Here is a 72,089-nt window from a genome sequence, read left to right as displayed (position 1 = left end):
AAATTCGTGTATTTTCGCACGAATTAAGTAGCACGGAAATTCGTGTATTTTCAAACGAATTGAACCACCCCAAAAATGCAGAAAAACGCACGAAATCTGCTGAAATACATTTTGTACATATATGCGCGAATTGAATGTGAGACTGTGTTGCAATGAAAGGCTTAATTCTCTCAATTTAAATGAGATTAGTCGTTTCACATAACTAAATTAACTAAATTAATAATCAAATCAACAACTATAGCCTATCGAAAATGAAAGAAATATAATATGACAAATTATTACAAACAAATCGTTATTTTCATATGAATTAATACATCGGGAAATCATTAAAATGCCATGTTATAGCGCTTTCATTTTTTTGCAAGCTATACATTATTTGATGCAGTTCGGTTGTTGTTTTTGTCCAGCTGGAAGATGATTACGTGACTTTGTATAGGATAAACAAGCAGTCTGACATTACGTTTACTCAGCACGGGAGCCATCTGGATAACAAGTCAAAACAATGAGTGTGCTGCTATTGTTTTGGTTTTCCACAACGGAACTTGCTTCAGCGGGAGACAAAAACCAACTGGGGAAAAAAATTCCCGTTTTAAGTGTATATAGAAAACAGGATGCAGGAGCTTGAATGTACAATTCAAAGTCGCAACACGTTGTACTTTGGCAGGGAATAGAGAGCCTAATTTGTCATCCGTTTGCAAATTAGGCATAAATGTAGCATATAAAATATTTAAATCAATGGTTGTTGTTGGATTATGTGGGAATGATGCTTTTGCTACTTTTACTGCAAATCTCTGTCTGGGGAGCCACTGGAGCAGACACTGGCGGAGAAGCAACCGTGTGCACATCCAACGCCTGTTTCACTTTTCATATGGAGGGAGTCAGCTTCGAAGACGCTCGTATGAAATGTGTAGATAACGGGGGTTACTTGGTAACAACTAAAGACAAATCCGAGGAAGCGGAGCTTCAATCAATCCTTACACAGATCGACTTAAGACATCGCAATTTGGACTACAAATGTTGGATCGGACTGCAATTACATAAAGGGGACTGCATTATAACGGGCTTGAGTCTCCGAGGTTTTAAGTGGATATCTGGAAGTGAAACTTCCCAATATTCCAACTGGGAGAAGGAACCTCGCAGCACCTGCACAGAAGAGCGTTGCGTATTGGTATACTATTCTTCATCCGGTCACAATGAATTAAAATGGACGGATGGATCTTGCAAAGAAAAGGCTTTTTACGCGTGCAAATTCTACTTCAAGGGCATGTGTAAACCTTTGTTGTTGGCAGGAGGGGAGCAAGTGAATTACAAGCTCCCGTTCTCAGAAAATCCATTAAATGGGGATAGTAACTTGACTGCGTTTCCATTTGGAACATTTGCTGAAATACGATGTAATGGCAACGACCACTCTTCTATTTGTAAATTAACGGATGGTGTCTATGGCTGGACTCTCCCCGGTCCGTTTTGCGCCACGGATAAACAGCGTTGTGGCTATAGAAACGGTGGATGTGATCATGTGTGCTTTGATAGTGACGCCGGTGGTATTCGTTGTGGATGCAAGGACGGCTATGTGTTAGGACAGGACAGAGTATCTTGTGACTTAATGAAATATTGTCACAGTTCTCCATGTCAATACCAATGCTTAACAGGACCAACGGGGTTCTCCTGCGTATGCCCAAGCGGCTTCCAATTGGATAAAGACCAATTTGGTTGTATCGATGTTGATGAATGCCAAATGAATTCCTGCGACGGTGATCATTGCATCAATACCCAAGGTAGTTACACATGTAAGTGCAATAAAGGCTACAGAATGGTTGAGGGCAAATGCCACGATATAGACGAGTGCACTGAAATTAGATGTCCACAAATATGTCTTAACTCTGAAGGATCCTTCTCCTGCCATTGCATCGCAGGGTTCACTGTGTCCGAGGACGGACATACGTGTATAGATATAGATGAATGCCTCAGTAATCGATGCGAGGACAAATGCACTAATACCATTGGTAGTTTCAGGTGTGCTTGCCATCAGCACTTCCGGTTACACCCTAATGGAATCACCTGCGTTCGAGATGTGACTGTTGTCTCCACTGCTGAGACGTCAAATGTTTATAGAGACAACGACCAACACGACAAGACCATTGACACTATAACCATATCTAAGGTTGAATTACAGAACGAGCCTCAGTTCACCGACGGACCACCTCAAGGCACTATTACGCGCGAGGAGCCATCCAGCAAAACCACCGGAACGAGTTGGTTTACGCAGAATGGCTCTTTTTTGAGCTCGTGGCTGTTTATTTGCATTATTGCTTCTCTTGTTCCACTACTTCTTCTAATTGCAGTAACCTCTGGTATTGTCATGTTTCGATGTAGTCGTTCAAAAAGAGAAGCGAGGAAGAAAATCGCCACTGCTGACAGTTATTGTTGGGTGGCTTCTGGTATAGAGACTCAGTTAGAACAATTTGACGGGTCACTTGAAAGCACGGCGTGAAATAGTGTCAACTCGGGAATGTAAAAACAATATAATTCTGACATTGCATTATCTACGAATATATAAATAAAAGGTGTTATTAATAAAATAACGTTTTTTTTAAATTATGTTTGAGATCCTTGACTGTGCTTCAAAAAAGCACATGTTTTCTATGATTATTCATAAAGGTTACAATCGTATTTAATCATCATAACAACCTGGTCTCAGAGTATTTCCCAATATTCTGTACGTACATACATCAGAAAAACTCAATTTAGTATAATATGTTATGTTTCATATGGTATTCATTGTGGATTTTTATCATCCCTTTCGTATGAGATGTTATGAATTACAATTCATATGTTACGAATTTGCAAAACATACAATATGTTATGAATTTGGAAAACGTACAATATCTTACAAATTTGCAAAAGTATGATATGTTATGAATTCCAACTTGCTATGGCTAACGTTAGTTGCGCAGTGGTCTAAGACACTACATCTCAGTGCAAGAGGCGTCACTGCAGTAGCTGATTTGAATCGAGTCTGCATCACATCCGGCCGTGATTGGGAGTCCCATAGGGCGGCGCACAGTGTCATCTGGGTTTGGCCAGGTTAGGCCTTCATTGTAAATAAGAATTTGTCCTTAATGCAATATACACACTCTCTGATGTGTCTTCATCAGTATAGGTTTTACATTGGAGCTAAAGATGAAAATCCACTCACATTTTCTTTGACACATTTAACAATCTTACAGTATAGTGAGCTGTTTAATGATATTTCACCATTTTACAGTGTATTGACACCTCTGTACGCCAAACTGAAACACTATCTGATAGACTCAACCATCAGTATGGGTTTCACATTGTAGATAAAGAGGAAAATCAACCCAAATGGTCTTTGGCACATTGGATGTGGCTTCTGCATTGGATTTTGCTCTCATTTAGTCTATTACAACCCTGCTGTTCACTTGTGTATGAGGACCTCTAGTGGTATACATTGGTACTGTTTCATTCGAAGCTGTCTTGTTTAGTAATGTAACGACCCTGGGTTTATAACCGCTGAAATCGACTCTGTCGCACAAGCATGCTTTTGCGGCCCAGTCGATAGCGCGCTGGGCTTCGGGCTAGAAGGTCGAGGGTTCGAGACCTGCTCCCTGCTGTTTCATTACAGTAATTTGAAATTAGAACATAAAAAAACTCATGGGGAAATGAAAACCTTATAGAATATGTACGACTCCCAGGTCGTTATATATTTGGAACTGGGTGATCATAAAGGCATAATAACATCATAAAACACTTTATACTGTTTTGATGGAAATCATTTATCTTAATAAATAGGTTGACAGTTTATCAATATGAAAAACGATAGGATGGTCGATCAATAAGAAGACACATTTTTTATCAAGCTATTCACAAAATAATTGCCAGTGACACAAAGTTATTGACGCTAAAATAAAGTGTCATTTAATTAAAATAGTAATTAGTTTCTCAGTAAGCCGTTGAAACGCAAAGCAGAGGACAATGTTCAATGTTGTTAATTAAATGTGCAGTATGTTCAATCAAGCAATAATGCCTTGACAGATGAAAACGGGGGTAAAAGCAAAAGTATCCAATTGACTGAAGCATGTAGATCCAGCCATTTCACACGCACTGACGCATTCTCCCTCGGCCACTGTTGAAATCAATATCGTTGGACAGACTCTACATAGCCTCCTAGGGGAACATTTGCCGACAAGTTAGTCTAGTGGTCAGAGCGTTGGGCTGGATCGAATCCCCGAACTGACAAGGTAAAAGTCTGTCGTTCTGCCCTTGAGCAACACTGTTCCCCGGGCCGTGGATGTTGATTAAGGCAGTCCCCCGCACCTCTCTGATTCAGAGGGGTTGGGTTAAATGCGGAAGACACATTTCAGTTGAATGCATTCAGTTGTACAACTGACTAGGTATCCCCCTTTCCCAGGCTGACACGACAGCTGTCGTCAGTCTTTGACTGATAAAGCGTCATAGCTACAAACTCAAAATGGTGAGTTGTTTGGCTAGCTATCTACACTCTTTTGCGAAACTTTGCTAGATAGCTATTTATTGATTTGATATTAATATGACGCACGCTTGCTAGTTAGCTAACTAACAAGCGTAGCTAGCTAGTAAACGTTAGCATTTATTGTGAGCAAAACTATGGGGGACATGCTTCATTGTTTAGTTTTGTATAAATATAAGGACATTTTTGTTAACGAAACAAAAATATGTAAACGCAACATGTAAAGTGTTGGTCCCATGTTTCATGAGCTGAAATAAACGATCCCAGAAATTTTCCATATGCTCAAAAAGCATATTTCTCTCATTTGATGCGCTAATGTGTTTACATCCCTGAAACTGATTAAACAGCATGACCATTACACAGGTGCACCTTGTGCTGGGGACAATAAAAGGCCACTCTAAAATGTGCAGTTTTGTCACACACAATGCCACAGATGTCTCAAGTTTTGAAGGGCGCTGCAATTGGCATGCTGGTTACAGGGATGTCCACCAGAGCTGTTTCCAGATAATTGAATGTTCATTTCTCTACCATAAGTCTCATCCAAAATGTTCTTCATGGGGCCATCGCTACGAACAGACATTAGCGCTCAGTCCATCAGGTAAAGGGTTGTCCATTTTGCATGCAATGGTAAAGTACTTAAGTAAAAATACTTTAAAGTACTAAAGTAATTTTGGGGTATCTGTACTTTACTTTTACTCCACTACATTCCTATAGAAAATATACATTTTCCCTGACATCCAAAAGTACTTTATATATTTAGAATGCTTAGCAGGACAGGAAAATGGTCCAATTCACACATCCCAGGTCATCCCTACTGCCTCTGATATGGTGGACTCACTAAACAGACATGTTTTATTTGTAAATTACGTCTGAGTGTTGGAGTATGCCCCTGGCTATCTGTAATTTACAAAAAACAAGAATGGTGTCATCTGGTTTATTAATAAAATAAATGTTAAATGATTTATACTTTTAATACTTATGCATATTTTAGCAATCACATTTACTTTGTTATACTTAAGTACATTTAAAACCAAATACATAGACTTTTACTCAAGTAGTATTTTACTGGGTGACTAACTTTTACTTGAATCATTTTCCATTAAATGAATCATTTCATCTGCTTCAATAAGGTACTGAGTAAAGGGTCTGAATATTTATGTAAATGTAATTTCATTATTTAATTTATTTGCAAACATTTCTAAAAACATGTTTCTGCTTTGTCATTATGGGGTAGTCTGTGTGTGTGTGTGTGGGGGGGGGGGGGGCGACGACAACAATTTGATACATTTTTGAATAAGGCTGTAATGTAACAAATTGTGGAAAAAGTCAAGAGGTCTGAATACTTCCCGAATGCACATTACATCCCTCCATATTTACCATGATGTCTTATGAGGGTCCTGAACCTCCTTATTTGTAAAATTTCTACTGATATTGCCCTAAAAATAAATACTTTACCCAAGACTATAATGATATTTCCCATTGACATATCGTAGTTCTTCAGATCCCCTAACAATACAGTTTGCAGGTCCATCTGAACCATGTTATTATGACATAACCATTCCTGGACCTGAATCCAAAAGCGAGCCACCGATGGACAGTACCAAAGAATAAGCTGGCAGTCTGCACAAGGCTGACTGTTCAATGCCCCCATACACTGAGTGTACAGAACATTAGGAACACCTTTCTAATATTGAGTTGCATACGCTTTTGCCCTCAGAACAGCCTCAATGTGTCAGGGCATGGACTACAAGGGGTAGAAAGCATTCCACATAGATGTTGGCCCATGTTGACTTCAATGATTCGCACAGTCGTGTCAAGTTGGCTGAATGTCCGTTGGGTGGTGGACCATTCTTGATACACACGGGAAACTGTTGAGCGTGGAAAAACCCAGCACTGGCAGTTCTTGATACACTCAAACCGGTATGACTGGCACCTACTACCATGTCCCATTCAAAGGCACTTAAAATCTTTTGTCTTGCAACATTCACCCTCTGAATGGCACACAAGCCATTTCTCAATTGTCTCAAGGCTCAAAAGTCCTTCCTGTCTCCTCCCCTACTTCTATCCTGATTTGAAATGGATTTAACGGGTGACATCAATAAGGGATCCTAATTTTCACCTTGTCAGTCTGTCATGGAAAGAACAGGAGTTCCTAAATGTTTTGTACATTTTATTTTTGTAACAAGTATTTTATATAATAGCTTAAATTGAAACGAATGGATTGATGTGTCAACTGTTGTTTTATACGTCCGTTCATAGACCCGATACCAAGGTATTTGGACATCAAAGACTTGTTCCCAACTAACTTTAATTTTATATGGCATTGTTTTCAAACCTTTTGACTAAGTAAAACTAATACATGTATTTATTTATACTAATTACTTTCATCCATTTATGATCTTTAATGGACTAATAAAGAAATTAAATTAAGTAATTGTTTCTCGCAATTTGGTGGCAGAGCTGCGATGATTTGGTTATAAAATGGTATTGATCATACACCTCCATACACTGTTAGTTGCTTGTGTGACAATTTTACCGTCCTTGTTTACAATGTCCTTCATAAATATTATACCTTGTACATTTTCTCTAAGAAAATAGTTTTTTTTCCTCTAGCAGTACATTGAAGTTTAACCATATTATTTGCTGCAATGTTATATCTGACTTTTCTGGAGGATGAAATTGAAATGTATAGAAAGGAGGATACTTTAAACAGAGATCCATTGTCAATCCACGAAAATGTCAGGTTTTAATCTGTAAAAAGGCTAAAAACCCACTATTAAACACAGGATGGGCCTCTCTTAGTAGCTTGCTAGAAAACCAGTTTGGATTTAGATACAATGGAGGCTTTAAGAGAGGTTTAATGCCCTAATATTTAATAGTTTTAACCCTCTAAACTACCTTTAGTTATACATATGCTCGTTTAACTTTATCTGGTTTGCCATTCCAAATAAAGTGAGATGTTTTTTTTCTCGCATGATTTAAAAAGGATTATCCTTGAGTCGGTAGAGCCGTAAAACAACTGCGATATCACGAGATAATTAATCAGGGTAATCTTCCCGTAAATGGATAGGTATTTCCCCCTCCACGGTGTCAAGATTCTGTCTATTAAGTTTTCTATCAAAGTTAATAGTTGCAAGATCGCTAAACTTTTCCGGGATATTTACACCAAGAAAATCGACTTCACCATCCGCCCATTTAATCTGGAGACCACATGGCAATTTTAAAGTTTGGATGTTCAAGGGAATTTGAATCATTGGCGTACAACGATTGAAAATTTTGATTCTTCGGTCTCTCATCCCATTAGATACATATCATTAGATACATGTTATCAAACGACCAGTTCAATGCCCATAATAGTAAGAGGGGAACCCGGTTTTACCCCTCTTGACAATTCAAAGTTCTCAGAAGTAACAATTATTTTTACATAAAGGGTTGTTGTACATTACTTTTACCCATCTTATGAGAGATTCTGCAAAGTTGAAAAAATCCAGGAAATTATAAACAGATTCTAGACATACTGTATTAAAGCAATTCTCAAAATCTGCTATAAAGATTATACCTGGTTTCCCTGCATTCACAATAATTTTCCATTATTGCTAATAGTTGTCTGTTGTCTCCAATATACACTACGTGCTCGTCAAACATCTCATTCCAAAATCATGGGCATTAATATGGAGTTGTTCCCCCCCTTTGCTGCTATAACAGCCTCCACTCTTCTGGGAAGGTTTTCCACTAGATGTTGGAACATTTCTGCAGGGACTTGCTTCCAAGCGCATTAGTGAGGTCGGGCTCTGATATTGGGCGATTACGCCTAGCTTGTAGTCAACGTTACAGTTAATCTCAAAGGTATTTTATGGGGTTGAGATCAGGGCTCTGTGCAGGCCAGTCAAGTTGTTCCACACCGATCTCAACAAACCATTTCTGTATGGACCTCGCTTTGTGCACGGGGGCATTGTCATGTTGAAACAGGAAAGGGCATTCCCCAAACTGTTGCCACTAAGTTGGAAGCACAGAATTGTCTAGAATGTCATTGTATGCTGTAGCATTAAGATTTCCCTTCACTGGAACTAAGGGGCCCGAACCATGAAAAACAGCCCCAGACCATTATTCCTCCTCCACCAAACTTGACAGTTGGCACTATGCATTGGGGCAGGTAGCGTTCTCCTGGCATCCTCCAAACCCAGATTCGTCCGTCCGACTGCCAGATGGTCAAGCATGATTCATCACTCCAGAGAATGCATTTCCACTGCTCCAGAGTCCAATGGCGGTGAGTTTTACACCACTCGCCGACGCTTGGCATTGCGCATGGTGATCTCTGCCATGGAAACCCATTTCATGAAGCTCCCGACCTAACAGTTATTGTGCTGATGTTGATTCCAGAGGCAGTTTGGAACTTGATAGTGTTGCAACCGAGGACAGATGATTTTTTACGCACTATGCGCTTCCCGTTCTGTGAGCTTGTGTGGCCGACCACTTTGCTGCTGAGCCGTTGTTGCTCCTAGACATTTCCACTTCACAATAACAGCACTTACAGTTGACCGGGGCAGCTCTAGCTGGGCAGAAATTTGACAAATTGACTTGTTGGAAAGGTGGCATCCTATGACGGTGCCACGTTGAAAGTCCCTGAGCACTTCAGTGAGGCCATTCTACTGCCAACATTTGTCTATAGAGAATGCATGGCTGTGTGCTCGATTTTATACACCTGTCAGCAACGGGTGTGGCTGAAATAACTGAATCCACTAAAAAGTGTTGTCCACATACTGTTATGGGATTTTGATGAATAATGACTAAATTATGTATACATTTAGCTTAAAACTATAACTAAACAGAATACTACTATGTTACTGTATGGATGTATGAACATTATTCTAATCATAGTGCTGAATATAATGTGTGTAATTTTAATAAAGAATTAGAACAAGGAATGTCTGTTCCTTGTTAGAAACGAATGGAGCTATCGTCAGACAGGCTGGAATGCTGGGTTCCTTACAGGACATTCTGTCTCTACCCAGGGAGGGGAGAGACCTTGGGCTGGTCGTAGATTGTTTAACAGGTGGCAGACAATGTTAGAAGGCTTGTGAAACTGTGTTACCATTGTATCCGAGAGGAGGAAGGATATTTTAAAACCTATGACGTCATTATTATTATATAACCTGATGTAAATTGTACTATGATCAGTACTCTCGAGAATAAACGCTATTGATTGATTGATTTTGAGACTGCTTTCTGTCCATTTTATGCAAATAAGTATCTTACAAATTCTTATGAATGGGCAGAGTGTTTTAATTGAATTGATTGATGAACATATAGGAATAAAATTCCCTTAACACATACTTTTGTGTATATATATAGTGTATCTTCCTTTTTAAGTTTCCTGTCTGACCGTGATGAATAATGTAGGACCTTTTTTGTTGTCTATGAGCAATACATTTTGCCAATATTTTTGAGTCGTAACAATGAAGGGTGAGGGGCTTACATTTTTTGGGAGAGACTGGGTCTTTATTGCCCCCCTGGGAATGCCATCGAGACCAGGGGTTCCCCATCTGAAAGGACTCAATTGCCAAACATAGTTTGTCGTGTAATTAACAAGATTTTTGGGGGGAGAAGGATATCATCGTCAAATGATGTTGATGGAATTTGACATGAGAACATTTTGTAAAGAATACTTTACTTCCTCATTCAAAATCTCTGTTGGTGAAATAAGGATTTCTCCATTTGTAACTTTCTTTTTGGTTGCATTTCTATATTGAAGGTTTAAGAAAAACTTTTGCCAGTCTCTATCATAAAGTCTGTTATGAATTCCTTAATTTGTGTTATGAAAGTGGTGTCAGTGAATAAAACCCTGCTTACATTTAAAATATCCCTGTCCTCATGGAAAGCCTGTCATAGTTATATGGAGGAATATAAATTGATGATCTGATCGCATTCGATCCTCCAATCAATACCTTTTTCACATTTAGCACCACCCGAAAAGGGTACCAGAAAATAATAAATCCAATTAGCTTGATTAAGCCTCCATGTACTGTATATTTTACGATTTTAAGCCTCCACATATCCGTCAATTCCAACATGTCCATAATATTTTCGGAATCTCGGAGTGCCAGAGGGTGACAGTTGGCACATTCAAACAATTAGGGGTTCAACAAGGTCTTTTTTTAAGATCCTCGAAGTTCTTTGAAGAACATTAGGGTTCTTGTCACTGAAAATGGCCCCCGAAAGGTTATTCCAAGAACAGCATAGGAGATGGGGTTAGGGTTAGGGTTAGGGTTAGGGTTAGGAATGTCCTTTGTTGGTAGGTTCCTGCAAGAATCCCAACTGTCCAACTGAAACATTTGGATTTGAAAGGACAGCAGTTGCAACCACAATTTAAGGTAAGGTTTGTCCCTTGTTTTAAGATGATAGATGTTATCTTTTCATATTTGCGCAAATCTGTCTAAAACAGAAAATGGACACAATTCAATGAATATCAATCAACAAAGAGGTAAGAATATAAGAATACTGAATAACTGAACTGCTCACTTTTGTGTCTGCAGGTATACAGACAAGGAGGCATACAAAGGTATGCAGATCACATTTACCATCCTACTCCCTTACCTCTTCAAAGACCTATCCCATAGGTCTCTACGTTATGGACAAGGTATGTGTATGAAAACCATAATCAAACTTTTTTTTCTCACCACAAAAACCTATTCTGAAGGCCAGCATCCCGGAGTCGCCTCTTCACTGTTGACGTTGAGACTGGTGTTTTGCGTGTACTATTTAATGAAGCTGCCAGTTGAGGACTTGTGAGGCGTCTGTTGCTCAAACTAGAAACTCTAATGTACTTGTCCTCTTGCTCAGTTGTGCACCAGGCCCACACACTCCTTTCCTTTCTGGTTAGAGCCAGTTTGCACTGTTCTGTGAAGGGAGTAGTACACAGCGTTGTACCCGATCTTCAGTTTCTTGGCAATTTCTCTCATGGAAAAGCCTTCATTTCTCAGAACAAGAATAGAGTGGCGAGTTTCCGAAGAAAGTACTTTGTTTTTGGCCATTTTGAGCCTGTAATCGAACCCACAAATGCTGATGCTCCAGATACTCAACTAGTCTAAAGAAGGCCAGTTTTATTGCTTCTTTAATCAGAACAACAGTTTTCAGCTGTGCTAACATAATTGCAAAAGGGTTTTCTAATGATCAATTAGCCTTTTAAAATGATAAACTTGGATTAGCTAACACAACATGCCATTGGAACACAGGAGTGATGGTTGCTGATAATGGGCCTCTGTACGCCTATGTAGATATTCAATTAAAAATCTGCTATTTCCAGCTAAAATAGTCATTTACAACATTAACAATGTCTACACTGTATTTCTGATCAATTTTATGTTATTTTAATGGACAAAAAAATAGCCTTCCTTGTTTTTGAAAGAAAATTTCTTAGTGGCCCCAAACTTTTGAAGGGTGGTGTGTGTGTGTTTGTGTGTGTGTGTATATATACAGGTTTATAAACTAGGTGGTTTGAGCCCTGAATGCTGATTGGCTGAAAGCCATGATATATCAGACCGTAAACCACGGATATGACAAAACATCTAGTTTTACTGCTCTAATTACATTGGTAACCAGTTTATAATAGCAATAAGGCACCTCGAGGGTTTGTGGTATATTGCCAATATACCACGGCTATGGGCTGTGTCCAGGCACTCCGCGTTGCGTCGTGATTAAGAACAGTCCTTAGCCGTGGTATATTGGCCATATACCACACTCACTCGGGCCTTATTGCTTAAATATACAACATCCCCACACGTGAATAGTATAGCTTATTTGTTGTTTCTATCTTTACAGGATTCCTTATTATATTGTTTTCAAAGACAATCCCAGATGTGGATAATCTGTCGTTATTCGTTACTTCAATGGGAACTTTCTAATATTTAAAACGGCTGACAAAGCTGGCTCATTTGAAAATGAGAGAACGTGAGAATGTCAAACCACAAACAAAACAAACTCCTGTACAATGATAACATCTTCCAATCTTTGCCTCGGCTTTGACTTTTGTCTTCCAGTTTCACTGACGCCGTCTCTAGATCCTGGAACTGAATGTCTCTCCTGTGTGAATGACATCAGGTCAGTTGGTGGTTTATACAACTCAATGCATTTTAAGAAGGTTTTAATCTACAGTGGTTGGGCGTTCAAGTTATTACCTCTCATAAATCTTATGAAATGAGTTGGTGCATAGTTGGTAAATCATTTGATGGCAAGAAATTAGACATTGATTGCTCTTTTGCCCTCTATGATAACCCTCTTCACTCAGTCATGTACAGCTTCTTAACCTTCTTACCATCGACCAATCTTAGTCTCCTCTTCATCAGAATCGCTGTAATTGTCCAATACGTCTGACATCTTCCTCCGTCGGGGAGCTGAATCAATGACCTTGTCCTCCTGGCTCCTTTTGTGTCCGATGAGGTTGAGAGTTCCATCTCTGGATCCTGTTGTACACACGGGGATCTGGTGGCTAGAGATAGTTTACAAGGCATTGACTTCTAGAAAGAATAAGTCCTCAATAGACATCAAAAAGGAGGACCAAGGCACTTTTCATATAATTCATCGGAATGCTTTTGAGTACTGCCTGACGAAGGCCATGTAGCCGAAACGCATCAGTTAAAAAAATTAATAAAAAAAAACGTAGTTTCCATTGAACATGCCATACAAATAAAGGCATTTTAATTCATTATATGAAGAGTGCCTTAGTCCTCCTTTCTTTTTGTTGATCAATCTACTCCTTTTACCAAAGAGCACCTTCCGTCTACCAACACCTACTATTGTGGACCTTCCGTCTACCAACACCTACTATTGTGGACCTTCCGTCTACCAAAACCTACTATTGTGGACCTTAGCAGCGCTTCCCGTCCTCAATAGTGGTCTGAGTTCAACGTCCTGGTCCTCCGCCGACATGCCACACCCCCCCCCCCATTGCACTGTATGTATTAGCACATTTTAAAACAACGGCTGCAGTGCTTAGAACACAAAAGGGACGGTTTTGGTAGACGGGAGCGAGTTCATATTGAGCATCTATGTCAATGACTCTGAAAGATCTATTTGCATAAATAGTTTAAGTGATTTACTATTGACCTCCAGTGAGACAGTGTTTTTATTGTTGAGATTTATCCTAAATCAAAGAGGGATAATTGGATTCAGCATAAAGACTAATTCTTACTCGTAGCCAATAGTTAGGCCAACATGAAATAAATATAGACACATCAAATTGTTACAGACCAAACACAGTTACTTATAGCATCTTTAATAGATTGAATTCAAATATGTATCAACACTTGTATGACATTTTTCTCCTTTTACACAAATGTTAGCAACATTACTCAGTTATTTTACGTCCTGAAGTCACATTAAGCCATCGTTGGGAGATCACCGCAAGCATTTTAGAACTTCTTCTGTGAATGGAATTTTGGGTAACTTTATTCTCCGCAGATCTACCATTACTGATAAGGCTCCTGTGTGCTCAGTGAGGGTCTGTAAAGAATGAGTTGAAGAATGTGCGTCAGTCATATGTAAGGCTTCTCTCCTGGTGACGTCTGCAGCCCAATTAAACACTGCTCTATATATGTCCCCCTCAACTCTCTGTTCTCCCTCCAAACTGAACCCGTCTCATCCTCCTCATCCCTGGTTTGCCCATGAACTTCGTGCTCTGAAACAAGCTGGCTGGAGCCTGAGCTCACCGTCCACACTGAGGCCTACAAACTCTACCTCTCCACCTAGAGATGGCCTCAGTGCTGCCAGGTCCACCTACTTCAACATCAACAACAGCTCAAATAAGAACCCCCAGACTCTGTTCCCCACTGTCAAGAAACGTTTTTCTCAAGGACAAGATTAAACTAATCACTGACTGATAAATCTGCCTCAGCCACCCCTCCCCGTCAACCTCCTCAACCGTTACCCCTGAAACCCGACTCTCCACATTCGGCCCCCTATTGACTCTCAATATATCTCTCAACTTGACATGTCACCCAGGACTACAACCTGCTCCCAGGATCCTCTCCCCACTGTTCTCATCAAAGCCTGCCTGCTCTCTGTCCAAATCTTACCCACATCATCAACCTCTCTCACATCATCAACCTCGCCCATGGAGCTGTCCCGTCCATGTACAAAACAGCTGCAGTCCCCCCATCCTAAAGAAGCCCGGACTAGATACCTCCATCCTCAATGACTATCGTACCATCTCCTCTTCCTCGCTAAAACACTTGAAAAAGGCCAGTTGCCTCTTCACTACAAACCCACCTCCTGATCAATAACCTATTTGAGCCCATCCAGTCTGGTTTCCACTCCCTCAAAGTCATCAATGACCTCCTAACCTCTGCTGATGCCGGTGCCCTCAACATCCTGATTGTCTTTGACACGGTGAGCCAACAAGTCCTGGTCACCAGGCTTGAGGGTCTGGGTGTTGAGGGCACTCTCCTGGCTACAATCCTACCTCACCAACCAGACCCACGACATCTCCCTCAATGGCCATACCTCACACAGCTGCAGTTACACAGGGTGTCCCCCAGGGCTCTGTGCTGGGCCCCTTACTCTTCATCTACATCCTCCCTCTTGGTCAGATGCTCCATCACTTCAACATCCAGTTGCCATAAATTGTCAACATAACCATTGATGATACCATTGTCTCTGCCTCAACCTTGGGTGTTGTCCTGGACTGCACCCTCTTTCCACCACTACATCTGCGGCTGAAACCCTGATCCAAGCATTCATCATCTCCCGTCTCGACTACTGCAACTCACAAGCTCCCTCCATAAGCTCCAAATGGTTCAGAAATCTGCAGCCGAACTCCTCCCCCACACTGACATCACACTCGTTTCCCTTCTTTAAGCCCCTCCCCCTTGGTTTCATGGTTTTGTTTCTTCCTGCTGTTGTCTTGGCGTCGTCTTGTTTTCTGTATAGTTTCCACAATGGTAAAAGCGACTTTGTGTCATTGAAAATAAGTCCCATGTATTATTATAATAAACAGGGACACTATCAATGTTGTCACCATTCAATGAATACATGGATAAAACATCAAATACATTTAAGTGTTTTTTTAAAATAACATACCTGATTACCTGCATTAAGTACCAACTTCAATTCAACAAAGGCTTTCTGCAAAGCATAAGGCAGATTGTAGTTCTGGAAGAGCCTTGTAAACAGAAGGAGCAACAGAATACACTACAGTATCGTCCACATACAAGTGGAGGTTACAATTTCTTACAAACCAATAGTGTTTATATAGATAGTAAAAAGTACAGGGCCCAAAATCGACCCATGGGGGGGGGACGCCTTTAGTACTAAAGGAAACTTTACTTAACACCATCAGAAGTGTTCTCTCTGTCAGGTTGTTTTCAAACCAAATGCAGGCTGCCTGACCCAGGCCAATTTTTATTTTACCTTTAAGTAGGCAAGTCAGTTAAGAACAAATTCATGTTTTCAATGACGGCCAAGGAACAGTGGGTTAACTGCCTTGTTCAGGGGCAGAACGACGGATTTTTACCTTGTCAGCTCGGGGATTCGATCTTGTAACCTTTCGGTTACTAGTCCAACGCTCTAACCACTAGGCTACCCTGCCGCCAAAAATTGGTCAACACAATCGAAAGACTTCCAGGTCTATAAAAAAGGGCAGCACAATGTCATTTACAATGTAATTGATCAGCAAAGACGCAGCAGGTATAGTGCTATGATGAACACTTAACTGATTCAATGAGGTGAAGCACTTCTCACAGTCAGGACAAGAGTACGACTTCTCTCCTGTACTTATTCGCTGGTGGTGTTTGAAGCTATCCACATTCAGAACATTGATAAGGCTTTTCTCCTGTTCGCACTCTCTTATGAACGGTTAGATGACTTGGTGAGGTGAAATCCTTCCCCACAGTTAGAGCAGGAGTAAGGTTTTTCTCCTGTGTGTTTACTTGTGAAGGTTCAGGCTGTCCAGATGAGAGATTCTTCCACACAGTCAGATCATTAGTAAGGCTTCTCCCCTGTGTGCACTCTGATGTAGCGTTAGATTGCTTGACGTGGTGAAGCATTTCCCACATTCAGAGCAGCAGTAAGGCTTCTCTCCAGAATGTTTCCGCAGGTGTCTTTCAAGATATGATGGGAATGGGAAACTCTTCCCACAGTCAGAGCAGGAGTAAGGCTTCTCCCCTGTGTGAGTTATCCGATGAGAGGTTAGATGACTTGATGTTGTGAAGCATTTCCCACAGTCAGAGCAGGAGTACGTTTTCTCTCCAGAATGTTTCCGCAGGTGTATTTCAAGATATGATGGGAATGGGAAACTCTTCTCACAGTGAGGACAGCGGTGAGGCTTCTCTCCAGTGTGTGTTCGCTGGTGCACGTTCAAGCCACTCAGTTGGGAGAAACTCATCCCACAGACCGAGCAGGAATAAGGCTTCTCTCCAGAATGTTTTCGCAAGTGTCTTTCAAGATATGATGGGAATGGGAAACTCTCCTTACACTGAGGACAGTGGTGAGGCTTCTCTCCAGTGTGTGTTCGCTGGTGCACATTCAAGCCACTCAGTTGAGAGAAACTCATCCCACAGTCATTACAGGAATAAGGCTTCTCTCCAGAATGTTTACGCAGGTGTCTTTCAAGATATGATGGGAATGGGAAACTCTCCTCACAGTGAGGACAGTGGTGAGGCTTCTCTCCAGTGTGTGATCGCTGGTGCACATTCAAGCCACTGCGTTGCGAGAAACTCATCCCACAGACAGAGCAGGAATAAGGCTTCTCTCCAGAATGTTTTCGCAGGTGTCTTTCAAGATATGATGGGAATGGGAAACTCTCCTCACAGTGAGGACAGTGGTGAGGCTTCTCTCCAGTGTGTGTTCGCTGGTGCACATTCAAGCCACTCAGTTGAGAGAAACTCATCCCACAGTCAGAGCAAGAGTAAGGCTTCTCTCCAGAATGTTTACGCACGTGTCTTTCAAGATATGAAAGGAACGGGAAACTCTTCTCACAGTGAGGACAGCTGTGAGACCTCTTAACTTTGCTCACTTTCCGATGTTTCTTGACTGAAGCAGGTAATGTCTCAACTTGGTCAGAGGAGTTAGGGGTCTCTCCTGTGTAAATGACAACAAAACAACATGTGAGCTGGTGAAACACAAATGCATAATTTTTTTATCAAATTAAAAGAAAGCAATGTGCCCAATAAAGCAGTACTGAAATGGGTTACTTACAGTAGGTTTCTCTGCTTGGAACTAATGAGCAATCATTTTGACTGCAACATTCTAACAGTGTAATTTAATACATTTCATATATGCTTTCACAAAAATAACAACTTGGTTGTGTTTATGAAGGACTAAGGTAACATTAAAATATGTTTACTTTATTTCAAGCACAATATAATTATTTTGTTACTGTATGAAACAAAACCACAAAAAACGTGTTCAATCAATTTAATTCATGGAGTGCCCTTTCGTAATGACTATGAAACAAAGTGTGTGTGTGTGTGTTGGAACACCGTAAAAGCTTATTTTTATAACGACAAAAACAAGTTGCGCAGTAAAATGATAAACAATTTCCTGCTCACACAGTGTACTTTAAGCAGGCCAGAGTAGACTGATAAAACTGATTGGATTTGGTGGACTGATATTAGGTTACATACCATTTTGAGATTATAATTAGAAGATGCGCCTAGTTTCCTGAAATGGGTCACATGTCGCGGGTCACTACTTCACAGGTGAGCTGTTTGAACGTAAACTTTTTTGGCATAAATAACTTCTTGAACGTGAACTTTCATGTACCTTAAACTTGTATGCTATCTGTAAATGCGAATACAATTGTTATATTATTAGCCTAGTTGGTTAACTTCTCTAGGATAGGGGGCAGCATTTGGAATTTTGGATGAGAAGCGTGCCCAAATTAAACAGCCTGCTACTCAGGCCCAGAAGCTAAGATATGCATATTGTTAGTAGATTTGGATAGAAAACACTCTGAAGTTTCTAAAACTGTTTGAATCATGTCTGTGAGTATAACATAACTTATTTGTCAGGCGAAACCCCGAGGGCAAACCATTCAGATTTATTTTGAGGTCACTCCTTTCAATGAGATTTCATTGGGAATCCAGATTTCTAATCGACTTTCTTGCAGTTCCTATCGCTTCCACTGGATGTCAACAGTCTTTAGAAATTGGTTGAGGTTTTTCCTTTGAGAAATGAAGAAGTAGCACTGTTCAGAACGAGGGTAGAGGGAAGTGTAATCTTTGTTAGAGGTGCGTTACACAGAGGCTCGCTACACATTGTTTTCCTCCGGCATTGAACACAGTATATCCCATCTTACATTTGATCGATTATTTACGTAAAAAAATACCTAAAGTTGAATTAGGAAGTAGTTTTAAATGTTTGGACAAAGCTTACAGGTAACTTTTGTAGTCATGTTGCATGAGTTGGAACCGGTGTTTTTCTGGATCAAACGCGACAAATAAATGGACATTTTGGACATATATCGACGGAATTAATCGAACAAAAAGGACCATTTGTGATGTTTATGGGACATATTGGAGTGCCAACAGAAGAAGCTCGTCAAAGGTAAGGCATGAATTATATCTTTATTTCTGCGTTTTGTGTCGCGCCTGGAGGGTTGAAATCTGATGGTCTGTTTGTTTGCTCGAGTGCTATCATCAGATAATAGCATCGTTTGCTTTCGCCGTAAAGCCTTTTAAAAATCTGACGCGTTGGCTGGATTCACAACAAGGGTAGCTTTAATTTGGTGTATTGCATGAGTGATTTCATGAAAGTTTAATTTTTATAGTAATTTATTAGTTGGGACGCTAGCGTCCCACATATCCCAGAGAGGTTAACAGCTTCTACCCCCAAGCCATAAGACTGCTGAACAATTAAGCAAATGGCCACCGGATTATTTACATCGGTGGTGTAGGTGTCCTGGAGGGCAGGTAGTTTGTCCCCGGTGATGCGTTGTGCAGACCTCACTACCCTCTGGAGAGGTTTACGGTTGTGGGCGGAGCAGTTGCCGTACCAGGCGGTGATACAGCCCAACAGGATGCTCTCGATTGTGCATCTGTAAAAGTGTGACTGTTTTTGGTGACAAGCCAAATTTCTTCAGCCTCCTGAGGTTGAAGAGGCGCTGCTGTGCCTTCTTCACCACGCTGTCTGTGTGGGTGGACCATTTCAGTTTGTCCGTGATGTGTACGCCGAGGAACTTAACTCTCCACCCTCTCCACTACTGTCCCATCAATATAGATAGGGGGCTGCTCCCTCTGTTTCCTGAAGTCCACGTTCATCTCCTTTGTTTTGTTGACGTTGACTGTGAGGTTATTTTCCTGACACCACACGCCGAGGGCCCTCACCTCCTCCCTGTAGGCCGTCTCGTTGTTGTTGGTAATCAAGCCTACCACTGTAGTGTCGTCTGCAAAGTTGATGATTGAGTTTGAGGCGTGCATGGCCACGCAGTCATGGGTGAACAGGGAGTACAGGAGAGGGCTGAGAACGCACCCTTGTGGGGCCCCAGTGTTGAGGATCAATGGGTGGAGATGTTGTTACCTACCCTTACCACCTGGGGGCAGCCCGTCAGGAAGTTCAGGGCCCAGTTGCACAGGGCGGGGTCGAGACCCAGGGTCTCGAGCTTGATGACGAGTTTGGAGGGTACTATGGTGTTAAATGCTGAGCTGTAGTCGATGAACAGCATTCTTACATAGGCATTCCTCTTGTCCAGGTGGGTTATGGCAGTGTGATTGTGATTGTGTCGTCTGTGGACCTATTGGGGCGGTAAGCTATTTGGAGTGGGTCTAGGGTGTCAGGTAGGGTGAAGGTGATATGGTCCTTGACTAGTCTCTCAAAGCACTTCATGATGACGGAAGTGAATGCTATGGGGCGATGGTAACTGAGCTAAATGACTTTCGCTTTCTTGGGAACAGGAACAATGGTGGCCCTCTTGAAGCATGTGGGAACAGCAGACTGGGATAAGGCTTGATTGAATGTGTCAGTAAACGCACCAGCCAGCTGGTCTGCGCATAAGGATGCGGCTGGGGATGCCGTCTGGGCCGGCAGCCTTGCGAGGGTTAACACGTTTAAATGTTTTACTCACGTTGGCTGCAGTGAAGGAGAGCCCGCAGGTTTTCGTAGTGGGCCACGTCAGTGGCACTGTGTTGGCCTCAAAGCGAGGAAAGAAGTTGTTTAGTTTGTCTGGGAGCAAGACATCGTGGTCCGCGACGGGGCTGGTTTTCCTTTTGTAGTTCGTGATTGACTGTATACCCTGCCACATACCTCTCGTGTCTCTCCTGCCACATACCTCTCGTGCCTCTCGTGTCCGTTGAATTGCGACTCTTTGTCTCTATACTGACGCTTAGCTTGTTTGATTGCCTTGCGGAGGGAATAGCTACACTGTTTGTATTCGGTCATGTTTCTGGTCACCTTGCCCTGATTAAAAGCAGTGGTTCGTACTTTCAGTTTTGCGTGAATGCTGCCATCAATCCACGGTTTCTGGTTGGGGAATGTTTTAATAGACGCTGTGGGTACAACATCACCGATGCACTTGCTAATAAACTCGCTCACCGAATCAGCGTATTCATCAATGTTATTGTTTGACGCTATGCGGAACATATCGCAGTCCACGTGATCGAAGCAATCTTGAAGCGTGGAATCCGATTGGTCGGACCAGCGTTGAATAGACCTGAGCACGGGCGCTTCCTGTTTTAGTTTCTGTCTATAGGCTGGGAGCAACAAAATGGAGTCGTGGTCAGATTTTCCGAAAGGAGGGTGGGGGACGGCTTTATATGCGTCGCGAAAGTTAGAATATCAATGATCCAGGGATTTGCCAGCCCGGGTTGCGCATTCCATATGCTGATAAAATTTAGGGAGCCTTGTTTTCAGATTAGCCTTGTTAAAATTCCCAGCTACAATAAATGCAGCCTCAGGATATGTGGTTTCCAGTTTACATAGAGTCAAATTAAGTTATTTCAGGGCCGTCAAAGTGTCTGATTGGGGCGGGATATACACGACTGTGATTATGATCGAAGATAATTATTTTGGTAGATAATGCGGTCGGTATTTGATTGTAAGGAAATCTAGGTCAGGTGAACAAAAGGAATTGAGTTCCTGTATGTTGTTATGATCACACCACGTCTCGTTAATCATAAGGCATACACCCCCGCCCTTCTTACCAGAGAGATGTTTGTTTCTGTCGGCGCGATGCATGAAGAAGCCAGGTGGCTGTACCGACTCTGACGTATCGCGAGTGAGCCATGTTTCCGTGAAACAAAGAACTTTACAATCTCTGACGTCTCTCTGGAAGGCAACCCTTGCTTGGATTTCGTCTATGTTGTTGTCAAGAGACTGGACATTGGTGAGTAGTATGCTCGGGAGCGGTGCGCGATGTGCCCGTCTACGGAGCCTGAACGCTCCGTCTGCCCCTTCTGAGGCGCCGTTATTTTGGGTCGCAGGCTGGGATCCGATCCATTGTCCTGGGTGGTGGACCAAACAGAGGATCCACTTCGGGAAAGTCGTATTCCTGGTCGTAATGTTGGTGAGTTGACGTTGCTCTTATATCCAATAGTTCCTCCCGACTGTATGTAATAAAACCTAATATTTCCTGGGGTAACAATGTAAGAAATAACACATAAAAAAACAAAATACTGCATAGTTTCCTAGGAACGTGAAGCGAGGTGGCCATCTCTGTCGGCGCCAAGTCTCTGACCTCCTCCCTATAGGCTGTCTCGTCGTTGATCAGGCCTACTACTGTTGTGTCGTCTGCAAACTTAATGATGGTGTTGGAGTCGTGCCTGGCCATGCAGTCGTGGGTGAACAGGGAGTACAGGAGGGGACTGAGCACGCACCCCTGGGGGGCTCCAGTGTTGAGGATCAGCGTGGCAGATGTTTTGCTACCTACCCTCACCACATTGGGGCGGCCCGTCAGGAAGTCCAGGATCCAGTTGCAGAGGGAGGTGTTTAGTCCCAAGATTCTTAGCTTAGTGATGAGTTTTGAGGGCACTATGGAGGGCACTATGGTGTTGAACGCTGAGCTGTAGTCAATGAACAGCATTCTCACGTAGGTGTTCCTTCTGTCCAGGTGGGGAAGGGCAGTGTGGAGTGCAATAGAGATTGCATCTGTGGATCTGTTTGAGCAGTATGCAAATTGGAGTGGTTTTAGGGTTTCTGGGATAATGGCATTAATGTGAGCCATTACCAGCCTTTCAAAATACTTCATGGCTATGGACGTGAGTGCTACGGGTCTGTAGTCATTTAGGCAGGTTACCTTAGTCCCTGTGCCCAAGAGCACTATGGTGGTCTGCTTGAAGCATGTTGGTATTAGACTCAATCAGGGACATGTTGAAAATGTCAGTGAAGACACCTGCCAGTTGGTCAGCATATGCCCGGAGAACATGTCCTGGTAATCCGTCTGGCCCCGCAGCCTTGTGTATATTGACCTGTTTAAAGGTCTTACTCACGTCGGCTACGGAGAGCGTGATCACACAGTCGTCCGGAATAGCTGATGCTCTCACGCATGGCTCAGTGTTGCTGGCCTCGAAGTGATTTGGCTCGTCTGGTAGGCTCGTGTCACTGGGCAGCTCGCGGCTGTGCCTCCGTTTGTAGTCTGTAATAGTTTGCAGACTCTGTCACATCCGACGAGCGTCGGAGCCGGTGTAGTACGATTCAATCTTAGCCTTGTATTGACTCTTCGCCTGTTTGATGTTTCGTCAGAGGGCGTAGCAGGATTTCTTATAAGCTTCCAGGTTAGAGTCCCGCACCTTGAAAGCGGCAACTCTAGCCTTTAGCTCAGAGCGGATGTTGCCTGTAATCCATGGCTTCTGGTTGGGGTGTGTACGTACAGTCACTGTGGGGACGACGTCCTCGATGGACTTATTGATAAAGCCAGTGACTCATGTGGTGTACCATCAGTGCCATCAATGCCATCAGAAGAATCCCAGAACATATTCCAGTCTGTGCTAGCAAAACAGTCTGATTGTATGCATAACACTACCTCATCTATCACTGATAGTGACATTGTTCGTACTGTATTTATTTATATTGACAATATCTATTTCTATTAAGCAATATTTATAAAATATTTTTATCTGGACACTGTTTACATGTAATTGTTCCTTGTTGTAGGCTACTACTTTTAGTCTTAATCTTTACTACACTACTCACTGTTTAGCACATGACCTCACATGTGAATCCTTAAAGAGATGGGTGGGGCTAAGGCTTAAGAAGATGTGATTAATGCTGAATGGGTGTAGACAAAGGAGAGCTCTCCAGTAAGTGTACCAAAATATTCAAAGGCCATTTTCTCAAAAGTGAGTTTACAAGTTTATTAACTTTCAAAGCAGAATTACTTACCCATTTGTTCCTCAACTGTGGTGTAATGATATACAATGTTGTAGCTCTGAGTCTCTACTTTTATCCATTGTAAAGAAACAACTCAATTTCAAATGTTGCTTCATAAGACCGATTTGAGCTGGGTCGGTCACATGTACCAATACAATAGAATGGACTATCCTGTTCTTCATTCACAATTGGAGATTCCATAATTATGCATTGTTCACATTAGCGATTATAGTGTTGAAGACCCACTCCAGCGTCCCTAGAGCCTAATGTAGCACCTGATTTCATTAACAATAGCACCTCAATAGGTGGTCCAGGTGTACTCCAACTTAGCACAAATGTGTGGTGTCACATCAGGTCTTCTAAAGAGCTGATCTGATTTGTAAAAAAAAAAAAGAAAAATTGGTAGATAAATATCTGAATTAGGCTGCCGTTTCAGGCCATTTGTTATCAAGTGGCCACTGGTTGGTGGGGGCAGCAGGTTGCCTAGTGGTTAGAGCGGTGGGCCAGTAACCAAAAGGTTGCTGGATCGAATCCCCGAGCTGGTAAAATTCTATCGTTCTGCCCCTGAACAAGGCAGTTAACCAACTGTTCCCCGGTAGGACGTCATTGTAAGAATGTCTTAACCGACTTGCCTAGTTACATTTTTAAAAAGGCGCAATTGTCCTACATTGCTCCTCTATTGTTCTCGCAAGCAAGAGGGGAAGCCGATGACATCAGACCAACTCCTTGAATTGCCAAACTCTTGAATTTTGCAATTGTGTAAAAAATCAAATAAAAACTATTTTGCTCAAAACCTCGTGTGTGCGTGCACTGCACTGCATTTACAAGCATTTCGCTACACCCGCAATAACATCTGCTAAACATGTGTATGCGACAAATAAACTGTGATTTGACTTGGAATGTAATTTTGTTCTACAGGAAAAGTTTTTTTTTTTTTTTTAAATAGCTGGATTGGGACTTTAAACTGTGACGTCAACTAATGTGTTCCTGGATCATCGGACAGGCCTAAAAAAACTAGATCAAACCTGCTCTTACCATGATCAGATTCCCCAAAGCCATCCTTCTCCTCTTCTTTAACGGTGACATTCAGCCCCAGTGTTTGACTGCTGTCTGCCATCTTCACTGACGCCATCTCTGGACTCTCTTCTGTGTGAATGAGAACAAGGAAAAGGTTAAACTATGTTATCTTGCATTGACTTGAGGAAATAAAATAAATACTAAAACCATGTAGCAAAGTCGTCGGCGAACAACTAAATAACCCAAATATGTCCTTTTTAAAATGCTTGGCGTCCTAACCCCAGGCGTCCCAACCCCAGGCATCCTAACCCAAACCCCAGTCGTCCTAACCCTAACCCCAGGCGTCCTAACCTCTAAGCTTCCCAACCCCAGGCGTCCCAACCCCAGGCATCCCAGCCCCAGGTGTCTTAACCCTAACCCCAGGTGTCCCAGCCCCAACCCCAGGTGTCCCAGCCCCAGGTGTCCTAGCCCCAGCCCCAGGTGTCCTAGCCCCAACCCCAGGTGTCCTAGCCCCAACCCCAGGTGTCCCAACCCCAGGTGTCCTAGCCCCAGGTGTCCTAGCCCCAACCCCAGGTGTCCTAGTCCCAACCCCAGGTGTCCTAGCCCCAACCCCAGGTGTCCTAGCCCCAGGTGTCCTAGCCCCAACCCCAGGCGTCCCAACCCCAGGTGTCCTAGTCCCAACCCCAGGTGTCCTAGTCCCAACCCCAGGTGTCCTAGCCCCAACCCCAGGCGTCCCAACCCCAGGTGTCCTAGCCCCAACCCCAGGTGTCCTAGCCCCAACCTCAGCTGTCCCAGCCCCAGGCGTCCTAGCCCCAACCCCAGGCGTCCCAACCCCAGGTGTCCTAGCCCCAACCCCAGGCGTCCTAGCCCCAACCCCAGGCGTCCCAACCCCAGGTGTCCTAGCCCCAACCCCAGGCGTCCTAGCCCCAACCCCAGGCGTCCCAACCCCAGGTGTCCTAGCCCCAACCCCAGGCGTCCTAGCCCCAACCCCAGGCGTCCCAACCCCAGGTGTCCTAGCCCCAACCCCAGGTGTCCTAGCCCCAACCCCAGGTGTCCTAGCCCCAACCCCAGGTGTCCTAGCCCCAACCCCGGGTGTCCTAGCCCCAACCCCGGGTGTCCTAGCCCCAACCCCAGGTGTCCTAGCCCCAACCCCAGGTGTCCTAATCCCAGGTGTCCTAAGTGAAAAATAAGATAAGATCTTAAAAATAATGTAACCAATCTGTCTCTGACTAAAAGTATAAATATATGAAAACCAGCAGACACTTTGGCCCTTGAGAACCAGAACACTGGTGTAACAGCTGTTGATAAACGTTCGGGTGTAATCATTAGTGCACACGGTAGCAAACAGTTTGGCCTGATGCAAATCATTTTGCAATGGAAACCATTTATTCAAGGAACCAAACGGAAGTAAACAGAAGCAAACGCAACAAAACAGGGAGGGACCTACCTGAAATGTGTCCAATAGAAACAAATTTACATTGCAGAACGTTTTACGTTTAGTCATTTTATTTGACTCTAAACGTAAAGTTCTGAGCAATTAATTTTTTTATTTTTTACATAAACTATTGTAAAAGCACCAACAAATCAGCTCCAAGTGATTTTCATTTTGGAAAACTGTTACAAAGAATTACCACGCATTATAGAGATATACTGTATGTGATTGTATATAAACGTAAGCAAGGTTTTAGTCAAATATCTGTTTGGGCTTCTTGCGTCAATTTGCGGTCTACAAATTATTTGTAGTTATGTTTCCCTGGCCATCCGCTCAAGAAAAGGAAATTGTCCCACAGCAGAATCTAGTTGATGATCCCTGAAGTAAACGGTTTCAGTTGCAAAACGTTTCGCAACAGACCAAATGTTTTGCTACAGTCTGGGCCTAATGAATATACTCCTGCCGTCCTACCTTGGTTGTAACCACTGTTGATTAAACCCTGCTCTGTCACCTGGGTAATCATCCTATTCCCATGATAACCCTGCTCTGTTACCTGGGTAATCATCCTATTCCCATGATAACCCTGCTCTGTTACCTGGGTAATCATCCTATTCCCATGATAAGCCCTGCTCTGTTACCTGGGTAATCATCCTATTCCCATGATAAACCCTGCTCTGTTACCTGGGTAATCATCCCATTCCCATGATAAACCCTGCTCTGTTACCTGGGTAATCATCCTATTCCCATGATAAACCCTGCTGTTACCTGGGTAATATCACATTCCCATGATAAACCCTGCTCTGTCACCTAGGTATTCATCCTATTCCCATGATAAACCCTGCTCTGTTACCTGGGTAATCATCACATTCCCATGATAAACCCTGCTCTGTTACCTGGGTAATCATCCTATTCCCATGATAAACCCTGCTCTGTCACCTAGGTATTCATCCTATTCCCATGATAAACCCTGCTCTGTTACCTGGGTAATCATCACATTCCCATGATAAACCCTGCTCTGTTACCTGGGTAATCATCCTATTCCCATGATAAACCCTGCTCTGATACCTGGGTAATCATCACATTCCCATGATAAACCCTGCTCTGTTACCTGGGTAATCATCCTATTCCCATGATAAACCCTGATCTGTTACCTAGGTATTCATCCTATTCCCATGATAAACCCTGCTCTGTTACCTAGGTAATCATCCTATTCCCATGATAAACCCTTCTCTGTCACCTAGGTAATCATCCTATTCCCATGATAAACCCTGCTCTGTTACCTAGGTAATCATCCTATTCCCATGATAAACCCTGCTCTGTTACCTAGGTAATCATCCTATTCCCATGATAAACCCTGCTCTGTTACCTAGGTAATCATCCTATTCCCATGATAAACCCTGCTCTGTTACCTAGGTAATCATCCTATTCCCATGATAAACCCTGCTCTGTTACCTAGGTAATCATCCTATTCCCATGATAAACCCTGCTCTGTTACCTAGGTAATCATCCTATTCCCATGATAAACCCTGCTCTCCTACCTGCGTAATCATCACATTCCCAAATCTTCACTTCCTCTTCTATATCTTTTGTGATGATATTCAACCGGAGTGTTTGACTGCTTTCTTTCACTGATGCCATCTCTCCTGCGGTGCCCAGGGAACTTCTTTGTCACAATCAGGACCCAGTCAGTATAGGCTTGGGCTCAGTGTGGAAGGAGAGCGGCAGGCTGGTTATCCTCGCTGTTCTAAAGTAAAGATAAACAACCTGTAAAAGAAAAAAAGCCTGTATGAAATACAGGACTGTTATGTCATTTGGTGGCTGCGCTATCTAGTTAGCGCACACATTCTTTGTTTTCTGAGGTAGCCAGTCATTTGATCAACGTTGCTATGCTCATTTAGTTTACTGTATGGGGCCTCAGCTGGCTAAGCTAAGAAATAAAGTGTAAAATTGCAAGGTAGCTAGCTATTATTCTGGTTTGGTTTTTAGCTGAACCAGTATATGGGCAGAGGAGGAGATAATGAATATAGGAGTCACCTCTCTAGCCCAGTTAGCTACCATTTCATTTACTGCCGCCATGCCCGGAATGTACAACCCAAAAATGTCTAAATAAACATTTACAAACAACCGGAAAATAATTGTCTGGAAAGGGTGCATGAGCCAAATTCAAATTGTTTGGCACCTCCAATAAGCGTTGATAGATTAGGTACATGGCATACTTGGTCTAAAATAATACTGATTATTTCCAGACATTTTTTTTTCAGTTACTTGTACATTTTTATTTAGACCATTTTTGGAAGTACATACCAGGCATGAAGGTAGTAAATGACGATAGTTGCTCAGCGAAACCCAATATTTTGGTGAGTAACTAACATATATTGACATTTATAACACTTGCAGAGCTGTCTAATGGGAAAATTAATGGTAGCTAACTGTGGACTTCTCTGCCCAGGTGTTTTCATTTTGTATTACAACAGAAACAGTTTACTGTTACCTGGGTTTACTAAGTTTATTATCCATGCATAGTCACTTTACCTCTATCTACATGTTACCTCAATTACCTCGACTAACCAGTGCCCCCGCATATTGACTCTGTACCAGTACCCCCTGTATATAGCCTCACTATTGTTTATTATTTTGTTGCTCATTTCTCATTCTTTACTTCGGTTTATTTGAGTAAATACTTTAACATTTAAACTGCATTGTTGGTTAATTAAAGGTTTGTAAGTAAACTTTTCACTGTAAGGTTGAACACCTGTTGTATTCGGCGCTTGTGACAAATACAATTTGATTTAGTTAAATTACCAAACGAACACAAACAGATCAAATCGAACGAAACGGGTAGGGACCTAGCTACCTACATTTGTCCAATGGAAACTCGTTTTCGTTGCAGAACATTTTCCGTTTTGAGTAAACTGTTTGTTGCAACACGTTTTACAACAGACGAAACGTTTATCTACCAATCGGCGTTATGAATACCTTCCAAGTAAATGAAGAAAAACAAAGCAAACGAAACTGGGAGGGACATACCTGAATTTGTGCAGGTTTTAGCCACCAATTCCCGCTAGCTACAGAACATTTGGTTTAGCTAACGTTAGGTAGCTATATATTTCCCTATTTTGTTATTAGAAAACGTATGTGGTGACAGTTTAATGTATTGTTTGTTAACTTTAGCTATGAGTTGAGTTAACATTAGCCAACGTTAGTTAGCTAACTGTAGGCCTTGTCTGGCCATTTGCCCTGCTGCAACAGACTAACGGAGAAGGTTCTTACCTGAGGCCTTGCTTCGCTAAAACGGAATTTAAAAAATGCTTATTTTGAATCAAGTGTTTATTGTTTAACGAATAAATTGTTATTTACGCATTGATATCTATTCCAAAAGGATCGTACACAAAAGCGATGGCAATTTGCGCATTTTTCTTTTTCGACAGACTAGGCGTGTTTCAAACTACACAAACGTAGACAGTCGGTCGCCACCTGTGTGTGGGAGTGTGAATCACATATAATACTTACTCAGGTTGTGGTCATTTTATTTATAACAACATGTGATACTGGATTATTCTCATTCGAAAGTGTGAAGTCCTCAAACTAAACAATAAATATTTTGTTTACACATAAAAAGGAGTGACTTTAGCCAGAGTATTCCTAACCATCAAGTTCTCTAAGGCTGTGTTTACACAGGTAGCCCAATTTTGCACTAATTGGTCTGTTGACCTTCGGATATCTTAGACAGAGGTGATTAAACACGTTTTTGGGCTACTTCTAAATTTCACCTCATTTCATACAAAACATATGTATATGGGGTGGCAGGTAGCCTAGTTGTTAGAGCGTTGGGACAGTAACCGAAAGGTTGCTAGATCGAATCCCTGAGCTGCCAAGGTAAAAAATGTGTCATTCTGCCCCTGAACAAGGCAGTTCCTAGGCAGTCATTGTAAATAAGAATTTGTTCTTAACTGACTTGCCTGGTTAAATAGAAATGTGATCATGTTTCTTGGCCCAAGCAAGTCTCTTCTTGTTTTTGGTGTACTTTAGTAGTGGTTTCTTTGCATCAATTTGACCATGAAGGCCTGATTCACACAGTCTCCTCTGAACAGTTGATGTTGAGATGTGTCTGTTACTTGAACTCTGTGAAGTACAGAGAAATCTTTGATGAAAAACCTGCTCCAGAGCGCTCAGGACCACAGACTGGGATGAAGGTTCACCTTCCAACAGGACAACGACCATTAGTACAGAGCCAAGACAACACAGGAGTGGCTTCGGGACAAGTCTCTGAACTTCCTGGAGTGGCCCAGACAGAGCCTGGACTTGAACCCGATCAAACATCTCTGGAGAGACCTGAAAATAACTGTGCAGCGACGCTCCCATCCAACCTGACAGAGCTGGAGAGGATCTGCAGAGAAGAATGGCAGAAACTCCCAAAATACAGGTGTGCCAAGCTTGTAGCGTCATACCGAAGAAGACTGAGGCTGTAATCGCTGCCAAAGGTGCTTAAACAAAGTACTGAGTAAAGGGTCTGAATACTTACGTAAATGTGATATTTCACTTTATTTTGTAAATAAATGTGCCGAAATGTTCTAAAATCCTGTTTTTGCTTGGTCATTATGGGGTATTGTGTGTAGATTGAGGGGATTTTTTAAAAATCTATTTAATCCATTTTAAAATAAGGCTGGAATGTAACAACATTTGGAAAAAGTCATGTGCCATGTGTATGTAGGCGGGAGGAGTATCATACGCCAGCTGAGCCTAAATGCCGAAAATTGTGGTGGTGAACATGCACCCGAATTTCTGAAGTGTCCTGTTAGGAGACGTTGAGAAGAGTGGAAGAAAGGAGGGAAGTTGAAGAAGTAATGGTAGTGGAGACACAAGATCATATTCCTTGTCAACAGATGGATCCTGACGTGTTGCATGTTAAGGTGGACTTTGTTGTGTTTATGTAACAGTATAACTTTAGTACGTCCCCTCGCCCCGACCCGGGCGCGAACCAGGGACCCTCTGCACACATCAACAACTGACACCCACAAAGCGTCGTTACCCATCGCTCCACAAAAGCCGCGGCCCTTGCAGAGCAAGGGGAAACCCTACTTAAGTCTCAGAGCAAGTGACGTAACTGATTGAAATGCTAGTAGCGCATACCCGCTAACTAGCTAGCCATTTCACATCCGTTACACTCACCCCCCTTTCAACCTCCTCCTTTTCCGCAGCAACCAGTGATCCGGGTCACGGCACCAATGTAACAGTATAACTTTAGTACGTCCCCTCGCCCCGACCCGGGCGCGAACCAGGGACCCTCTGCACACATCAACAACTGACACCCACGAAGCGTCGTTACCCATCGCTCCACAAAAGCCGCGGCCCTTGCAGAGCAAGGGGAAACCCTACTTAAGTCTCAGAGCAAGTGACGTAACTGATTGAAATGCTAGTAGCGCATACCCGCTAACTAGCTAGCCATTTCGCTAACTAGCTAGCCATTTCACATCCGTTACACTTATTACTTTGGTTATCAACTGCGCCGCGTGCAAACGGAGAGAATCTGAGAAAATAAGCATCATCGTGAGTGCTGCTGAGCGTTTTTTGAGACTCAGGAATTCTGTTGATGAATGCTTCCTCCTCACAGGCAGACGAGCCTGTGTAAAGATGGGATTTGAATGTGACTGAAGTGGGATGGTTGTTTGATTTATTTATTTGTATATTTTGCATTATCCCCCCCCCCTCTACCCTTCCAGCAATGGAATATATTATTGTTTGTTTTGTTTCAGTAACCCGTAGAGTAGGTGGCGGCAATACACCAATGGGTGTAGTCTGCCATAAAACCTCAAAGAAAGAAGAAGTACTCAGATCTTTTCAGTGGAGAGGAAGATGGCAGAAGTGGATGCTGAGTTCGAATTAGGCAGCGAATGTTTTGAATGGACACAGTAGAGTAACGGAAACTGAAGAGACAAAAAAAAAGGAAATTGTCTAAAACTGGACTGTAAACGATAATGAATCGCTTCTTGTTGGGATGCGTTTCTTGAGTAAGGATGAGGCGTCGAAAATTGTGAAGTATGCGCTTGGAAAAGTGGAGTCTGTTAGAGTGGTCTTATTCTGATTGTATTTCTGAAGAGCAGAGGAAGATTGCAGTGGGCCTCAAAAGAATCTGGACAACAGAAGTTTTGTGTTTTGAACTTCGGAGTAGAGCAAAGGAGTCATCTCAGGGGTGACGACGGATGTTCAGGTTGAATACCTGAAAATAATTCCTGGTGTGGTTGGTGCACAGGGTCTGACCCGCTGGGTGAATGTTGTTTTTTGATAAAGAGCAAATACCTACGCATGTAAAGCTTGGTTATTGTTATGTTCTGTTAATTGCTGATGTCCCCTTTAAGAATGGCGCACCCTTGGTCATGCGCAGTGTTCTTCTATGTTATTCTGCTACCAACTCGTTTGAGTAAATGTGAAGCTCCAGTTCATTTCTTTGCATTCGGAGTCTTTCTTATTATATAAATAAGTAATACGAGCTAAGACACTACAGTTATGTAAGATACATCGTAAGAGCTTTCGTCCCCAGACCACTGCAGTGTAAGAATTGTAAAGGATTTGACCATGTTTCAAGTGTGTAGACGAACAGAGTATACTATAAAAGGACGACTGTATTTGTGGTGGGGATCATGATCCCAAGTTCCTGGAGTCGCCTGTAGTGACACATCTTGCACTGAGATGTAGTACGATAGACCACTGCGCCACTACATTGCAATCTAAAAAAGCACCAATTATATTATTATAACACATCTCGCAGTACAATCTCCTTCAGACACACTGCTTGCTAATGACGCACGTCCATCACACAAGGTTCAGGTTTATCAATTATTTAATGAATAATTTTTCGTTCACGTTTTAGAACGCTCCAAAGTAATGAATGTTCCTTACTCTTCTGATTGAGGCCCACACCATCCGTGGGGATATAGCGCCATCTACTGTACACATACTGATTAAAAATATGGATTTTGTTGCGTTCATTGCCACGGTTATAAACTGTACGCACAAGTCTCAAAGAACTCGAAGAAGCTAGACAGTATTGTGGCTGCAGCAGAAAAGTTTTTGGGACTCAAAGATTTTACATCGAAAGACTTGCAAGGGGTACTGGTGCTGGAAGACCCCCCCCCCCCCCCCATGGTCCCCTTGAGCATGTGTAGGGATCAGAACAGTTTTATAGATTTATTTTTAACAGAAAAGCTGTTCGATTTATTTATTTAATTTTTGTAGTTTTTTGGAAGTTCAGTTTTTTGTGGGAATCCTGTTTCCGACCCGCATAGTATGTGGCGGGATGCACAGTCCATTGTGTGATCGCCAATATACCAGGGATAGAAGAAGAGGTACTCTTTAATTTCTTTCTAAAGAAGAAGAAGCAGCAGCTACCGGAAATGAGTATTTGCTTGCGATCCGTTCAAATTTGAGTATGGCAATGAGGGCATTTCCACGAGTTCGACTGATTTAAGATTCATACATGCTTAAAACGTTAATATGGTGAGTTCAACTAGCTATATACAGTTTTGTGCAAAACTTTACTATAGATGTGTTTATTCGGTATGAATATGATGCACGCTAGCGAGTAGTTAGCTAACGTTAGCATGTCTTGTGAACAAAATGGGGGACGTACATTGTTTTATTTTTTGTATAAATGTGAAGACATTGTTGTCTTAACAAAATGATGTAGCTTCAAATTATGACATAGGCCTATTGTTAAAATGATGCTGTAAAGGTATACACCCTAACATAATTCTCAACTCCATGATATGTAGTTCAGTGGCGTAGCGATGAGTTTTGGCAGAGTGTCGTATACTATACTTTACCTCCGAATATCAGTCGTCACATAGAATGGAGTAATTTTTTAAGCGACGGATTGCAGCACCCAAAGAAAATGACGCCTTTTCGCAGGACAAACAAAGGTACATAGTATCGAGTTACCGACTCGATCCCAGTATGCAAAAAAAAAAAGGCCTCCCGCTTGCTATTTGTTGTCTCCTTCCCTACGCCCAAGGCTATACATTCCTTTTCGAAGTGATTTGTGTCTGGCGGGGAACCACCACCCAGAGAACCGCAATAAGCCCTATGTAAACCATTTAGCCATGGGTTAAGTTGAACTTTGTGACACATGGGCCGTCTGTGTATTGGTTTGACTCCCTGAAAATAACCCTAGCACAATATAGCCAGCTTCACCCAACAACCAAAACTTTCCAGTCCACAAAGGCATATGTATAATCTCCAGCTCTACCAGACCTAAAGTGAAATGTGACCCTCACTATCAAATATTCTGAATCTAACATTTGTCTAAACTGCACCATATTCCTGCTGTGTGGTCAGTGGTAGATTTCATGGCAGTCCTCTGGAACTTTGGTATATGGTTCGGACAAAAGTTGGATTGAGGTTTATTTGATAGGGAGACATTTCACTTTACATCCGGTAAGTAGAGTTCCTAGAGATTATACATAAGCCTTTGTTGAAAGGAAATGTTATTTTGGTGAAGCCGGCTATATTGTGGTAGTTTATTTTCCATCGCCGGCCACCAGAACGATGCACAACTCAGGGGGTCCAACCAATACAGACTCCCGTTGTTTCCCAAAGCTAGGTTAATTTGTAACACAATAGTAAGGTAGTTCTCTCCATATCAAACTCTGGCTGTCACCTTTCAGCTAACTGCTGCAAGCTGTTTTTGTTGTGATTTTGATTTATTTGCCCATTTCAAGACATACAACCACACATGTGGACACAATGAATTTAAAATCATTTGAAGATGACACACAGTGATACACCAAATCATTTAGTTTTAAGAAGATTTATGTACGTGATTTATTCATTATGCCCTGTAATAGCTTACATTTTTGTCATAGATTTTTATATACTAGGCTATATTTGAGGCAATAGCAAATGTTCCTTACAGGGTGTTAATTTGTTGAAGAGATACCACTCCCTAAACGGCCTCACCCACTGGAAGAAAATGGATCACTGTCATTAAAGCAGAACTGAACTTGAGAACCTACTTCTCTTGTTGAAAACAGCATATGTGACATCGATATTAGTAGGAAACATTTATTCCAGTGCCAAAATTCACTTGAAAGTGCAAGTAGGGTTAATTTTGGTCATAAAGTTAGTATCTTCCAAAACTGATATTTGAGTACAAGCGGTCATCAGGACTTAGTTGAGGGTTGGGTTTTGATTTCAACAATGCCCACTAATAGGGGATACACAGCTGCGGATTGCGTGATATCCAATCCTACCGCAGAACAAAGACAGTTACCCAGACAATGGGGCTCTACTCTCACTTTTTAAGGACCACATGTGCACTTAAGTTGAAAAATTTAGGGACACACAAAGACATTTAGGAGCACAATGGAAAATATTTCAGATAATAAAGCTAGAAGCCTTAATTTTGTATATAAAAAAATTCCAGGTCGCATAGCAAAATATTTTGGCGTATATGCAATTAAAACGGTCACGCTGTACACCCCTGGACAACACATTGTAAATTTTTGAACTTGAGAAATACTGCACCAAACACTAGCTAGATGTAAAATTATGACTAAAACACCCGTGGGGAAAAAAATCAAGAAATCTGTAATTAATTGATGTTATCATATACCCTTTACAAACGGACTTTATGAAATGTTGCCTGTAAAAAATAAATAAAAATCAGGCCGTTTTTAAGAACCCAATTCATAGTCCCATTGTTGCCAGGATAGGCCCTAAGCTTTTATTACCTCCCGTGCACATGCTGGTAAGTTTAGAAGTGAGAGCAGACATGGGCCAATCCCAGGTGGACCTCTGTTTAATAAATCCATTGAATATTCCCTATCCATAAAGAAATCCATGATATAATTCAGTCTCTGGTCTGGCTGTGCCATGAACATAAAATCAATTGTTCTTTTGTTCATTAAACAGAAGATGCACTTTTACCTGATCAGTCAACACACTTATTTTATAGTAGTCTAATAATAAAACAGAATAAAATACAAATAATATAGCTGACAATCTGTAGCTACTTTCTATTTATTAGTGGAAATAAACCCACAACAAAATGTATTTACAAGGTAATGGTGCGCTTACAGAAAATGAGTTAAGAAATTATCTTTCTGAGAATTGTAGAACTCCTGCATCTTGTCACAGGAAGATTTGGTCTGGTTGTGGTGGCAGTCCGTTAACCACAACGGACGTTACGAAAGTCCAGAGATTTAAACTTTTTTCATGTCTCTGTCGCTGCAACGGAGTTCCCTTGTCGCAATCTGACTTTCCACCTGAGTATGTTAAACGTTGTTTTGAGCATCACTTGTACATTGTAATTGTCTACAGCGGGGGGATCATCAACTAGATTCAGCTGCTGGACAATTTGTTCTTGAGCGGCTTGTCAGGGGGCCGGAATATAATTAGCAAACTGCAAATTGACCACAATAAGGCAAAACAGATCATATTTGACTAAAACAATCATTTCAAACCTTGCTTATTACATTTTGTATATGATCGATCAAATATCTATTATGCGCGGGAATACTTTGCAACAGATTTCCAAAATTAAAGTCACATGGAGCTAATATGTTGGTGATTTTAGTAGTTTGTTCAACAATAAACATGTAAAAAATAATAATCTAATCATGGGGGGGGTTTGTCCAGCAGTCTGCCAGTTGGGGAACCCTGGTCTACAGAGAACAGACATGTAGTTAGACCAGGTATAAACTGGCCTTGTTGGCAGAATAGATTCAATGCATGATTAAAATAATTCACCAATACATTTCTTGATTTCTTGGTAGTCCAACAATATTGCTGTTAGGTTGTAAATCACAGCTGGCCTTGTGCATTGCTTGCTTCCTCCAGCCATTCGGGGTGGACTGTTTCAGTTGGGAAAAGCATTGGCAGGCAAGCTGCAGAAATGCAAAGCAGGCTACTATTTCCCCATCGTTTATCAGTGCAATTTGTGTCAGCCAACTACAAGAAGAAAAAGTTTGAGGGTTTATCTACTGTTACTGTTCCCTTGTTAGCTCATCTCTCTCTGGCTAACAGTTTCTTGTTGTGCATAACTGAGGGAGAGGGAGCTTACCTAATCATGGTGGTTTGATCAACAGGACTGTAAAGTTCAGAAATGTAAGAGGGCTCCGGTGAAATGTACATGTTTGCGGAAAGCCATTCGATTGTAATTTTTGGCGAATGCTTTCTAATGAGCTGAAGTCTGTGTAGAGTCCGGTTCTGGACAAGACTACAAAGTGTTTTATTTACTGCAGTGTCTATTAATTGTCCAAACGCACGGCCGCTTTCCCACTCTATATTGCTGTAGACCACACCCCTAAGACTGAAGTCAAATTTTTCTTAATGTGCAAAAGAAAAGCATATGCAGAATTGGTTAGTTTAGTCTCTCTTTTAAGGGTGAAATTGTCTGTGGTTGGAGGTAGGCTACACTCTGCCAAAACTCATTGCCTCGTCACTAAACTCCATCGAGTATCGTGGAGTAGTTTACACTGTAGCTGTGGTCTAGGTTGCCTGGTTTCTGTGTCTAGTTTTATAGCCTACACCCACCGTGCCAGCTCTTTGCTGACCCAACACTTTTCAAATGTCTGACTGTATATCCATAATCAGTAGAGGTTGTTTGCAGTGCCCAAAAAATAATTAAATCCAATTTATTAGATTATATCACCCCCCCCCCCCCCTCCAAAAAACAAAACAAACATGGGTTCTGTGTGGTCTTCTCACTTTGCGCACACACGCGCCTGTGTTCCGCACGCGCCTGTGTTCCGCACGCGCCTGTCCTAGCTACGTTTCATGTACAGAACGACATATTTCCCCAAAACATTCTTGAACAGACGGAGGTACATTTGGTGGGATGTGGCTTGAAGCAGGCAGTGACGTATTTAAAGGACAGCGGCCATGCTGACAGCGTCCCACGACCCAACCCCCTCGTTTTGAAATGGCCGTTAAGAACACCACCGTTTCCGTTCAATTGAACGCTGCCGTACTTTGTTTCGTACTGAACACCGCTCATGCATCATACCACCGCAGACAGGAAGCAGACAAGCAGTTGAACGGAGCGTGTGCAAGCCAAAATTGACATCCATGTTTTGATTTAGCTTCTAACAATTGGATGTAATTCTTTCCTGGCCACACCGGTCGGCGATGCCACAGACTACAAAGTGGGAAAAGCGTTTCCGAACAGGCAGACGGACACGGGGTTCGAACTATGTCTATAGTAGGTGGGCTAATGTTATACATCTAGACAGACATCCTATTTATCAACCTAAATGGGTCTCTCAACTAATGATGACATTTTTGGCCAATATCCAATATTTTCCTTGCCAAAACAAAAAAGAGACCGATATTTACCATTTTAGCTGCCTCTTTAAGCATTCTAGTACAGTTAACTATTTAACACACACATGGACACAGCGGTCTAAGGCACTGCATCTCAGTGCAAGAGGTGTCACTACAGTCCCTGGTTCGAATCCAGGCAGTATCACATCCTTCTGTGTTTATGTGCCACCCTATGGGACTCCCAATTGGCCCAGCGTCGTCTGGGTTTGGCCGGGGTAGGCCCTCATTGTAAATAAGAATGTGTTCTTAACTGACTTGCCTAGTTAAATAAAGGTTACAATCATACTGACCAAAAAGTTATTTTGTTGGCATTTACGTATGTCCCCATTACCAGTAAAACATAATCAAAACCCATTTCTTTCACTTATTTGCTGTGTTTTGTTGTTAATTTGTTCAGTCGTTTCATTCTCAACCAGGATTTCATCATGTCAAACAGTGAAGTTTCAGCTCTGTCTGTGGCATCTCTTCCTCGGTGTGGACTGTCACTGTTCGTTTCCATCTTGTCCAGCTGTGAATGTAACATTTCACGTAAAACCGGTTTCTTGTCTGCATCGAAGTAGAGGTACTTGTACCTAGCGTCGAGCATGGTGGCGACACGGTGAAGGGAGAATGTCACCGAATCGCTTGTTCACAGCCTGTGGGCAGTTTTGTTGAGCAGGCATTTCAGTGCCATGACAAAGGTCTGCTGCAGACGCAGTTGATGAGCTTATTTCTCCAGTCAGTTGTTGGAATGGAGCTAGCTAGTGTGTTCATGTTCTCAAATGCCATTGAAATAGCAGCAGCTGTATGACAACCAGCATATTCATGAGCATGCAATACGACTTACCTCAGTACGAAGTCCTCGACGACCCACTGTGCTGTCACACTCAGCATGCTCAATGGGGCTGATATTGCTCGTTGAAATGTCAGTCGTGAGGCTATTAGCAGTGACGCTATTACTGTGTAACGTCGGTAGGGCAACATCTGAAAAGTAGTGCAGTTGGTATTAGAGTTGCACATTTCGGGGGAAATGTACGTGGGAATATATTGGATTTAAAGGAAATGTTTGCAAATTAATATTAATACCATTAAAATGTCATGTTTTTTGCTCTGGATATATTTACCATAACATATGGAGACAAACATAAACCTTTTACCTTGTCATAAGTAGACATAATTGGCAAATTATTAAATAGAAAAGGGAAAAACGATTTAGTTACGCATTGAACTTTAATTAAATGAGTTAACTCTTCACATGATTTCACTGAACAACGAAAGGGAATATTGAATCATCCCCAATGATCTATCGCATCTCCCATAAACATTTTCAACATCTGTAAAATGATAGTCTAGAAACTAAAGCTTTGGTTGTCTTCCTCTCAGGCTTCCATGTCTTCTCCCTGGACCTCCTCAACGTCCACCTCTTGAACATCAGACTCTGAGGCCTCATCTTCACTGTCACTTTCCAACCTTGTTGAGGATGGCTCGTTATCAGGCTCAAAAAGCCTCAAATTTTCCCAGATGGCCACCAATTTTTCAACCCTTGTATTGGTCAGCCTGTTTTGTGCTTTGGTGTGTGTGTTCCCAAACATGGACCAGTTGCGCTCTGAGGCGGCTGATGTTGGTGGGATTTGGAGGATGATGGAGGCAACAGGGGAAAGAGCCTCAGATTTACAAAGTCCCTTCCACCAAGTGGCTGGTGAGGTAACATGGCAGTCCTGCCAACATATATCTCCATCCCAAAGCCCTGGCTTGGAAGTGTACTTCGCCAGACTGCCAAGAACCTTGCCCTCATTCAGGCCAAGGTGGCGAGACATGGTAGTGATGACATCATAGGCCTTGTTGATCTCTGCACCAGACAGGATGCTCTTGCCAGCATACTTGGGGTCCAACATGTATGCTGCGGCGTGTATGGGCTTCAGGCAGAAGTATTCACGCTTTTTGATTTATTTCAGAACTGCAGTTTCTTCTGCTTGGAGCAACAGTGAATTGGGCAGGGCAGTACGGATTTCTTCTCTTACATCTGCAAGCAGAGTCTGAACATCAGACAGGATGGCATTGTCTCCCTCAATCTGTGCAATGGCTACTGCAATAGGTTTTAGGAGTTTCAGGCTGCTTACCACTCTCTCCCAACATACATCATCCAGGAGGATCCTCTTGATGGGGCTGTCCATATCGGCAGACTGTGATATGGCCATTTCTCGGAGAGACTCCTTCCCCTCCAGGAGACTGTCAAACATGATGACAACACCACCCCAACCGGCGTTGCTGGGAAGCTTCAATGTGGTGCTCTTATTCTTCTCACTTTGCTTGGTGAGGTAGATTGCTGCTATAACTTGATGACCCTTCACATACCTAACCATTTCCTTGGCTCTCTTGTAGAGTGTATCCATTGTTTTCAGTGCCATGATGTTCGTGTGGAGCAGATTCAATGCATGAGCAGCACAGCCAATGGGTGTGATGTGAGGGTAGGACTCCTCCACTTCAGACCAAGCAGCCTTCATGTTCGCAGCATTGTCTGTCACCAGTGCAAATACCTTCTGTGGTCCAAGGTCATTGATGACTGCCTTCAGCTCATCCTCAATGTAGAGACCGGTGTGTCTGTTGTCCTTTGTCTGTGCTCTTGTAGAATACTGGTTGAGGGGTGGAGATGATATAGTTAATTATTCCTTGCCCACAAACATTCGACCATCCATCAGAGATGATTTCAATAGTCTGCTTTCTCTATGATTTTCTTGACCTTCACTTGAACTCTGCATCCAGCAAATGAGTAGATAAAGCATGTCTGGTTGGAGGGGTGTATGCTGGGCGAAGAACATTCAGAAATCTCTTCCAATACACATTGCCTGTGAGCATCAGAGGTGAACCAGTTGCGTACACAGCTCGAGCAAGACATTCATCAGCATTTCTCTGACTACGTTCCTCCATTGAGTCAAAAAAAATATCTGATTCCAGGAGGACCATGAGCTGTTGCTATCGATAAAGTGTCTGATTAATCATTTCCACCTCGAATAGAAGTAGAGGGTCAGAGGTTGCTTGTCGTGAGCGGAACTTTATGCACTTGGCCAGATGATTCTGCATATTTGTTGCATTCTTCACACATGATTTGTTACAGTATTTGCAAATTTACACCGCTTTTCCTTCTACATTAGCTGCAGTGACATCAGATGGTGCTCTTGGCATTATCCTGTTTTAGAATAAATAAATACATTTCCATGTACAGAAATAGTTAAGCAGTTAGATTTAATAAACAACTCCTTTTTTTAAGATAAATGTTTTAAATGAAACATGTAGGGAAACAGGTGAATTAACACTCCTCAGTTAGCAGGCTCAAGCAAGCTAAACCCCACATGGTAGCAAAAACTAACTAGCAGAAATTGTTAACAGGTTAGAAATGATTTCAACACACTTTGCTGTAGGCTACTATTTACTAGTTAGCAAAAAATCATGCGTCATATAAAATATTTAATCCCACCCTATATTGTAATCAAAACTTACCAGAAAGCATGTAGTCCTTGGCTCAGACAGTGTAGTAGTGTGGGCTCAATAGCATCTCATTAGTGTGCAAGATCTTGAGAATCAGCTGTACATGTGATGGAAGAATGCACTGTACATGTGATGGAAGAATGCACTGTGCATGTGATGGAAGAATGCACTGTGCATGCAGAGGGTTGCAATTCCATTGCATTGGGGATAGTTTAACCAAAATATGCCACAAGGCCGAGAATTGCCTTATGTGTATCCCACGAAAAAAGCTTCACTGTTATAAGCTAACTTTTTTTGATGAATTTAAGCAGAATTCCCCTAATTCCAGGGCTTAACTTCCCATGGAAAATTTCCAGAAATTGTTTGTGTGCTCGACCAGTCGGCGAAAGCCAACATCACGACAGAGAACGGTTGATTGTCAAGGGCAATGAGTTCTATCTTGGTGTTTTAATGGATTTTGCCTTTGAGTTGTCTCACTGAAATGTTCATACTCTTTCAAATGACTGCTGGACTTGTTGACTGCTCGAGCCACACAGCAGACATTGTGGGCTAGGTTAGGAATGCTGTGTTGCACGTGTAGCGCAAAATTTTACGTGTTACGTCAGGTACCTACGTTTATATAGGTATGCACGTCAGCTTTGACATCGGTTTTGCACATCGGCGTTTAACTAGACATCGGGCCGATGGCATTTGTACCTAATATCGTCCGATTTCCGATATGTTCACCGATATATCGGGCACCCCTACTATCAACCTAGACGGCATATCAAGCTTGACTATGGTGAAAATGAGATGACTTTATGAAGTGATTTCTATCTCTGGTTGATTTTCATTTGAAAGTGGGCGCCCCGCCAGTATGAGCAAGTCTGCTGTCGCCAGAATCACTTTGGAGGGCCGCCTGCCTGCTGAGAGGTCTGGGTATGGTGAAAAATGAGATGCATTTAATTTCCCCATTGTAAAGTCTGACTGGTGGCACACATTAAATGGAATGCACATTAGAATGTACCTTTTCCAACCCAACATTGAATGGGTCCGAGGGGTGGAATGGGACCGAGGGGTGGAATGGGACCGAGGGATAGCAGAATAAAAATTCTTGTAGGAGACTATTACCTCGTTCTGACATGTTGCTAATCAGTATAATAATAGTTCATGTTTGAGTGTACTGACTACCTTTTTATAAACTCATAGAGTTGGCTTACATTGAGTTTTCTTTCTGTGTTCTAATTTTAAGGACAGCGGGACATACTCATCCTGCTCATCTCCTTTGATGCTGGAAGCAGCACTCGGTCTGATCTTCATGTCAGCACAGGCGCAGAAGAAAAGCTAGAGAAGACAAGTTTTTCTCTCTGGAGAGTTGATTTACATCTAAACGCGCCAGAATTGCTTTGGCGGGCCGCCTGCCTGCTGAGTGCTCGTTGCTAATTGGGGATTGTGAGAAATTTCAAGAGTATCCAGCTGGCAAGTCATCATTTACCAAACTGACTATTGTCTTGTTTACCACTTGAATAGGAAAAAATGAGTCCAGAGAGGGAAACGTTGTTGGATGACATAGCACTGAGTTTATGGACTTTAACTGAGGATAATTTACGTTCTCTATGTGAGCGGTGTGGAATATGTGGCAAAGATGGGTCTGAAGTCAAAGGAGAGAGTCAGCGCTCATTGCGTCGTAAAATACTGGAGGAATATTGTGAGAATGCTGATGTAACAGAATCAGAGGAGCAGGGAATGTCTCGGTTACTACAACTGAAAGAAGACATCACCGGAATAGAGGAAGAGGCTAGCCTTGTCCCCGCGAGTCCCAGCCAATCAGCGACAGCGGGCAGCTCACAAGCATGCTGCCATGGAGAACAGAATGAAGAGAGAGGGGATTGGTTTCCCAGCAGGCAGCTGGAGGCAGAGCCAGTTCCACATTGGCTCATTATACCACAGCAGAGGGCGACAGTGAGGGGGGTGAGTATTCCGTTTTATAAAGACTTGAACGTACATGAACGGATAGATCTGAATCAGGAAGGTTAGCTGGGCCTCAGCAGCGTAGGTCCTAGCACATCAGGTTGAAAAATGGACTGTTAAAGGGAAATGGAACATAGAACCAGTGTCTCTGTTTTTACCACGTAATTGCAATAAGTGAACTTGTTCAAACAGTCACAATTTCACACACAAACCGGGTGAGGAAAACGGTGACAACCGACTGCTAACCTGCTTAACAACCGACTGCTAACCTGCTTAACAACCGACTGCTAACCTGCTTAACAACCGACTGCTAACCTGCTTAACAACCGACTGCTAACCTGCTTAACAACCGTCTGCTAACCTGCTTAACAACCGACTGCTAACCTGCTTAACAACCGACTGCTAACCTGCTTAACAACCGACTGCTACCTTGCTGCTTACCTGCTTAAAACTGAGTTCCCCTTCGGTGTGTGTGTTTTTAGAACGGTGAAGACGAACCCAACTCGCCTCTTTCTTTCAAGTCTGAGACCAAATGTAGAGAGTCACTGGGTCCTGGTTGTGACGGAGGGCAGCAGGCTCCAGAGATGGCGTCTTGGCAGACTCTAAAGAGGTTAACAGTGCTGCTGGAGGACTGCAGGTTTATGCCGGGCCAGAGAGTCAACATCAAAGCAGAAGAGGAGGAGGAGGAGATTATTTCTGTCTTCGCTGATGATGGTATGAACAGTACAGAGTGCATTGAAAACCCACTACAGGTGGTGATGGAGTTGCATCGTGTTTAGGGCATGTTTTCAGTAAAAATTATTTAAAAAATATATATATATATTTGACCCTGAATCCTTGGGTGTCTTGTCCAATCGCTGGAAGTGGACTTCAGAGGTGTTGGGGAAACATGCTCTACACATATCCTATCCCCAAGTTATTGATTCCTAGATATAGTAGAACTGTCTGTGGAATACAGGGTGGGCTCTCAAAATACTTAATAGAAGTTCTCTTTATGCTGTTTTATTCTGTTTAATGACTTTTTTATATATATCTACTGCTATAATGCCGACTGTGTTCAACAATTGATATGGTGAAACTTGTTTCAGCAGCTGACATGTTTTTACAGGAAAGAGCTCCGAGTCCTCAAGACCCCAAGAAAAGACATCTCACAGTTCTCAAGGTGAGAAGAGCTCCACAAAACAATCACGTCTTAAACGGCACCTGCACTCTGGAGAGACGCCGTCCCACTGTTCAGGTAGCAAAGAAAGTGTCTCTACTGTGACGTTGTCAAAGAGACCCGAGACTGTCCATCCTAAAGAGAAGTGTCAGGGCTGCGGGAGAAGTTTCTCGTCATCAGGATGTATCAGGAAACACATGCCGTTGTTCCATTCAGGAGAGAAACCCTTCCACTGCCTAGAGTGTAGTAAGAAGTACACTAGATCAGATCATATGGTTATATGCTCTGGTGTGAGACCTTACCAATGCCCTGACTGTGAAAAACAATGTCAGGAAGTATCACATGCTTTAGTAAAAAGTTCTGATCTTAATCATGTGTTAGTACATTCTGGAGAGAAATTGTATCAATACCCTTACTGTGAGAAGACTTTCACCGCATCAGACCGTACTCAACAGCTGTACACACACACTGGAGAGACACCTTACTGTTGTTCAGATTGTAATTCATATTTCGTTAATGCGTTACAATTTAAGAGACATAAGCAAGAGCACACTGGAGAGAAGCCTCACGTCTGCTCCAAATGTGATCTTTGTTTCTTTATAGAAGAGGACTTAAAAGTACATGAAATGATTCACACAGAGAAGCTTCACCCCTGTTCGGACTGTGGGCAAACATTTTCTACAGCGCGGTATTTAACCAAACACAAGAGGATACATTTAGGGATTAAGCCTTTCCGTTGCACCCAATGTGACAAGGGGTACACCAATTCAGAGCAGCTAAAAGTTCACACGATGACGCATACTGGGGAGCGGCCTTACCAATGTGGTCAATGTAAGAAGAGTTTTAAAACCAAGCCGCATCTTAAATACCACCTGTTAATTCATGAGGTAGGGATGTTTCACCACTGCCCTGACTGTGATCAAAGGTTCTCTGCTGAGGAAACTTTAAAGGAACACATGCAGTTACACATGGGAGAGAAACCTTTCCACTGTCTGCAATGTGAGAAGACGTACAGTACTTCAGATGGATTAAAAGAACATATGATGACTCACACTGATTCTGATGGGTCACCAAGTACCAGAAATGTAGAAGAACAATGTCAGGAAATACATGCTGTCGAAAAAAGTTCCAATATTAATCAACACCCGCGTGAACATTCTGTAGAGAACCCTCACCCTCATCAGTGTCCTCACTGTGAGAAGGGTTTCTCAAAACAATCGTATCTTAAAGAGCACTTGCTTTTACACGCCTGTGAGATGCCTTACCAGTGTAAGAAAAGTTATCCGACTTCCAGAAGATTAAAACATCATAAGGCAAACTCGCATATAGAAAGGCCTTGTATTTGTTCTGACTGTGGAAAGAGCTTTGCTCAACTACGCAGCCTTACTAGGCACCAGCAAATACACACTGGGGAAAAGCCTCACCAGTGCCACATCTGTGAGAAGAGTTTCTACAGAAAATCTAATCTTCAACAACACTTGGCAGTACATGCTGGCAAGAAACCTTACCAGTGCTCTCATTGTGAGAAGAATTTCTCAAGACAATTACAACTTAAGATACACATGTACTCACACACTGGAGAGCAAACTTACCATTGTGCCGATTGTAATTCATATTTCCTTTATGCGTTACAATTTAAGAGACATATGCAAGAGCACACTGGAGAGAAGCCTCACCTCTGCGCCGACTGTGGTCTAACCTTCCTTATCGAAGAGGACTTAAAAGCACACGAAAGGATTCACAGAGGAGAGAAGCCTCATCACTGCTCTGACTGTGGGCGAAATTTCTCCTCGGCGGGATGCTTAAAGCAACACAAGCTCTTACATCTGGGACACAAATCTTTCCAATGTGAGCGATGTGATAAGAAGTTCTCAAGATCGATTCAGTTGAAAGTTCATATGTCAAGACACACTGGAGAGAAACCATATCAATGTTCTGACTGTGATAAAAGTTATTGTCTTTCCAACCTCTTACAAAAACATCGTAGTATAACACACAGGGGAGAAAAACCTTACCTTTGCTCTGACTGTGGAAAGTGTTTTGGTTACCGACACCAACTCGTAGTCCACCAGCGAATGCACACCGGGGAAAAGCCTTTTGTCTGCTCTGAGTGTGGAAAACAGTATTCCAATACATGTGGCTTGAAGATACATCAGCGAACACATACTGGAGAGAAACCGTACCAATGTCCTGACTGTGATCAATGTTTCATCCGGGTAGATTCCCTTAAACACCATCAATCATCAACGCATACAGGAAAGTGGCCTTTCAACTGCATTATTTGTGGGAAAGGTTTTTCGTCTAGCTGTGAGCTGAAAGGCCACATGCGCAGTCACAGTGGTGATAAACCTTATCAATGCCCCGTCTGTGAGAAGCGTTTCACGCTCGCGGGAACCTGTCGAAAACACCAGAAAACTCACACCGTGAGAGAGAAACCTCATGCCTGTTCTGAATGCGAAAAGAGTTTCGTAAACGTACAAAGACTAAAGGTACACAAGAGAGTACATACTGGTGAGAAGCCATACCACTGCTCTGACTGTGGGAAGAACTTCACTCAATTGACAAGCTTAAATAGGCACAAGGTCAAACAACACAAAAGGATATAGAAAAAAAGCAGACTGCCTCCTGAGTGGCGCAGTGGTCTAAGGTACTGCTGTGCCACTAGAGATTCTGGGTTTGAGTCCAGGCTCTGTCGCAGCCGGCCGCGACCGGGAGACCCATGTGGCGGCGCACAATTGGCCCAGTGTCGTCCGGGTTAGGGGAGGGTTTGGCCGGCAGGGATATCCTTGTACCATCGTGCCCTAGCGACTCCTGTGACGGGCCGGGCGCAGTGCATGCTGACACGGTTGCCTGGTGTACTGTGTTTCCTCCGACCACATTGGTGAGGCTGACTTCTGGGTTATGTGGGCATTGTGTCAAGAAGCAGTGCGGTTGGGTTGTGTTTCGGAGGACGCACGTCGCCTCTCCTGAGTCTGTACGGGAGTTGCAGCGATGAGACAAGACTGTAGCTACCAATTGGATACTATGAAAAGGGGGGAGACTGAACATGGCCAAGGAAAATATCACTGTACTGCTACCATCCAGTTCCTTCAAAGTATTCCTACTCCTTGACTTTTTCCACATTTTGTGTTAAAGCCTGAATTTTTACAGCCTGAATTTAAAATGGATTAAATTGAGACTGACACTGGTTCCATGTCAGTGGAATTATGGAATTCCACTGACATGGAAGTGGAATTCCTAACTCAGTTGCCAGAGGGGAAGAGAACCGCTCTGGGATTTCACCATGAGGCCAACGATGACTTTTAAACAATTACATAGTTTAGTGGCTGTAATAGCAGAAAACTGAGGATACTAACTTAAATGGCAGTGAAAAGAATGTAGCCTGTACAGAATAAAAAATATTCCAAAACATGCATCCTGTTTGCAACAATGCACTATAGAAATACTTCCAAAAATGTGGCAAAGTAATTAACTTTGTCATGTTTGTCAATACGACACATTACTGAGTACCACTCTCGAAGAATAGTGGTGGCTGTATAATGTTATGGGTATGCTTGTAATTGTTAAGGACTGGGTAGTTCTTCAGGATAAAAAAGAAACGGAATAGAGCTAAGCACAGGCAAAATCCTAGAGAGAACCTGGTTCAGTCTGCTTTCCACCAGACACTGGGAGACAAATTGACCTTTCAGCAGGAATGTTCCTGAGTGGCTGCGTTAGTTTTGACTTAAATCTATGACAAGACCTGAAAAATGGTTGTCATGCAATGCTCAACAACCAATTTGACAGAGCTTGAAGAATTTTGAAAAGGATAACGGGCAAATGTTGAACAATCCAGGAGTGGACTTACACAGAAAGACTCACAGACTCACAGTAAATTTGCTTGCATTTCTAAAGCCATGTTTTCACCTTGACATTTCTGGGGCATTGTGTGTAGATGGGTGGGGAAAATATATTCAATCCATTTTAAAAATGTAGGCTTTAACAAAATGTGGAATAAGTCATGGGGTATGAATACTTTCTGAAGGTACTCGATATGGACCTGTGTTTTACAGTACCTTTTGACTACCTAACCTGCACATGTATATCAACCATGTTTTGTTTGCTATTGCTCCACGGTTGACGAGGCTATATCTGAACTACAGGAAACTTTATTGACCTGAAATTAGTATTGAATGTAGGTGAAACTAAGTATACTGTATGTTCTTCTATAGAGTGCATGCAAATTAATTGATGATTTAAATCATATGTACTTTGGATGGTGCCCATATTGATCGTGTCTCTGCTTACAAATATTGGGGCATCTGGATAGATGAAAATCTGTCTTTTCAATATAAAGCATATTGACGAGTTAAGGAGCTGAGAATATATTTTTTTATAAGTAGGTCATGGCTCTCACTAAATAGGAGAAAGCAGATCGTTCGGTCGACGTTCCTACCGGTCCGACTATGGCGACATCCTCTATATGAACGCAGCTGCCACTTCATTAAAGCCGTTAGATGCAGTTTATCATAAGCACATTGCTTTGTTACGGGCGACAGGTTTTAGTACTCATCACTGCGTTTTCTACCAGACAGTTGGTTGGTCCTCTTTGATGTCACGTAGGTTGATAAATTGCTATGTTTTCATTTGTAAAGTTCAATTTTTACAAAAAGTCCCACTGTACCAAACACAATTACTAACCTTAAGACCTACAGAGTTACTAAACCTGGTCTCAGGGATGGTTAACTCTGGGCATTCCTTTGGTCTCTACAGCTTTCTGATTTCTATATATTTTTATTTCTTTTGCACGGTATTTGTGGAACAATCTTCAAGTTGTTTTGATGCCTCTGGAAATTCATAAAGCTGTTTTTTTTAGGACCTTTTTATTACTGATGAATGTGTGATTTCTTTTATGACCATGTTTTTCTTTCTGCTTGCATTCTGTTTTGTATTTTCGCGTGTTATTTTCTGTAATTCAGGGCTCATCTGTAAAAGACACCTTGGTCTCAGTATGACTCCCTGATTTTAATAGAAAGTGTAGTTAAGGTAGTTAAGGTGAGTTAGTCATCACAGTGAAGATGGTGTAACAACGATTAGCTCCATGACGTAATGATAAGTTACAGGACTCATTTCACCTACAGCTCGAATGTATTCAGTTTAACCCCTTCAGAACGCAGTCTTAACTTTTTTCAACTGATCACAACGATGATTTGACTAAGCTAAGGCCAAGCTAAATTATTTTCCAACTGCCAATTAAAATGTAGAGCTTAAATGTAACAAGGTTGTTTTAGTATAATTATTTTCCTCATTGTTCTATTTTCAACTTTTTTAAAAATGTATTTTATCATTTTGAAGGACTAAAATCTTTTTTTGACATATTTGGAACTTGATTTAATTGTACGTGTTCTTTAGCCTGGCTACCACTCTGTGTCATATGCCAAACATGCTAGCAGAAACGGACTGGCACCCAGGCTTCATGTTCTGCACTTCTTTTTTATTTGTATGTTATGCAGGCCCTATATGAACATTTTTAAAACAATTCAGCTACAGATGTGGAAACACTGCATTTTAAAATAAAAATATACACTACCATTCAAAATTTGGGTCATAAATGTCCTTGTTTTTGAAAGAAAGAAAATTGTTCAGTTAAAATAACATCAAATTGATCAGAAATAGTTTAGACATTGTTAATGTTGTAAATTACTATTGTAGCTGGATAGGGCTGATTTATTAATGGAATATCTACATAGTTGTACAGAGGCCCATTATCAGCTCTGCTGCGTTCCAATGGCACGTTGTGTTGGCTAATCCAAGTTTATCATTTTAAATTGGCTTTGATCATTAGAAACCCTTTGCTATTGTTAGCACAGCTGGAAACTGTTCTGGTTTAAAGAAGCAATAAAACTGGCCTTTTAGACTAGTTGAGTATCTGGAGCATCAGCATTTGTGGGTTTGATTACAGGCTCAAAATAAACAGAAACAAAGAACTTTCTTCTGAAACTCGTCAGTCTATTCTTGTTCTGAGAAATAAAGGCCATTCGATGCGAAGAAACTGAAGATCTCGTACAACGCTGTGTATTACTTCCTTCACAGAACAGCGCAAACTGGCTCTAACCAGAATAGAATGAGGAGTGGGAGGCCCCGGTGCACAACTGAGCAAGAGGACAAGTACATTAGTGTCTAGTTTGAGAAACAGACGCCTCACAAGTCCTCAACTGGCAGCTTCATTAAATAGTACCCGCAAAACACCAGTCTCAACGTCAACAGTGAAGAGGCAACTCCGGCATGCTGGCCTTCTAGGCAGAGTTCCTCTGTCCAGTGTGTCTGTTCTTTTGCCCATCTTAATCTTTTCGTTTTATTGGCCAGTCTGAGATGTGGCTTTTTCTTTGCAACTCTGCCTGGAAGGCCAGCATCCCGGAGGAAGTGAATCACTCAAGCTGATTGTAACACAACTACTTCCTCTAGAGACGTGGATTCTGATCAAAGCTACATTTTGTAGTTTGTCATTACCGTATATAGTTGGTGCAAGTTGTCAGCTTCCCTTGTTTCAGGATGAACAACCACCCATCTCATACCAGAACTACTAGTCTCTGTAAGAGTAGCAGGTAGCCTAGCGGTTAGTGTTGGGCCAGTAGCTAATTTCCTGAGCCGACAAGTTGAAAAATGTGCCCTTGAGTGAGTCACTTCACCCTAATTTGCTCTATGGGTGCTGTACTACTATAACTGACCCTGTAAAACAACACACTTTCACTGAACCTAACCAGTGAATGTGACAACATGTTTTTTCTTGCCGCTAGATGGCACTGTTGACCCATCCACATAACACATTTATCTCAGACGATTCTGCCTTCCTTGGTCTGTTGAATGTGCTCCAGGGTGGAGGTTGCCCTTAAGGTTAGGGTGAGGCACTGGTCAGCTAACCCTGTTTAAATCACGTTGGGGGTTATAAACTGGTCAACTAATCCTGTTTCAAACATGGGGGTTATAAACTGGTCAACTAATCCTGTTTCAAACATGGGGGTTATAAACTGGTCAACTAACCCTGTTTCAAACATGGGGGTTATAAACTGGTCAACTAATCCTGTTTCAAACATGGGGGTTATAAACTGGTCAACTAACCCTGTTTCAAACATGTTGGGGGTTATAAACTGGTCAGCTCAAGGTCATTCAGTTAATTTGCATAATTCAAATGAGTGTTTTGTAATTGTCAGTTTGTTTATATTGGTCTGTCTCATTGATGCAAGGTTCAGGGATTACCTGTGTGTGTAAGTTCAAGAGAGTGTGTTCTTAGTTACGTGATGAACTCTAATCCACCTTAAACCCAGGGCCCAAAGAGGTTATCCATCAGTGTCATGTCAGTCCTCTCCTTCCTTCCTGTGGAGTGTAGCCTGTCAGTCCTCTGTGGAGTGTAGCCTGTCAGTCCTTTTAGTTTCTCCAGTCTAGTTTTGCAGTATGTATAATAAGTATGTAACTCCCACACAGTCCATCTACATTTTCAATAAATAATGTTTTTTTTTTGGTTCTACAGTCATGTTTTTTTATTGGCATTTTTTTCACATTATTTTACAATGATGATCACAGTCTGGAAATGTGTGAACAAAAGAGTGGCACTATTGCAGAGTGGTAGGAAGCAGGGTATCCTCTCAGCTGGGAGTGTCCTACACACTGCTGGGCATGCTGTGGTGGCCATGTTACTTGTTCTAGAAGATGATGTTGTTCTATCTGCTGTGGGACACACACAGGGCTACAGTACATCCAAGGGAGTAAGAGCGCTGAGCGGTTGAGCCGGACATAACCAGAGGTTGATGAGCCAACCATGAATCGGCTGCTACTCTATTGGAGGCCACCTGGGTTAAGTAATCAAAGCTTTCTGCTCGTTGTTGTTCTCCAACCTCCAACCCATCTCCAGGTCTGTCTGAGAGAGAGGGGGGGTTTAGATACTCTTGCCCCTGACAATGAGTTGGTTTGAGTTGGTTTGAGCATGGGGCTGCTAAAGCCTAGGTCGTGGGTTCAATTCCCCACATGGGACACGTGGGCTCACGTACACTGACTGTGTGTATTGACTTTAGAAATGACCATTGCTGCTCATCTCGGTCAATGATAATGCAAAGTAACGTTGCATTGAAGGCGTGAGCCTGGCTGAAGAATGGGGTGCGTCACTGGTCATGTTCCCAGCACCGTTGCACATTGTGCGTTATGGGAGTTTCTGGGAGGAAGATGACAAGTGTTTTAGGATATGGGAGTGTCTGGGAGGAAGATGACAAGTGTTTTAGGATAAGGGAGTTCTGACTGGTATGTTTGTTTACTTTCGTTTAGCATCAAAACAACAACATTAACTACAGAGTGTCTCACATGGACGACACTGTCACACCACTGACACACGGAAGAAACAGCATGTAGTGCTGAGCGTTGTCCTGCTCATGGAAAGCAATAGTAGTCGTGGTATCTGAGTAATGATGTAAATACAGTTAATATAAAAGAAGATGAGCAAGACGGAAACAGAGAACTGCACAGGTGAGCTACAGCCATCACAGAAGCACTATATACTTTAGGAGGAGAGACAGAATGGGGAGTAGAGGAACAACTAGGAAGAGAGACAGAATAGGGAGTAGAGGAACAACTTTAGAAACAGAGACCTAATGGGGGGGGTAGAGGAACAACTTTAGGAACAGAGACGGAATAGAGGAACAACTAGGAACAGAAACAGAATGGAGGGTAGAGGAACAGAATAGAGGAACAACTTCAGGAACAGACAGAAGGGGGAGTAGAGGAACAACTTTAGGAACAGAGACAGAATGGAGGGTAGAGGAACCACTAGGAACAGAGACAGAATGGGGGGGGGGGGGTAGAGGACAAGATAATTAACCAGGACTATCATTTTAATAAAAGCCAAAGATAGATGACGACAGAACAACATTTTACAACAGGAAGAAGAGAAGGAGGAAGGGGGCGGGTCTGAGAAAGTGCCATGATAAAAGCATGTTTTTTGGGGGGGGGGGGGGGGGAGCATGTTGTGGCTGCAGCTTAGCCCAACATCTTTGTGGCACGCTGGTTGGCTTCGTCAATCCTGGTCTTGTTAGAATCAGCCTGAGGAGAGAGAGATTTGGGATGATGTGAAATTATTCCAAGCCATATCAATCAAGATCAAGACTTTAACTGTAAGTCGACTGTCGACTCAGCGCATGGCTGACCATCTCTGACACTGAAAATGGATTGATTGTGATTGATTGTCATCGTTATGATCGGGGACAGCACCTTGTCCATGATCCTGTCGATCTGCCGGTTCTGGGTGTCTATCTCGTTGCCCATGTCCAGGGCCATGTGACGTAGGTTACCGATGATCCCGCCCACCTGCTCCAGGTTCTCATCCATCTCATTCTCCCGGGCGTCATCCGTTACCCTGGAAACGCACATTAGATAGTCCATAAAACTGTCGGTAGATTTCGACCTGCACCCACAATTACACACACTCCTCACCTGCGGATGAACCCCCCACTGATGGCCATCTGTTCACGTTCGTCCACCACACGGGCCCCTGGCTGACTGTTCACCACTCCATCCTGGTTGGCCCCCCATGCCTGGCCCCCCCCCTTTATCCTGCAGGGACACATACTAGTCAGTGTGTGTGTGTAAACTTTAATTTGATGTAATAGATCCATTATACGACAAGTAATGTGTAGTGACAGCAAGGCAGCACACCAACACAGCATGCCAATGGTAGATATCTATCTCTCTATCTACGGTTCATATATATGTTATGTTATACAATATATGTTATGATCTATCAATCAATAATTGATCCAAGTACTGATCAGTTCCGTTTTATTTACTGTCTTGTCTATGTGGTCGATAGAAAGGGGTCCTTTTATAGACCTGTAGATAGAAGAGACAGACACAAACACACGCTAACAGGACATAAAGGAGACAACACAGACAGACGCCAGCGGACAGACTGACAGACAGAGACGCCAATGGACAGACAGGGAGACAGGAGGACAAACACGCAGTAATGAGTAAGGACACAATTATACTGAGTGCAAAAAAACATTAGGAACACTTGCTCTTTCCATGTCATAGACTGACCAGGTGAATCCTGGTGAAAGCTATGATCCCTTATTGATGTCTCTTATTAAATCCACTTCAATCAGTGTAGATGAAGGGGAGGAGACAGGTTCAAGAAGGATTTCCAAGCCTTGAGACAATTGAGATATGGATTGTGTATGTGTGCCATTCAGAGGGTGAATGGGCAAGACAAAATATTGAAGTGCTTTTGAACGGGGTATAGTAGTAGGTGCCAGGCGCACCGGTTTGAGTGTTTCAAGAACTGCAGCGCTGCTGGGTTTTTCACGCTCAACAGTTTTGTGTTTGCATCAAGAACGGTCCACCACCCAAAGGACATCTAGCCAACGGGACACAACTGTGGGAAGCAGTGGAGTCAACATGGACCAGCATCCCTGTGGAACGCTTTCGACACCTTGTAGAGTCCATGGCCCCGACGAATTGAGGCTGTTCTGAGGACAAAAGGGGGCATCTGAATATTAGAAATGTGTTCTTAATGTTTGGTATACTCAGCGTAGACAGACAGACAGACAGACAGACAGACAGACAGACAGACAGACAGACAGACAGGAGGACAGACACCCTCTGGTTTTAGAGGAAAAAGGTGATATGGTAAAGACCAGAAGAAGAGCACCCTTCTAGGAAGTCCAGTTCGGTTGAACCTTATAGACATGTTTAACTACAGCATTAAAATAATAGCTTTGAAATACAACTTTTGTGGGCTTCTAGATACTAGCGAGCTACACAAACAAATTTCACACTAAATAACATTAACTCAACATCCTGAAACGCATTCAGTTCCTTCTATTTCAACACACACATGAATCATGCACAACAACGCCGGTCCTAGACCTATCATGTCAGGGACAAATTCTGGATTCATTATTTGAACACTTTGCTTGAGAGAAAATGTTTAAATGTAAAATTCAAGTTAGGTGCACAAATCTCGAAACAGCCATTTTGACTGTTAGTTTGATTCCAGTTTTTCCTCAAATCACGTACAAGCAGTTTTGGGATCTGTGTTGAAACATTTGGTTTAAAGACTCTCGCTCCCTTCGGACTCATTGTGGAGTTTGATCTGAAACCATTTCCTGTGATGATTGTGTTTTTGCTATCCATTGTAACTAGTATTGTGTTTGTAGGCCTATACGTTGTAGCCTAGTTGAATCTATGATCGTATGTTATCCATTCATGCTTTTTTATATGTACTATTGATGTTTGTAAACCGACTAACGAAATCATGAAACAGCCAGCCAAGATTACAAACACCTGTGTCCTTCGAAACCCTATTTAAAACCTATATAAACCCTATTTAAAACCTATATAAACCCTATTTAAAACCTATATAAAATCTATATAAAATCTATATAAAACCTATATAAAACCTATATAAAACCCTATTTAAAACCTATATAAAACCCTATAAAAAATAAATTTAAAACCTATATAAAATCTATTTAAAACCTATATAAAACCATATATAAAATCTATTTAAAACCTATATAAAATCTATATAAAACCCTATATAAAATCTATATAAAACCTATATAAAATCTATTTAAAAACTATATCAAATTTATATAAAACCCTATATAAAAACCTATATAAAATCTATATAAAACCCTATATAAACCCTATATAAAAATCTATTTAAAAGCTATATAAAACCCTATATAAACCCTATATAAAACCTATATAAAACCTATATATATACCCCTATATAAACCCTATATAAACCCCTATATAAAACCTATATATAACCTATATAAACCCTATATAAAATCTATTTAAAACTTATATAAAACCCTATATAAAATCTATATACAATCTATATAAAAACCTATATAAAATCTATATAAAACCTATATAAAATCTATTTAAAAGCTATATAAAACCCTATATAAAATCTATATAAAACCCTATATAGAATCTATATAAACCCTATATTAAAACCTATATAAACCCTATATGAAATCGATTTAAAACCTATATAAAACCCTATATAAAATCTATATACAATCTATATAAAAACCTATATAAAATCGATATAAACCCTATATAACCTATATAAACCCTATATATAACCTATATAAAACCCTATATATAACCTATATAAACCCTATATAAAACTCTATATAAACCCTATATATAATCTATATAAAATATATAAAACCCTATATAAACTCCTGTATAAACCCTATATAAACCCCTGTATAAACCCTATATAAACACCTATATAAACCCCTATATAAAACCCTATATAAACCCTATATAAAACCCTATATAAACCCTATATAAAACCCTATATAAACCCCATATAAACACCTATATAAACCCCCTATATAAAACCTATATAAACCCCTATATAAAACCCTATATAAACCCCTATATAAAACCCTATATAAACCCCATATAAACACCTATATAAACCCCTATATAAAACCTATATAAAACCCTATATAAACCCTATATAAACACCTATATAAACCCCTATATAAAACCTATATAAACCCCTATATAAAACCTATATAAACACCTATATAAACCCCTATATAAACACCTATATAAAACCTATATAAAACCTATATAAACACCTATATAAAACCCTATATAAACCCTATATAAACCCCTATATAAAACCCTATATAAACCCCATATAAACACCTATATAAACCCCTATATAAAACCTATATAAAACCTATATAAACACCTATATAAAACCCTATATAAACCCTATATAAACACCTATATAAACCTATATAAACACCTATATAAAACCAATATAAAATATACAAAACCTATATTAAACCCTATATAAAAACCTATATAAACTCTACATAAACCCTGTATAAAACCTATATATATACCCTATATAAAACCCTGTATGATACCCTATATAAAACCTATATAAACCCTATATAAAACCTATATAAACCCTATATAAACCCTATATAAAACCCTGTATGATACCCTATATAAAACCTATATAAACCCTATATAAAACCTATATAAACCCTGTTTTCTTTCTGTATCTATAGCAGAACAGCAATGATAAAATGCTCAAATACATCTACACAACTGATCATTTTCTTGCCTTTGTACCTGACTTGCTTAACTTAGACCACCTTTTACTAAACTTAAAATAAAAATGTCATCAGTTAATACAGATTTAACTTCAGTGTTTTGTTCACTGAATATTAACAATTTCATCACAAGAGAACCGTGTGCAATTGTGTTCACTTCCTCCGGTAATCAGTAAACTACTGAATATACTGTGACCTGGATACCTGCTGTGTGTGTGTGTGTGTGTGTGTGTGTGTGTGTGTGTGTGTGTGTGTGTGTGTGTGTGTGTGTGTGTGTGTGTGTGTGTGTGTGTGTGTGTGTCTGTGTGTCTGTGTGTCTGTCTGTCTGTCTGTCTGTCTGTCTGTCTGTCTGTCTGTCTGTCTGCCATGCATAGGCAGTATGTTTGTGCATATGTACAAACAAACAGCAGTAATCAGGTCACGTGAAATCGTACTGTAGGCCTACTGCCTCATGTTGTAGCAGTATGTAACATGCTGATACAAGTACGCCATGTATGACTGTGATCATTTGAAGGCGAAGTAGCCCATCATGCATCTCTCTCTAAGTGTAGGAGGAAGCAGCATGGAAGGCCTTGGGTAAGGTCTGAAGATGACACGCCATAGTGCTGTACTGGTCACCATGCACTCTACTTCAGGCATTAAAGCAGGCAAGCAGACAGGCAGGCAGACAAACAGACAGGTAGACAAGCAGACAGGCGGCAGGCAGGCAGGCAGGTAGGTAGGTAGGCAGGCTGCACCTACTTGTTACAGGGACACGAACAAAGACCACAGAGAGACCCTAGATTGTTCAAATTCTTTTCTGCATCCTTCATGTCCTTATTGATCTGGTCCATCCCCTCCTCGATCCGCTCCAGTTGCTCTGATTGTCAGCCCAAGTCATTTATCCCCACAGAGAACGAGGGCACGTGACAGAGAACGGGGGAGTAGGAGAGAGAGGGAGAACAAAGGAGAGGAGACAAAAAGAGACTGTGACAAAAGAGACAGAGACATTGGAAGATTGAACAGCACTACAAACCCAACACAGGCCAGATTCCAGGGCCCGTCACCACCGGTACCTACTTGGCAACACATGGACATAATTGGCCAAAGCATTGCCTAGTCAGGTAGCCTAGTGGTTAGAGCGTTGGGCCAGTAACCGAAAGGTTGCTGGATTTGAATCCCTGAGTTGACAAGGTAAAAATCTGTCGTTCTGCCACTGAACAAGGCAGTTAACCCATTGTTCCCTGGTAGGCTGTCATTGTAAATAATAATTTGTTCTTAACTGACTTGCCTAGTTAAATAAAGGTTCAATTTAAAAATATCTATATATTTCTCGGCCTCCTTCAAGTCTTGATGAACCTTGTTCATGCCATCTTCAAACCAATCCAGTTGTTCTGGCAACGACAAAGGAAATGAGAACAGTCAATTGGCTCTTGTGATGATTGAGGTCTAAGTTACAGCCTATCGAACACAACCATAATGCAATGCCTTATGGAGCCACACTGACACACTCACAGCCAGTGCAGTGAGAGAGAAGGATTGTGACAGAAGAACACATAAAGGCTGGATTCCAATACAAAATAATCTCCCTCATTGGGCACTCCTTCTGCTAGGGTCTAGGGAAGGGAGCACACCTATGAGCACATGATGTTGAAAATACCTGTTTGTATTTTAACCAACTTTTACTGGGACACTTTTGTATTGGAAACCAGCCAGTGGTGATAGAGCGAGAGAGAGGTGATAGACGAAGAGAGAGAGAGAGAGAGAGAGGTGATAAGACGAAGAGAGAGAGAGAGAGAGGTGATAAGACGAAGAGAGAGAGAGAGAGAGAGAGAGGGAGAGGTGATAGAGAGAGAGGTGATAGACAGAGAGAGAGAGAGAGATGAGAGAGAGAGAGAGAGGTGATAGACAGAGAGAAACAGGATGAGAGTGAAGGACTGAAACAGGGTCAGATATTGGTTCATTCCCTCAACCACTGAAACAGGGTCAGATATTGGTTCATTCCCTCAACCACTGAAACAGGGTCAGATATTGGTTCATTCCTTCAACCACTGAAACAGGGTCAGATATTGGTTCATTCCCTCAACCACTGAAACAGGGTCAGATATTGGTTCATTCCCTCAACCACTGAAACAGGGTCAGATATTGGTTCATTCCCTCAACCACTGAAACAGGGTCAGATATTGGTTCATTCCCTCAACCACTGAAACAGGGTCAGATATTGGTTAATTCCCTCAACCACTGAAACAGGGTCAGATATTGGTTCATTCCCTCAACCACTGAAACAGGGTCAGATATTGGTTCATTCCCTCAACCACTGAAACATGGTCAGATATTGGTTCATTCCCTCAACCACTGAAACAGGGTCAGATATTGGTTCATTCCCTCAACCACTGAAACAGGGTCAGATATTGGTTCATTCCCTCAACCACTGAAACAGGGTCAGATATTGGTTCATTCCCTCAACCACTGAAACAGGGTCAGATATTGGTTCATTCCCTCAACCACTGAAACAGAGTCAGATATTGGTTCATGCCCTCAACCACTGAAACAGGGTCAGATATTGGTTCATTCCCTCAACCACTGAAACAGGGTCAGATATTGGTTCATTCCCTCAACCACTGAAACAGGGTCAGATATTGGTTCATTCCCTCAACCACTGAAACAGGGTCAGATATTGGTTCATGCCCTCAACCACTGAAACAGGGTCAGATATTGGTTCATTCCCTCAACCACTGAAACAGGGTCAGATATTGGTTCATTCCCTCAACCACTGAAACAGGGTCAGATATTGGTTCATTACCCCAACCACTGAAACAGGGTCAGATATTGGTTCATTCCCTCAACCACTGAAACAGGGTCAGATATTGGTTCATTCCCTCAACCACTGAAACAGGGTCAGATATTGGTTCATTCCCTCAACCACTGAAACAGGGTCAGATATTGGTTCATTCCCTCAACCACTGAAACAGGGTCAGATATTGGTTCATTCCCTCAACCACTGAAACAGGGTCAGATATTGGTTCATTCCCTCAACCACTGAAACAGGGTCAGATATTGGTTCATTCCCTCAACCACTGAAACAGGGTCAGATATTGGTTCATGCCCTCAACCACTGAAACAGGGTCAGATATTGGTTCATTCCCTCAACCACTGAAACAGGGTCAGATATTGGTTCATTCCCTAAACCACTGAAACAGGGTCAGATATTGGTTCATTCCCTCAACCACTGAAACAGGGTCAGATATTGGTTCATTCCCTCAACCACTGAAACAGGGTCAGATATTGGTTCATTCCCTCAACCACTGAAACAGGGTCAGATATTCTAAATGGTGAGTTGGGTTAGTATTGCGAGTACTCTGATCCTAGACCTGTAGTTACGGTCATTATCTACCTGGAGGGGGTTCAAGGAGAAGGGAGTGGTCTGTAGCATAGGTAAGGGTAAGGGAATTCATGGCCGTGGTGGCTTGCTTGTTGATGTGTGAACATTTGTAAAATCCCTGGGTTGTGGCGAAACAACTTCACAATGTTTGTAGACAGATACACTCGTCTCTGGTCACGGCTAGCCACTGTACAGTGTACACAGATACACTCGTCTCTGGTCACGGCTAGCCACTGTACAGATACACTCGTCTCTGGTCACGGCTAGCCACTGTACAGATACACTCGTCTCTGGTCACGGCTAGCCACTGTACAGTGTTGTTATCCTCACTGACCTCTCTGTTGCCCCTGACAACACTACCCCCACATATAATTAGCCTCCCCAGGTAATCCCAGGGAACACGAGGGATTGGAGAAGAGATGGAACGTGACAGAGAGAGCGTAAGAGAAATCTTATGATCATAGCTCAGTTGGATGTCTCTGCTTACAGCATGCCTTTTACACACTGAATATGGTGTAATTGCAGATCACAATTCAGGGCGTTTTTTAAAATGTGGGTGTTCCCTGATATCAGGAAACACCCATTGATACATGCCATTGGTCAGTTCCAGTGTTATGAGCCTGAGGGTTAATCGACACAGAGGATTTGTTCACATAGCAGGTTAGGATAACTAACGTGTCAGGTTAGGATAATGAACGTGGCAGGTTTTGTGAATTAGCGTGGCAGGTTAGGAGACTGAGGTTAAGGTTAGGAAAAGGGTTAGGGTTAAGCTTAGCTACAATGCTACATTTGTCAGCAAACTGTTGTCCCCGACGTGAAAGAAACTGCCATGGACCAATGGAGAGCACCAATGGGTGTAACGTGACATCAGAAAGCACCCCTAATTGCGGTCTGCAATTACACACTTCTCTACACAATCAGAGTGTGGAAGACTGCCCTTGACTGACCAATGGGAACACTTGGGTTAACACTAATGTAGCCAATCAGATCACTTCTGAAGTCACTCCACGACTGCCGTTTCCAAAGAGCTCTGACACCTGGTTCTAGATTCTCTGGTTCTAGACTCTCTGGAGGTGGAATATCTCCAACACTGATACCTGGTTCTAGACTCACTGGTTCTAGACTCTCTGGAGGTGAAATATCTTCAACACTGACACCTGGTTCTAGACTCTCTGGTTCTAGACTTTCTGGAGGTGGAATATCTCCAACACTGCTACCTGGTTCTAGACTCTCTGGTTCTAGACTCTGGAGGTGGAATCTCTCCAACACTGATACCTGGTTCTAGACTCTCTGGTTCTAGACTCTCTGGAGCTGGAATATCTTCAACACTGACACCTGGTTCTAGACTCTCTGGTTCTAGACTCTCTGGAGGTGGAATATCTCCAACACTGACACCTGGTTCTAGACTCTCTGGTTCTAGACTCTCTGGAGGTGGAATATCTTCAACACTGACACCTGGTTCTAGACTCTCTGGTTCTAGACTCTCTGGAGGTGGAATATCTCCAACACTGCTACCTGGTTCTAGACTCACTGGTTCTAGACTCTCTGGAGGTTAAATATCTTCAACACTGACACCTGGTTCTAGACTCTCTGGTTCTAGACTCTCTGGAGGTGGAATATCTCCAACACTGACACTTGGTTCTAGACTCTCTGGTTCTAGACTCTCTGGGGGTGGAATATCTCCAACACTGACACCTGGATCTAGACTCTCTGGAGGTGGAATCTCTCCAACACTGATACCTGGTTCTAGACTCTCTGGTTCTAGACTCTCTGGAGGTGGAATATCTCCAACACTGACACCTGGTTCTAGACTCTCTGGTTCTAGACTCTCTGGAGGTGGAATATCTCCAACACTGATACCTGGTTCTAGACTCTCTGGGGGTGGAATATCTCCAACACTGATACCTGGTTCTAGACTCTCTGGTTCTAGACTCTCTGGAGGTGGAATATCTCCTACACTGATACCTGGTTCTAGACTCTCTTGAGGTGGAATCTCTCCAACACAGCTACCTGGTTCTAGACTCTCTGGAGGTGGAATCTCACCAACACTGATACCTGGTTCTAGACTCTCTGGTTCTAGACTCTCTGGAGGTGGAATATCTCCAACACTGATACCTGGTTCTAGACTCTTTGGAGGTGGAATCTCTCCAACACTGACACCTGGTTCTAGACTCTCTGGAGGTGGAATATCTCCAACACTGACACCTGGTTCTAGACTCTCTGGTTCTAGACTCTCTCCAACATTTTACAACCAGAGGAGACTGAATGAATGTGAGTATATAAGATCAGATATCATGTAACTACTGTATGTGCATATATTCTTGTTAAATGACAATGTAAAGGCAGGGAATCCAAGAGGAGACATCAGTATGTGAGACAGTGAGCAGCCATTTTGTCTCCCTGCTTCAGCTAATCAGGCATTTAATTACACAGAGACCAACGCTCTCATGCATTACCACAAGACACATACATGACTGATCACCCCCCAGTGGCTGTGTGGGTGTTGGGGTGTGTGTGTTGGGGTGTGTGTGTGTGCATGTGTGTGTTAGTGAGTATGTGCCTGTTGTGGTGGGGGAGGGTTTTGGTGGACTGATGTTCAAATAGACAGAACTTGTAGAGCGCTTTTTAGATGGTCAATAATCTCAGTATTATTTGATTGGCTGAACCTAGAAGCCGAGAAAGACAACATCCTCATGTCTCGCCGGCGTTCTGACGAAGCCACAGCGAAGCTCCTTGTCATGTTGGCGAGATTGGAGACCACACCGTGGTGTTAGCCACATTCAATGTAATGTCCGCCGATCCGTGCAAATGGACGTTGCTCTGGTCCTTCCTTCCAGGTCCTGGTGGATGGGGCTGTGGTGCATTGTGGTGGAGGGAGTGGCAGAGGTCATTTGAATCTGGGAATTGATTGCTCTGTGGCGGTGGTGGCGGTTGCAGCGAGCAGGAAGTCAGCACCATTACTCAGGAAGCCAGAGGGAAAGGCTCTATGTTCCTGTGACAGGCCTAATAGGTCCTTTCGTCAAGTGTGGAACAGAGTCGGGGGGGGGGGGGGACCGTCCTATAGAGTGGAACTACAAATGAAACCTCTGCCGTGCTGGAACCTGGGAGGAAGCAAAGCACTGAATGTTGCAGATAGAAATACCACCGATAGAGCGGATATGATCGCTTGATCTACATGACAGAGGCATATATTTCTGTTGAAACATTCCATTAAGTCCAATTGAACGCAGGAGTGGATGTGAATGCTTTATGTTTGCCTATTTCTATACCTCACTGACATTATTCTATACCTCACTGACATTATTCTATACCTCACTGACATTATTCTATACCTCACTGACATTATTCTATACCTTACTGACATTATTCTACACCTCACTGACATTATTCTATACCTCACTGACATTATTCTATACCTCACTGACATTATTCTATACCTCACTCACATTATTCTATACCTCACTGACATTATTCTATACCTCACTGACATTATTCTATATCTCACTGACATTATTCTACACCTCGATGACATTATTCTATATCTCACTGACATTATTCTATACCTCACTGACATTATTCTATACCTTACTGACATTATTCTATACCTCACTGACATTATTCTACACCTCACTGACATTATTTTATACCTCACTGACATTATTCTACACCTCACTGACATTATTCTATACCTCACTGACATTATTCTATACCTCACCGACATGCTTCTCCTGGCTAACCAACCAGTACAATCAAGCTGCTTCTCCCACCTAACCAACCAGTACAATCAAGCTGCTTCTCCCACCTAACCAACCAGTACAATCAAGCTGATTCTCCCACCTAACCAACCAGTACTATCAAGCTGCTTCTCCCACCTAACCAACCAGTACAATCAATCTGCTTCTCCTGGCTAACCAACCAGTACTATCAAGCTGCTTCTGCTGGCTAACCAACCAGTACAATGAAGCTGCTTCTCCCACCTAACCAACCAGTACTATCAAGCTGCTTCTCCTGGCTAACCAACCAGTGCTATCAAGCTGCTTCTCCCACCTAACCAACCAGTACAATCAAGCTGCTTCTCCTGGCTAACCAACCAGTACAATCAAGCTGCTTCTCCCACCTAACCAACCAGTGCTATCAAGCTGCTTCTCCCACCTAACCAACCAGTACAATCAAGCTGCTTCTCCCACCTAACCAACCAGTACTATCAAGCTGCTTCTCCTGGCTAACCAACCAGTACTATCAAGCTGCTTCTCCTGGCTAACCAACCAGTGCTATCAAGCTTCCACAAGGATCCATTTCCTTAACCAAAGCCTAAACTCAGGGATTCTACAAATGTGTCCTCTTTGAGTGGAGGTAAATGTAGATGTTTTGTCACTACTACGAGTATAACGGATCAGTGTGTCCTCTTGGTAAAGAGGATGTGCTATCAACCAACAGCTTTCTTCACCTCAATACTACAGGTCATTATTACTGTCTACTGAGAAAATGTACTATACCTCTTATAAAGATACAAGACAGCAAACAGTTCATACACTACATACAGTATTATAGAAATAACAGAACTACAAAACCATGGTGCTTTTAACATTCTGACTATAATTTGGGAAAGTATTCAGACCCCTTGACTTTTTCTACATTTTGTTAGGTTACAGCCTTATTCTATAATCGATTCAATAGTCCCCCCCCCCCCCCCCCCCCGCCATCTATCGACACACAAGACAACATAATGACCCAAAAAAAACAGGTTTTTAGAAATGTTTGCAAATGTATACAAATTAAATAAACTGAAATACCACATTTACATAAGTATTCAGACCCTTTATTCAGTACTTTGTTGAAACACCTTTGGCGGTGCATTGAGTCTTCTTGGGTTTGACGCTACAAGCTTGGCACACCTGTATTTGGGGGAGTTTCACCAATTCTTCTCTACAGATCCTCTCAAGCTCTGTCAGGTTGGATAGGGAGCACATCTGCACAGCTATTTTCAGGTCTCTCCAGAGATGTTTGATCGGATTCAAGTCCGGGCTCTGGCTGGGACACTCAAGGACATTCAGAGACTTGTCCCAAAGACACTGCATTGTCTTGGTTGTGTGCTTAGGGTCGTTGTCCTGTTGGAAGCTGAACCTTCGCCCCAGTCTAAGGTCCTGAGCAGATGTCTCTCTGTACTTTGCTCCGTTCGTCTTTCCCTCGATCCCAACTAGTCTCCCGCTCCCTGAAGCTGAAAAACATCCCCACAGCATGACGCTGCCACCACTATGCTTCACCGTAGGGATAGTGCAAGGTTTCCTTCAGACGTGACACTTGGCCAATGTTGGTTTCATCAGACCAGGGAATCTTTTTTCTCATGGTCTGTGAGTCCTTTAGGGGCCTTTTGGCAAACTCCAAGCATGCTGTTGTGCCTTTTACTGTGGAGTGGAAAGTATTTTTTGTTTTTTTTAACTAGGCAAGTCAGTTTAGAACAAATTCTTGTTTTCAATGACAGGTTAACTGCCTGTTCAGGGGTAGAACAACAGATTTGTACCTTGTCAGCTCGGGGATTTGAACTTGCAACCTTTCGGTTACTAGTCCAACACTCTAACCACTAGGCTACCCTGCCGCCCCACTATCACAAAGGCCTGATTGGTGGAGTGCTGCAGAGATGGTTGTCCTTCTGGAAGGTTCTCCCATCTCCACAGAGGAACTCTGAAGCTCTGTCAGAGTAATCATTGGGTTTTGTGTCACCTCCCTGACCAAGACCCTTCTCCCCCGATTGCTCAGTTTGACCGGGCGGCCAGCACTAGGAAGAGTCTTGGTTCCAAATATCTTCCATTTAAGAATGATGGAGGCCACTGTGTTCTTGGGGACCTTCAATCCGGTCTCGGAGTCCTTCGACATCATGGCTTGGTTTTTGCTCTGACATGCACTGTCAACTGTGGGACCTCATATAGACAAATGTGTGCCTTTCCAAATCATGTCCAATCAATTGAATTTATCACAGGTGGATTCCAACCAAGTTGTAGAAACATCTCAAGGATGATCAATGGAAACAGGATGCACCTGAGCGCAATTTCGAGTCTCATAGCAAAGAGTCTGAATATTTATGTAAATAAGGTATCTGTTTTCTTTTAACTTGTTTTGGCTTTCTCATTAAGGTTTATTGTGTGTAGATTGATGAGAATTGTTTTGTTTTTTAATCCATTTTAGAATAAGGCTGTAACAAAACAAAATGTGGAAAAAGTCAAGGGGTCTGAATACTTTCCAAACTGCACTGTTTTTCCTAAAATCCCGATTTAGAAGATTCCCGGAATAAGGAGAGAATATTAAGCAGGAATTCCATAATCCTCCAACCAGGATTTCTAGAAAACCTGGGATATTTGTGAAAGTGAACAGAATTTTAGAGTGTAATATTGTGTCTCTATAGGGACTTACCTCCCTGCTCATCCAGCATAACCAGAGTCCTGATACCAGCATCTTTACTCTGCACACCCAGGGTCAGACAGACAGGGAGAAGAGAGGGGAGAAGAGAGGGGAAGGAAGAGAGGGGAGAAGAGAGGGGAGAAGAGAGGGGAAGGAAGAGAGGGAAGAAGAGAGGGGAAGAAGAGAGGGAAGAAGAGAGGGGAAGAAGAGAGGGGAAGAAGAGAGGGAAGAAGAGAGGGGAAGACGAGAGGGGAAGACGAGAGGGGAAGAAGAGAGGGGAAGGAAGAGAGGGGAAGAAGAGAGGGAAGAAGAGAGGGGAAGGAAGAGAGGAGGAGAAGAAGAGAGGGAAGAAGAGAGGGAAGAAGAGAGGGGAAGAAGAGAGGGAAGAAGAGAGGGGAAGGAAGAGAGGGAAGAAGAGAGGGGAAGGAAGAGAGGAAGAGAAGAAGAGGTGAGATAAAACAGTTCAGTGTGAACAGAAGAGAAATATAATATATATATATTATCATCATTATTATTAAATGGAGGGACACTGAGTTAATGCGATCAGTTTCTCAACAGGTATTGATCCAGACATGAGATCATATATATGGGACATCAAATCAAATTTTACTGGTCACATACACATGGTTAGCAGATGTTATTGGTCACATACACATGGTTAGCAGATGTTATTGGTCACATACACATGGTTAGCAGATGTTATTGGTCACATACACATGGTTAGCAGATGTTATTGGTCACATACACATGGTTAGCAGATGTTATTGGTCACGTACACATGGTTAGCAGATGTTATTGGTCACATACACATGGTTAGCAGATGTTATTGGTCACATACACACGGTTAGCAGATGTTATTGGTCACATACACACGGTTAGCAGATGTTATTGGTCACATACACATGGTTACCAGATGTTATTGGTCACATACACGTGGTTAGCAGATGTTATTGGTCACATACACATGGTTACCAGATGTTATTGGTCACATACACACGGTTAGCAGATGTTATTGCGAGTGTAGTGAAATGCTTGTGCTTCTAGTTCCGACAGTGCAGCAATATTTAACATGTAATCTAACAATTCCACAACAACTACCTAATACACACAAATCTAAGTAAAGGAACGGATTAAGAATATATACATGTAAATATATGGATGAGCAATGACAGAGCGGACGTGGGTTATAGATCGAGTCGGAGCCATGTATCTAGAGAGTTGGGACACCGTTTAGAATGTTGAATATTGTTCTAATAGACTCAGTAAAAGGGGTCTGGGGTCAATCGTTCCATTGACCAGATTGGCACACATTCAATAAATCTTTTCTTTTTTGTAATTATTTTTTATTTAACCTTTATTTAATTGATTTAACATAGTGGATATTTGTCAAATCCGTCATGATTTATGTATTGTACCAGACACAAAATGTGGTTACTTAAGTCCGATTTGGATACGTTTGGCTGTTTTCGCTGCATAACATGTAGAAGTTGTCCCTTTTCAGGTTTAGAAGAAGTGACTTCTAAATGACAACTCCTGTCTGTATACTGTAAGCTGATTAGCATAGCTAGCATACAGAAATCGGTGGTGGTTGTTAATGTCATTTTTAACTGGAATATAGTTGATTGGTAATGATGACATGAACATGTGTGGGGTTGACATCCACACAAGCATTATACTCCCATTATTACCTCAACATAGTGTCAAATACACATATAAACAATAGCCTACATGTAGTCAAATTCTGCTTGGGGGGGGGGGGGGGGGGGCAATGAGGAGACTCAGGATCTTTCCCCCACGTGTTTCCATGGCAATTCCATTGTTTTGGTCATGTTCGATTTAACCCTTTGCTGCATCTATTCTAGAAATTCAGTTACATGGCATTGTTGAAATATTCCGCATGTCATGTTAATGGGGAGATAAACATGGCTGCCATATCATTTTGTAGTGTCATGTAAATGCATCATAATGCAGAAACCTCAATGTCCCATCTCTCTAAATACATGACTGGATAGAGTCGATGTGAAATACAGTTCATTCATAAGGTGTTCAGTGATGATGCAGTGATGATACCAGTGCTGAAGTACATAGTCACTCATAGAGCTATGGTGTGAGATGTAACATTTCCTCCTTAGGGTAAAACAAGGCTCTATTGAAAAAAAAAAAAAATCCTATTTGATTTCAGAAAAACCCTGAAGAGTGTATTATCATATCTGCTTTTAGAGAAGGTATGATAAAGTGCTCTATTACATTGACTCAGAACACAACAGGTATAAGGATGACAAAAAAGCTTCTACTAAACTAATGAGTATGTTATGTTGCAGATCCAACCAGGTTTGAAACCACTTTCCCTGATTGGTCAATGACAGAACTGCACTTCCTCAGAGAGGTTCCAACAGCCTGCCCTTTAAAAAAAAAAAGTACCTTTATTTAACTAGGAAAGTCACTTAAGAACAAGTTCTTATTTACAATGACGGACTACACCGGCCAAACCCGGACGACGCTGGGCCAATTGTGCGCCGCCTTATGGGACTCCCAATCACGGCCGGTTGTGATACAGCCTAGATTCGAATTGAGATGCAGTACCTTAGACCACTGCGCCACTTGGGAGCCCCTCTCATGTGATTTAAATGATTGTTGCTCGCACGCATACCAAGGAATGGAAAGAGACGCACACACACACACGCACGCACACACACCACAACCCCTCAGGCATACACTGAATTCCCCGGCCCCATCACACACAGAATACTGGACATACACTGAATTCCCCGGCCCCATCACACACAGAATACTGGACATACACTGAATTCCCCGGCCCCATCACACACAGAATACTGGACATACACTGAATTCCCCGGCCCCATCACACACAGAATACTGGACATACACTGAATTCCCCGGCCCCATCACACACAGAATACTGGACATACGCTGACATCATTAACAAGCCGACAACAACCTCACAAAACCTTCATTAAATTCCATTGGTGGGTTTATAGGAGTTTCTTAACAGGGAGAGGAACAAAGGTCAAAGGGCTATTGATGTACGGGCCAACGCTTTGAGATCAGATCGATGCTTGACCTTCTCAGGGCAGTGTTGGACTCCATCTCAATCACCTTTCTGTGATTCCTGTCATATTATCTCCTCAGCTCCATTTAAACCAACTGATGGATGTTTCCATCAAGGTTTCTGCTCTTGGACCTTCTTCTCCAATGTGTTTAGAAAAGGAGACGAGGAAAGAGGATGTGAGGAATCAAGGAAAGATGAACTTTGAACCATAGAGACGACACAGAGGAGAATGCACCCTTGCCTTTCTTGAACTAACCCTCGCAATAGTATTTTCTTACTAGCGCTGACTTGGCTGATTAGTTACTTTATTGAGGAAAAATGTACTTAATATGCCTGTGATATGTGGTTGTCCCACCTAGCTATCTGCATATACTAACTACTGTGAAATGTGGTTGTCCCACCTAGCTATCTGAAGATGAATATACTAACTACTGTGATATGTGGTTGTCCTACCTAGCTATCTGAAGATGAATATACTAACTACTGTGATATGTGGTTGTCTCACCTAGCTATCTGAATATACTAACTACTGTGATATGTGGTTGTCCCACCTAGCTATCTGAAGATGAATATACTAACTACTGTGATATGTGGATGTCCCACCTAGCTATCTGAAGATGAATATACTAACTACTGTGAAATGTGGTTGTCCCACCTAGCTATCTGCATATACTAACTACTGCGATATGTGGTTGTCTCACCTAGCTATCTGAAGATGAATATACTAACTACTGTGATATGTGGTTGTCCCACCTAGCTATCTGAAGATGAATATACTAACTACTGTGATATGTGGTTGTCCCACCTAGCTATCTGAAGATGAATATATTAACTACTGTGATATGTGGTTGTCTCACCTAGCTATCTGAAGATTAATATACTAACTACTGTGATATGTGGTTGTCCCACCTAGCTATCTGAATATACTAACTACTGTGATATGTGGTTGTCTCACCTAGCTATCTGAATATACTAACTACTGTGATATGTGGTTGTCCCA

General features: G+C 42.2%; 4 protein-coding genes across 9 annotated transcripts in view; 2 read left to right on the top strand and 2 right to left on the bottom strand.

Annotated features, from left to right (window-relative positions):
- Positions 1-497: 497 nt before the first annotated feature.
- Positions 498-2,595, top strand: LOC139553939 (complement component C1q receptor-like). Its single transcript, XM_071366735.1, has one exon. The coding sequence runs from the start codon at positions 761-763 to the stop codon at positions 2,489-2,491; it is 1,731 nt and encodes a 576-aa protein (XP_071222836.1). The 5' UTR covers positions 498-760; the 3' UTR covers positions 2,492-2,595.
- Positions 2,596-11,549: 8,954 nt separating this feature from the next.
- On the bottom strand, positions 11,550-29,724 carry LOC139553938 (zinc finger and SCAN domain-containing protein 2-like). 2 transcript variants are annotated; one of them, XM_071366734.1, is made up of 5 exons: positions 29,520-29,724; positions 27,788-28,013; positions 24,836-24,946; positions 12,819-12,992; positions 11,550-12,586 (listed from the first exon to the last, which is right to left on the bottom strand). In XM_071366734.1, exons 2-5 carry the CDS (start codon positions 27,885-27,887, stop codon positions 12,561-12,563), a joined length of 411 nt encoding a protein of 136 aa, XP_071222835.1. In that variant the 5' UTR covers positions 27,888-28,013; positions 29,520-29,724; the 3' UTR covers positions 11,550-12,560. The 2 variants fall into 2 exon arrangements, with proteins under 2 accessions (XP_071222835.1, XP_071222834.1); XM_071366733.1 differs by lacking the exons at positions 11,550-12,586; positions 12,819-12,992 and adding an exon at positions 13,763-17,578 and having other exon boundaries at positions 29,520-29,721.
- Positions 29,725-33,265: 3,541 nt separating this feature from the next.
- Positions 33,266-50,719, top strand: LOC139553958 (uncharacterized). 4 transcript variants are annotated; one of them, XR_011670770.1, is made up of 4 exons: positions 33,266-33,743; positions 43,269-43,982; positions 44,465-44,696; positions 45,091-50,719. XR_011670770.1 is itself a non-coding variant. In XM_071366769.1 (4 exons), exons 2-4 carry the CDS (start codon positions 43,548-43,550, stop codon positions 45,244-45,246), a joined length of 843 nt encoding a protein of 280 aa, XP_071222870.1. In that variant the 5' UTR covers positions 33,266-33,743; positions 43,264-43,547; the 3' UTR covers positions 45,247-50,719. The 4 variants fall into 4 exon arrangements, 1 of the variants encoding a protein (XP_071222870.1); XR_011670771.1 differs by having other exon boundaries at positions 43,264-43,982; positions 44,504-44,696; XM_071366769.1 differs by having other exon boundaries at positions 43,264-43,982; positions 45,071-50,719.
- Positions 50,720-52,628: 1,909 nt separating this feature from the next.
- Positions 52,629-72,089, bottom strand: part of LOC139553959 (synaptosomal-associated protein 25-B-like) — an 85,021-nt gene continuing 65,560 nt past the window's right edge. For both annotated transcript variants that reach the window (XM_071366770.1, XM_071366771.1), the window contains 5 exons: positions 68,032-68,080; positions 59,004-59,121; positions 54,598-54,717; positions 54,376-54,520; positions 52,629-54,207 (listed from right to left, as the gene is read on the bottom strand). In XM_071366770.1, coding sequence (XP_071222871.1) covers positions 54,145-54,207; positions 54,376-54,520; positions 54,598-54,717; positions 59,004-59,121; positions 68,032-68,080 — 495 coding nt within the window. In that variant the 3' untranslated portion in view covers positions 52,629-54,144. The remainder of the gene's footprint in view (positions 54,208-54,375; positions 54,521-54,597; positions 54,718-59,003; positions 59,122-68,031; positions 68,081-72,089) is intronic.

This window comes from Salvelinus alpinus, chromosome 25 (assembly GCF_045679555.1).
Source record: "Salvelinus alpinus chromosome 25, SLU_Salpinus.1, whole genome shotgun sequence".
Lineage (NCBI taxonomy): Eukaryota > Metazoa > Chordata > Actinopteri > Salmoniformes > Salmonidae > Salvelinus > Salvelinus alpinus.
This window is presented reverse-complemented; position numbering and strand designations above follow the sequence as displayed.

Bases quoted from the DNA above. Each gene is read 5' to 3' on its own strand.
- LOC139553939 (XM_071366735.1), top strand. From the start codon at position 761: ATGATGCTTTTGCTACTTTTACTGCAAATCTCTGTCTGGGGAGCCACT.
- LOC139553938 (XM_071366733.1), bottom strand. From the start codon at position 27,887: ATGGCATCAGTGAAAGAAAGCAGTCAAACACTCCGGTTGAATATCATC. The intron at 24,947-27,787 runs GTAGGAGAGCAG...TCATTCACACAG, and splicing joins GGAATGTGATGATTACGCAG to AAGAGAGTCCAGAGATGGCG. The intron at 17,579-24,835 runs GTAAGAGCAGGT...TCATTTACACAG, and splicing joins CTTTGGGGAATCTGATCATG to GAGAGACCCCTAACTCCTCT.
- LOC139553958 (XM_071366769.1), top strand. From the start codon at position 43,548: ATGAGTCCAGAGAGGGAAACGTTGTTGGATGACATAGCACTGAGTTTA. The intron at 43,983-44,464 runs GTGAGTATTCCG...GTGTGTTTTTAG, and splicing joins AGAGGGCGACAGTGAGGGGG to AACGGTGAAGACGAACCCAA. The intron at 44,697-45,070 runs GTATGAACAGTA...AACTTGTTTCAG, and splicing joins TTCTGTCTTCGCTGATGATG to CAGCTGACATGTTTTTACAG.